The sequence below is a fragment of the Stegastes partitus genome, unplaced genomic scaffold, assembly GCF_000690725.1.
Source record: "Stegastes partitus isolate 25-593 unplaced genomic scaffold, Stegastes_partitus-1.0.2 Scaffold251, whole genome shotgun sequence".
NCBI lineage: Eukaryota > Metazoa > Chordata > Actinopteri > Pomacentridae > Stegastes > Stegastes partitus.
Genome location: NW_007577982.1, coordinates 514,595 through 586,683, shown reverse-complemented (window position 1 = coordinate 586,683; position 72,089 = coordinate 514,595). Strand labels below are relative to the sequence as shown.

General features: G+C 40.4%; 1 protein-coding gene across 1 annotated transcript; it reads left to right on the top strand.

Moving 5' to 3' along the window:
• Positions 1 to 12,664: 12,664 nt before the first annotated feature.
• On the top strand, positions 12,665 to 56,085 carry ngfra (nerve growth factor receptor a (TNFR superfamily, member 16)). Its single transcript, XM_008281936.1, has 6 exons — positions 12,665 to 12,930; positions 17,894 to 18,056; positions 28,080 to 28,442; positions 39,895 to 40,135; positions 42,267 to 42,490; positions 51,842 to 56,085. The coding sequence occupies exons 1-6, from the start codon at positions 12,892 to 12,894 to the stop codon at positions 51,892 to 51,894; spliced, it is 1,083 nt and encodes a 360-aa protein (XP_008280158.1). The 5' UTR covers positions 12,665 to 12,891; the 3' UTR covers positions 51,895 to 56,085.
• The last annotated feature ends 16,004 nt before the right edge of the window (positions 56,086 to 72,089 follow it).

Here is a 72,089-nt window from a genome sequence, read left to right as displayed (position 1 = left end):
GTCAAATTTTTCAACGTGCCTACAAGTTTTACCAATACTGGGGGGGAAGAGGTGACCCTAGATATTTTACATTTTTAATGCTTATCCATTCATGTCTCCTCTCTACTCTCATTGAACACAGTTCAGTCGAAAAGCTCCTGAATTTTTGTTACATGATTGTTGGTTGCAGTTGAGTCCTTAACGACTTCACGATTGCACCAAGGAGCGCAGAATTTTTTGTTTTTTTTACAGAATCTTGTTTGTATAAATCATGTATTTTTAGTACATTTTAAAAATTACACGCATAAAATAAATATCATGAGTAAGCTTAGATTAGGTTAAAATCTAAGCTTAAACGCATCATCGAAATGTCAAAAATCCGACAATTTTCACAATTTCTGTCTCTGATAAATGGTGTAATTTAGGTAGTTTTTAAAAATACAACATGCTTTTCAAATCTAGTGGTGGGTTTTTGGGGTTCAGGGGGTTAATAAAACTGTACAACTAATTATCTCACAGGATTTCTTTTTCATTTCAATGCCAGCGTAAATGTTTGTGAAAGTTTCACCAGATCAGAAAGGAGGTTTTTATAGAAATTTCTGCTTAAGATAAGAGAGATTTTGCTGCATACAACAGATTTCACATTCAGAACGCTGGGTGCAGGAGGCCCTGTTTGCTCCAAAACTCTCACTTATCTCATGTGCAAATAAAGAACAAACTCCGGAGACCTCTGGTGTGCAGTTCTGCTGGAGTAATTAAAATGTTTCCTCTGATCTCAATTGTTGTTCTAAATGGAAAAATGACTTCCAATAAAAAATAAATAAATAAAAAAAACTTTAACAGAAACAAACAGAGATATTTATTCTTATCAAAACCAGATTTTTAATGAGCTCACTCACCCCCACAGCACCAGATTTACTGTATCAAGCTGGAAAATAAACCATAGTGCGAAAAAAAATGTCCACACTGACAACAAACTTTAAATCACATGAATATGAACACAACTTTCAGATTTTAAAGGTCTGTGCCTCACCATTGTTGTGTCTTTCCAAACTTTCCTCCACTCTGACTCCATGTTGTGAACAACCAGCTGTGTGGAGGTGAAGAAAGAGTTTCAAACGTTTCTCTAGAGTTCTCTTTTCTCATTTGTTACCCAACTGTTTCTACGCTCAGCCAAGTGCCACACTCTTGTTCTCCAGGATAAATTGTCTGAACACGTTTACTTCTATCCGCAGTGTTAAATGATGTCATGTCTCTGTGAAAACCAGCTATCCGCCCTGATTCTTCAGAACTGCTAAATATTTGATTTCCTGTTAGTTAACCATGCTAGTTAGCCGGCTAACACACTAACCTGATGGGGATGCCACTAGTTTTGTAGGTATTCATAAACCAAAATATTCTGCTGAATATTTGAGCTGATAAGGACAAAGTTGCTGCAGTTCAGGCACAATTTTTTCAAAAATAACTACAGTCCTGCTCAGGGCCCTGTGAGACTTTACATAACACAAACATGAATATCTGATTTTGGATTTAAGAGTCTGTGTCTCACGATTTTTGGAACTTTTATGCAACCTGACATTCATACCTTGCGAATAACCAGATGTGTAGAGGTGAGAAAAGAGCCTGATTTTGAACTTTTCCCTCTGGCTCTCTTTTCTCATTTGTTATCCAGTTGCTACGCTCAGCCAAGTACCACACTGTTGTTTTCCAGAATAAACTGTCTGAACATGTGCGCCGTTACCCCCCCTGTTATCATGTCCCAGTGACGGCAGCGATCCACCCTGACTGTTTGCAACAACTGAATACAGTGATCTCATGTGTAAACAAAATACTTTCCTAATTGTTGGACTTGACAGCTGAAGGGACCAACAAAGTGACTGCACTTCATGATGAGAGAGATCATATCAAATATATCAGCTCATCCAATATTTGCCAAAAATTTCTTCACAGCGAAAATGTAAATAGCATGTACTGAAGCAAACAACAGCACAGCTAAAGTAGTAATCATCATATATACCTATATATTTAACACAATGACATTAATTTGAATTAGCTTATGTTGAGGAGCCAGTTAGCGCTCAGTTCTAGACGCAGGAACCAATCTCGGTCTCATCAGGTATTTTCCCTGAAAAGTAAACAGTTTTCTGACCACTGAGGCAACATGTTGCTGCATTAATTTTTCATTCGGGATGTCCCAAGTGCAATCCTTAAATCAAGATGAGGGCCAATTAATACAGTCTTTAAGAACCTAAACCTTTGTTTACATCTGCTGTCACACAGATATTGTAAGTTTTAATGATTTACTGAATATCTGCAGCAGCATCGATCAATAATTGTTCACATATTTGTTAGTCATGCGATGATGTTGCTAATAAAGCCACAGGCATATGATGTGGCTGCAAACGCCACCTGTCTACATGTCGATAGGACAAAAGACTGACGTACTAGATCCCAACTTGATGTAACACGTGCTCTGGCTGGATGTCATATGCTCTGTCATGGTGCCCCTTTACGAGCTAAACACTGCTCTTTGCTTGCAAACACAGACTTAACCACCTCCTCTGGCTCTGCAGTAGTACACAGTAACTCCACCTGGTGGTACAACCAGGTACTACATCTAATGGACTTGTTTGTGTTATCTGGGAAAATAACAGGTATCTGCAGCTATTAATTATTAAAATGTCACCAATCAAATGGTTGGCGAAGAGAAAAAAGGAACAAAAGAACCATGATCAGGACATTCCTATTGCTTGCAGGTCTTGTTTTGTTTGTTCTGTTCTCTGGAACATGTTTGAGCTTAACTGACTATGAATAATGAAAGAAAAATAATAAGATAAGTGGTAAACAAACTTCTGTCTCTTATTTTGTGTGACAATGAGATCATCCAGGTATAGCACCTCAGTAGCTTCACGCGTAGACTTAGCTTTTACAATATATAAACAAAAAAATAGCTAATAAAGATTAAAGATAAGAAGCTCATACTATTAGTTTTTTTGTGGCCTGTTTTCAAGTAACATTTTCAATGTATTAACCAGTGGCTACTTTGTTAAAATCCCTCGTCAATCATTAGAAACCCTTAAAAACTCATCTGTGTCTTAAAATTGCAAGTTTTTTTGTTCAACGAAAATAATCCTTTTGTCGTCTTAAGACAACTTAGATGTCACTCTACAGTGTTTTTTCTTCTGGAATCTGCAGATCTATTTCTGTATCCTAACCTGTTGCTCCACAATAGTAAGTTGTATATTGGCCTAATAAACCCACACACGTGCTCACACCAGAAACAAGAAGAATAATGATACAGAAAGTCTCACCCTGCAAGTTGATGGCACAAGTTCTTCTGGTTTGTTACGCATGAAATCCTGGACGTTTGAATCCCTGTTTTTGAGATGGTTCAGTTTCAAGGAGGAAATCCTCAGCCATGGCACTGACTGTGAATTTCCCTCATTATCTGTCTCCAGCATATAAAAAAAAAAACACCATATGGAGATGTTACCAAAGTAAAAAGCATGATTTTCATGTGAGCGGGGTGTTTAGTCATCATTTAGTTTAAGTATTGAGGAACTTGTGCAATTTATCAGTAACAGTAAGCTATGAAATCCAATTCAACAGTCTGCCTCCAACTTGGCATCCTGTGTGAGCCGTTGGCTGCTGCTCATCTCTCCTTCTCCTTCACTATGGAATGTGTATTGGAAGCATACAGCAGAAATCAGCGCTCTGAACATCTAACTGCAACAGATGAGAGGGAAACCGAATGATGAGAAGTCTTGAGTTTTGACTCTCTCGCTTTGATTTCGTGCAAAGCTTGTGTGTTTCCAATAAATTGCTCTCTGGCTTTGTTGGGAAAAAAAACCAAAACGTTGTAAACAGTGAAATCATTGAAGCATATTAGCCAAGGGGACAATTTCTTTCACAGACATGCACACATTCAGAAAAGAGCGAATCTTCCACATGAAAGCTACATAAAAAGAAATTAGGATTCATCCTGCTTAGTGGATTCAAGTGCAGTGGAAGTCATTAATCACTCACCTACTCTCATTAGCAGGGAAGTTGATTCACGCTTAAGTAAATTACAAAGTGAACAGAGCTGGCAAAAGCAAACTTGGCCATGTGTCTTAAAATGCAGCCTGAAACATATGTCCAAGAGCGCTCATTTTTCTAAATATATTAGCAGGAAATGTTGCACATTATGGAAAAGCCATGGGAAAGAGAAACCACTGAATTCAAAACCATTGATTATAGCTTGAGTCAAAAATAAACCAGGAATTTCGAGATGAAAAAGCTCAGCTGGCATTTACAGTATCTGTTTTACATAAATGTATGTGATATATAGGGACGCTCTTTGTAAGAAAAGCTCTCTGGGTCCCGCAATGGTGCCGTAACGACGACGGGTAAATGACTCTGATGGGATCATCTGCTTAAAAATCCATTTTTATTCCTCTCTTTGAACCGCCGATATTTGAGCGTAATGTTCGGGACGCCAGCGATCTTTCAGAGTTAAAGTTAACCAAGGAGAAAATGAAAAACAACCACGGATGTGACAGCGTAAAGACAGCCTGCCAGGAGGAAAGTGTACGTTCCCCTACAGATCTGGCTTGGCTCCAGCTTTCAAGCATGTACTTTTGGTGGTTTATATTTGCTTTGAGAAGGGTGAACGCATCTCCTCCTCTGTATTGTATGCAACTGTAATTCTTGTTTTTAGATCTGTAACCAGTCACAGGTGATGTACTATCCCCTACTTGGCAGTCTGTTCAAAACATGTGGCGTCCACCCTCTTGACTCCCAGCGGCTTTTTTTTTCTCCAAATGCATGCTGTGCCATAACTTTACACAGTGGCCCATCCAAGTCTTTTATCAGCCCCAATCTGTCACCTCAGCAGCATAAAGATAAGAAATCACTGCGTGCTTGTAACATCACACCAGGATCACACTATATTTAAGCCGCAGCAGTCTTCACGAGACTTCTCCGTGTCTAAACAGCACAACATCTGTATTTTATATCACCCATTGTGAAAGAAACACATTCCTCCAGTTTGAATTCTCTGTTTCTTTCAGATCTTTAGCCACATTTTCAGAAAAGTGGTGTTAACCTGAACACCATTTGTCTTATTTCAACACTCAGGATGTGAGCGACAGCCGAGAAGTGATTGATTATATGGATCACTTCTATTCTTCACATGCACGTCCAAGAAGCCTTCGACTATGTTCACATTTGGCCTGAGCAAAGCCAGTCCACGGAAAAAAAGCTTGAAAACAGGTGAGAAAACTAGCGAGACTTCTTGCTGAGATTTCTTTGGACTTACTAGAAGTGGAGTACCTTTTTATTTAGTGTTTTGGAGTGGCACTTTTGTTTTTTCTACATTGGAACCAAAATGAAAGAAGTTCAGAGCTGGAGGGTAAGTTTAAAAGGTTGTGCAGCCACATGAATGGACAGATGTACAAAAGAGTCTGAGAGAAGCCCCAAACCAACAGAGAGATAATTTGAAACACACAAAAGGGCTCATCAGCCAAAGAAACATTTATAAATAAAGGTACAAAGATGGCCACCAGACATGGTGAGAGGCGTCTTTGCGCTGCAAAATACAGCTTCTAGCGTCTGAAGATAGTTTCTGGATGTACATGACAGCAGATCACAAAAATCTAATATTGTGAAAAACACATAAAACGTGTAGCGAAAGGATTGTATTTTAAAGCAAACCATGATAGTTTTCCTAACTCTAACCATGTAGTTTGGTGCCTAACCTTAACTGAACTTCTAACATAGAGAAGAATGATATTTTCCCAAACCTAACCTTGTAGTTTTTGTGCCTAAACCTAACAAGGAAGCAAATGAAGCTGAAAATAAACTACAGAAAACAAAACTTGGTCTCTCGTCCATCATGGGACACAAACTGTGGTCTACTGGGTGAAAGTCCAGGTGTTGGTTTATGCTATTGTCCACTCCTTCTGCCTCTTCACTTGGACTCTTCCACCACATCATAGGTTGCAAATTACATTTATTTCCCAACAAAGTTCAGTTCCCTTTGAAACGTGTTTGAGAATGCAGTTTAGTTGTATATGAACTGCAATTTTGTGGAGACAGGGATGAAAACAAGCTTTGAAAGAAAGTGCTCGGTAAACGCCGTCTAATGTGAGATGTAAAAGTAAGATGAGTGTCAGTATGGATCACGACATACTAAACTATCTAACCAGTGGAGTGGACTACAATGCAAGTTCACCATACTCGGGATATTGTTTTGTTATCTGGCTTCAATAAGTCTGCAACTCCTGCAATTGCATCAAGCTGGTTATCAACTAGTTTAGTCAACCCAGTTACTTTATCTTGCACAGAGCACATTCCCATTAAAACTCAAGTGACTAAACACAGACATGTCTAGAGCTGCATCATCTCACAAGAAGAACAAACTACAAACCTAAACCAAAACTAGGAATTTAAAAACTATGAAACAGGTTAAACAAAGTTGTTGCAGCCAAAGCCCGAGGTTGGGGTTGTTTCTGAATAGCTGTGACTTTGCACTTCTTACAGGATACAGCAGCTGTTACAGGTTACACTATAGCACCAACAAACAACCTAACAAAGTGATATTAAGTTCAAAAAACCATCACCTGTAGAGTTTGTCCCTTGTGGAAGCCATCTTGTCCTTGTGCTTTAACGGGGGTCGCCTCAAAAGCAGCTGTTTTATATTTTCGAAGAGTAGGTGGGACCTTCAATTTGATTGGACAACAGATGTGTGATGACCTTCACAGTTCTTAAGGTAAGTATTAAAGGAAGCACAAATGTTGTGTTCACTTTGGATGCTCAGTGTTGGCAACTGACTCTGGAACTATGAAGTGAGGCATTGTTGTTGGAAGAATCTTAATAAAACCATGTGTATTTGCTGCTAAGTTTGTCAATTCACTCCTAGAGGTGAATACATGCTTGACAGTTTTTCCTTTAACTTCCTCTTTTTGTTTTTCCTCTTGGAGACGGCAGCTTGTTTGGAGACTGAAAATAAATGAATTCCTTATTTCAAGCGCATATTTTTTGGCTAAACAAATAATGTTTGGTCCTCCACATGCCTGGTCATGCTACCTACATCTCTCCTTGCAACACTGTGTTATTCCTGAGGTGGAGAATGTGGAGCTTCCCATCGTGTTTGGGTTCCACTGATGGAAAGAATGTTCAAATCAATGCACCTCTAAAGTCTGGCAGCAACTACTTTAGTTACAACTTTTTAAATGTAGAATTAAAGGCATGGATGACCAAAAGTATCTTGGTATAGTCTCATAACAAGCATTTTGCTGAATGCATCATTTGTTTTCCTGGAGCATGTGCAGTTGGTGTTGGTGACACTACAGGCTCCATGTACACATTTGCGAACTTGAGTGTATGACAAAATTTACGTCACATATACTCTGGCAGACCTTTGCAGACATGCGATTGTGATTTGGCCTTCATGTTGTGTAGGACAACATATCTTTATGGTTTTAGCAGCAATCCTGGCAATGCTAGACAGTTTGGGGGTAAAGAAAGCCAACAATTTCCACACCAGAAATGTAAAACATTCAAATTGGGAACTACTCTCATTGCAAACCCTACTGGGTCAACTTACGGCTGTAATACTTTATCAGTCTCTGATTAGAGATTGTACTGCTATAGTTGCTTCTAAATTGCATGCAATCAACAGGAGAGAAAATAAACTACAAGGAAGACTGGAGTTACCGCCGCTGAGAATGTATATCTTTCATATCCATGCTCGCCTGGGAAAGACAAGCGTTTAGACGATAAAAACTCCTGCCTTCCTCACAGACCCTTTCACTATCTGTGCACTGAGCTCTTCAGGATCCACTGGAAGAGAACTGATCGGTCAGTAGGTAGTGTTTTTATACATGTTGATCTGTTATCTCGAACATTGCTGGAGCAGGTTAGTTGTGCAGCATAATAACAAGGGTCCCACCAAAACTCCTGAAGTTACCTCACTAACCTGAAATCCTTTATCCTTATTCCTTAATTGGCTGTTGGGTGGTCGGATGGATGGAATCTGCCGTTAGTGTTGTTGAGAGGTTGTATCATTGGCGTTTGTTGAACAGATTAATAATTTTGTGACTTCATATTAGTTTTAGACAAAATAACGAAGTGTTAAAGCAAAAATCAAATCAAAAACTACATTCCAGCGAATATGTCGTGTGTTTTCTCGACCTCACCTTCCGCTGGACGGCAGGTCGTCTTCATCAAGATTGTATTTTGTTGGTGACCTTGCTGACTGACATGACATTTCCGTTTGCTGACCAATCATATGGCTGAAACATGATACGTACAGAGAAAAATACATGTATCCCACTGAAGGCGCTGTCAGCACATAATCATATATCCATAACACTTCTAATAGAGCTCACATTCAGAGGGCGTTTTTCTATTTCTGGCTGCTGCATGGATACATTCAGTCTGAGTCTTGTCGAACATCTCTGTTACACCGTTGTTGGAATCGGACAGCAGCAACAACATGGTTGAGATATTAGCTTCTGTCTGACTTGGAGCTCAGCGTGACTTTGTTCCTGAGGTGATGCAGTGGCTTTACTCACACTACAGTGATTATAGGTCGTAAATACTGGATCCAATGAGGCCCCAACAGAATCAAAGAAGGCTGTATTGATGCAGAAGAGTGCCGTCAAAGTCATCAGAATGGGGGTTAGCCGTAGGTGCTGCAGGGGTGATCTCAAAGGAGGATGTAGGAAGTGGGAAAATTGATGTGTCCCAAGATCAATACTGGAGAGCATTCAGATCCCAACACTGTAACTGAATCGTCCTGCTGCTGCTGCAGGGATGTCGCCCTCTGCATCCTCCCAGCTGATGACTGGTGTGGAGAAGCTGGATTTGGCAGTGAGGAGGATTGTGGGAATTGTGAAATGTTTGAGGCAGGTAAGGCAGTCCATTCTTAGACTACAGCTGCTTTATTGTCTTGCAATGTCTTGGATCAATACTCATCAACACTGGTTTTCCCTAAGTGTAAAGGGCGAGTACCTCAACGAGCACCAAACACAATTACACCGCATAGACGTGCATTAGTGGTTTTGGAGTGGTCTTGCCAAATTTAGTATCATCTTGACAAAGAAAAAAAAAAAAAAGTGAAGCAGCAGACCAGACGGTGCTGATTGGATTAATGCGATCCAAACTTCAAGTAACCTCAACGTACTCGGCAGGCTTCCAAACAAGTGCAGCAAACTACATCTCTGATGCAAGTGCTACATAATGTATGATACAACATGTCATGAACAAAACCAAGATCTGGGTTTCATCTGACAATCTGTGATTAAATTTTTAAAAGAAGAATATAACAAAAGGCAAATATGTTTGTTTCAAAACCAAAAATGCAAAAAAAATAGAAAAAAAACCCAAAAAGCTGATCAAACATGATCCACTTGTATGAATATTATCGGACATTCTGTATGAATTACACACACACACACACATATATATAATGTATTTCTGTTCCTGGTTTCAAAACCAAACAGCAACAACAACAAAAAAACCCAAATATTTCTGGTATCAGAATTAAAAGACAAAAAAATCCTGAAAAACTAAATTACATGGTCTATTTGGAAATGACAACAACAACAACAAAAAATCTTTTTTACATGTTGATTTTGAAAACAAACAGAAATACCTTTATGTTTAACTTTTAATTACAATTAAATGACAAATTGTATGTAATAAATAATGACACCTCAGCCAACATAATAAAATGCAGCAGTGCATGTGTTTAAAATGTTTGCCTTCAAAAAGTCAGCAGTGTTTTTATAAACTCCCTTTCGAGCAGCAGAAACACTGTCTCAATCTAAATCACCATGTTTCAAGTCATTTCACTTCATTTCAAATACACACGGCATTAAATTGTGCAGCAGCATCATACAGTAACACCTGAATCCAGTGAAAATGAAGCCTTTTCCCCTGGCAAAGTGGACTCTGTTTGGGGAAGAACAACCTCATCTGTCATTGTTAAGCTCTCACAGTAAACTGAGTGTGAGCTGCTGCTGCTGAGCTGAGCTCTGCTGAGTCGCCCTCTTGTGGTGCATGGAGGTAACGTACCCTGAAGTGTCTTTTTGGCCACCTGATAGAAAGAAGCATGTTTGGAACCGCATGATGTATTGTCACAGAAGATTCATAACATATGCGTCATTAAAAAAAATCAGCAGGAAGCGAAATACAATTAATGACCAGAAAATCTGAAACACCTGCACCACTTTTGAGGCTGTGAGACTTTGTGGTGGTCTTGTTGTGGCTTGCATTAAATAGAAAGGTGTTTCAAATATTGCAGGCCTTCATTTACATGTAGAAACATTAGAAACACACTTTAGCCGAATGCAATGCAGCACAACAAAGCCACAAAGTACAATACAGCGTTATGCAGCCATTAGAATAAAATAAGTCAGAAGTATGTGGACACCCAGACAGGGCTGCAGTTTCAAGACTCAGTTTGAACCTTGTGGGGGACGTATTAGGTGGGAGGTCTGGGCGTTTTCCCCCAGGAAACACTTCATTTGCTGCATTCTAGTGAAATGTTGTGCATCAATGTGTGTCTTTTCTGCATCAGTTAAAGGTGCAAAACACACAATTTTAGAATATAATGCAGTAAGGCTGTCAGTTATTCTGTATTGATTTTTATTCTCCTGTAAATTTTAATATGATCTCTGCTGATTTAACACACATACAGGTATGATTTACTCCTCTGTCCTCTTTTGTGTCTTTTGTTTCAGAAAGTGAACTCTTTAAATGTGCATGTGGCCCCCTTTCGCATCTTTTAACGGATTGATAAACCCCTGAACCTTAATAACTGTGATGTGTTCAGCAAGATTTCTGCTCATGTTTAAAACTTTCTACACATTCAGGACACATCATCTGTCTGTGATTCATACAGTTAAGAATAAAGGCGGTCAAGCAAAAACGGCAAAGTTTTTGACTAAGAAAATTAAAAAAAGAAACTTCGACAGGTCTGTCGAGCTTTCGAGGTAAAAAGCACATATTGCTGAGTTACCAGAAGCTACCCGACTGTTAAAACCATTAGCTGTATAATAAGGGGGTAAAGCACACCTGACAAGCCTACTTGGATGGAAACCTGTTTCTCAGATCGAGTTTTCCTCCTGAGGTCTCGATACAAGCTCAGACTTGTGTCATATAAATTGGGGAATTCAGACACGCTTCAGCTTTTCCTGTTGTGTCTTTCATGTCCAGGTGGATGCTTGGTTTCTATTGGCCATGTGGTATTCACCGCAGCCTGTAGCGGCAAAAGTTCAACTAATTTGAACTCTGACCCCTGTGCATTGCTCAACACTGAACCAAATGTTCATTGCATAGCACAAACCGTTGAAAGCAGTGGATTTCAGAGCACAGCGGTGCCGTTGTTGTCTGATGGTACGTGTCCACAGGAGCCGTCATTTCTACGCTTCCCATTCATTCAGCCTGCAATGCATTCTGGTAGTTTTGAGAGATGGGGTGTGTTAATGCCTCATTTGCAAGAAGTTCGGCTGCTTCATGCAGAACAGAGGAACAAAACTACTGAAAACTTCTAAACTGACCGCCGTCGACCTAAAATAAAGACAGATTCAGCAGCTGCAGGGCTTTTTTCTCGTCTCAGATGTTTTTAGAAACACATTTTGTACAACTTTTCTTGTAATACAAACAACGTTTCCAAACCAGCCGCCATGTTGGTCCAGTTTGAAATCCAGAACCAGACAACGTTTGAGTGAATCGTCGTACGATCAGGTGCATCCAGTGTTTTTGCAGCTGTAGGAGGGTGCAGCCCGTATTAGTTTCCTGGTGAGGAGCACCTGTCAGCCATCTATCCAGGCTCCGTCTAGTCATATGTCCATCATGTGTCCAGCGATGGGAAGCATTTAAAACACTCCTGTGGTCACGTACTATGGGGTTATGAACCATAGAGACCTCTGAGGTATTCTTTCTGTCCCGAAAGTCAAACATGGACAGGCAGCTTTCAGTTTACATGCGTCTCTTATCTGGAACAAACTGCAGAGCTGCTGCAAGTCTCACTTCTTTTACATCAAGACTTTTTTAATTTGAGTTTCACAGAGCCAAATCTGATTCAAGACTTTTTTTTTTGTCTGTATTTAACTCTTTAATTCTGTCACTTGTAGTGCCTTCCACATCATCTCAGAGATGCTGGATGGGGGAAGCCCACCCGAGTTCCTTCACACCAACCAACTGACATCACACTAATGTCTAAAAATATCACTCTCGGATGTAAAATTACCCTGTCCTTTAATATGATGGAAGGTGTTTCACCGAAACCCATAATAACTGCCTCAAATGCAAAGTACATCTTTTTTGTGCTCAAAAATATGTGGACAGCTCCGTTGGTTATACGGACGTAGATTGTCCACATACTTTTGGCGACAAACAAATAATATATATAAAAAAGAAAGGGGGTGTGTTATTGCTGAATGTGTCAGACTTTTGCAATGAATCAGCCCTCACGTGAGATTAAAGCCGAAGAGAGAGAGAGCGAGAGGGGGGCAGGTTGCACTGCAGGAGTATCAGGGGTAATAAACCGGAGGGTGGACGTGCCCCCTCTCCTCTCTCCTCTCGCCTCCTCCGCAGTGCACTTGCAGCTGAGCAGCTCTCCGGACAGGACGGTTTCCTCCTCCTCCTCCTTCTCCTCCTCCTCCTCCTCCTCCTCTTCTCCTTCTTCTTCCTCTCTGTGAGCTGCTGTGTGATAACAGTGTTGGAAGGCGGAGGGTGCGCACCGGCAGCTGACTCCAGAAGGTCCCGGACAGACGCGCGATGGTGCGGACTCATTGATAAAATCCGTGCCGCTGGAATTAAAATGAGCTCTCCTGCTGCGCGGCTCTCCTCCTCCTCCACATAGCGCTGCCTTTCCCTGCACAAGAGCTGTTTTTATGTGACTCCAGCAGACGAAGCAGGATGACTACTACCTTGTCGCTGGTGATTTTGTGCGCTTTGGTGAGTAATCTTGCACTGTGCAGTCCATTTTTTTTTCACGTTATCAAATTCCCTGTGTGAGTTTTTAGTGGTTTTATGCACTTTTCACTGCATCTTTATTTGATATTTCTTCCACTGGAGCTGAATTTTAGTCTTAAATTACAAATCTCACTGTATGATGTTGCTATAATGGACTTAAAATAACCCTGAGGGGACTTTTGTGCAGAGTTTTTGTGATTTTTTTGTGCAGTATTTTCAAGGCAGTGCTGCTGTGGTGTTCCCCCTTACAAATACTAAGAGGCTAATAATGCAGGTGCATGTTGCTTGTGATTTTTGCAGCCTGGTTATATTATATATATATATATAGCTCTGCACTCACACACAGATTCCCCTACACCTCCCCATTGGAAAAGTTGGATACTGCTGCTGCTGTGCTTCACATTGTTCTGCATCCAGGAGCAGGTGCCTCCAAGAGCTCATTTATTTCTACTTTCTGAGCATAATTTGTGCATATTTTGGCTTGTAACTAAGACAGAGATGCTGCCATATGGGAAATAAATTGATTCATTAAATCTGTATCCAACAAGAAGAGCTTAAATTATCTTTTGTTGTTGTTGTTGTTGTTGTTGCATAAAACATGAGGCTCCTCTGATAATATGAGAAAGTTGATTATGGAAGCTGGTGGTAATAAAGCGCAGAGCAGAGGGCACATCCTTTTCCAGCGCTCTGGTATGTCCACAGCAGCTGGTCTAATTGGGGGCTGCCGGCTTCAGTCGTCATGTGAGCAGCCCTGGATGCGAGGGGACGCTCTGTTGTGACAGCTGGTTTAAAGGGTGTGCGATGGTTGGGTGCACTTTGGTAGAATTAAATTCAGAAATAAACTCTCAAATTGACCATGAAATTGGGCAGAATATAAACCAAGCATATCACAGCTGCGTCACTGTACAGTTTCTTTTCTTTTTTTTTTTTTCTCGTGTGGATCTGTTTCTGTGCTGGTTGCTGGCGGTGAGCTTATTTCTCAGGGAATTTGTCATCAATCTGTGTTTCAGCTGAGTGAAATTCCAGGGAGATGTCAAAGGAAAAAGGGAGTTGGCAGAGGAGTCAGGGACATGAATCCCTCCTCGGCAGCTTCCTGGGCTGCATCCAAAGTTCATTTTTGCAGACATAAATGTGACTCCAACTCAGATTTCCTTATGTGAATGAATAAAAACTGAGGTTTGTGCAAAAGAAAGAAAGACAAAATGTTGAGATAACAGGTTGCAGAGTCTGAGAGAGCAAACAGTGGGATGACAGAAAGAGGGAAATGTTGAGCAATGAGAGAGAAAGCTGGTGGCTGCTCAGTACATCTGTTTCTGAATGAAAGCAGGGACAGCGGAGAGAGGAGGGGCAACGAGGGACGAATGAGAAAGAGACAGAAAAGACCGAAATGATGTCTCAGCAAATGTGAATTAAGTGGAAAGGAGCTTTTTTTTTTTGTTGCTCGTTACACAATAAAAACCACAGGACATGAAAGTGCTTCAGTGTAATGATTTTCTTTGTTCGCAAACGTCTGGATGTGAATTCTTTTTCACTGAACCCCGTTGTATACACACCAGCAGAACGAGCCTCAGTTCTTGTGCCAGTGAAGCTGCGTGTCATTTATCAGAGAGAAAGCAACAAGAGCAGGAGGCAGAGAGGAGGTGATAACTGGAGTAGATTAGAAATGTTAGACGGGATGAGAGGGAGGACGGTAAACTGTGCGTGCAAGAACTTTAAACCGAATCATATATGGAGATAGGTGCATGTGAGCATGACAGAAACACACAAAAATGCCTATTTATGTGTTAGGGCTTTCTTATTTATGGCTAAGACTGATTATTTGTGATCAAGGAGATCAATGAGCAACATTTGGAACTGATATACGTGGCAGGAAAAGTGAAAATCCTGGTGTCCAAATTTAAAATAACTTCACTGAAATGCATTTTTTATTTATATTTTCAATATTCTAAGGTAAAAGAGAACTTGAAAACACTTAGCCTTAAGTCTAACCAGGCATGCAACCAGTCAGATTTTAGTGGGACTTTGCTCGAGACCACAGAGCCAAAGTTGCACATTTCTAAATTATTTTATCGGAAATCAGTTTACAAATAACAATGCCAGTAATAACTGGAGAAATGCCCAACATTCTCATAATGGTCCAAACAAGCCACAAGCTTGAATGTCACAATAACGTATTTGGACAAGCATATAAAAAAACTCAAAGCATTGAAAAAAAAAAAAGCATAACCTGAGTTGTGGATCCAGTCAGAGTGAATGTTTTCTCTCAGTGGTGAATCTACGTATCACTTGACCAAATCAGCTGTGATTGGTCCACTTGGTCCTAATATTCTGTGTTTGATTTGTGCAAAATGTTGGATGAAATACGTTGTAAATGTATCTGACTTGCTCACAATGGAAACGCAAGCTCCAGTATTCTGCCATAGTCGCCATATGCTGTTCGTTCTACCAATCCCTGGTAAAATTTAGTCGGCTCTTTCTCTTCTTTTCGTGTTGCAATAATTTTGGTAAAAGTAAATGTTCAAAATTTATTAGCTCCAATGCCAATGTGATCTACCCTATTCCAGGCATAGACTGTAAAAAAGATGGATGCAACTTCCTGCTTTGAAAAGTAAAGCCAATACCAAAGGGTCTAAAACCTGTATTCTTTCTATTGGCCAGCAGGGGGCGCCTCCTCGTGTTGCACAACACAGTTCAATTCTACAGAAGTCTATGAGAATTTTCACTTGATTTGCTACGTCAGTAAACATTTTCTTCATCAGTTTATGGTCTCAGTCAAGAGTTTCAAGTCTCATTCAGCACAGCATGATTTTTATTTTGTAAACTATGGTCCCATTTAGAGTAAAACAGCTGATAACGCGGGGTATGTTTGTAAATAAAATGTCGCTATTACCATGCATAGTATCAGGTTCTCCAGTCGGATCCACTGTTTTTGCATCATGTCCAGTTTTGTAAGGCCAACGTGCAACGGCCAAATGCCAACTCCAGGTTACGAAACAGTAGTCCGCAAACCAGTGGGCGTCGTCCCGGTCACTACGTCCATCTTTTATTTATACTCCATGGTTTCTGCCACCATTGTTTGAAATTCACAATGATTTTCAATACAGTGGCATGAAAACACCGTTGCTAACTAGCGTTTTTGGTGAAGTAATTGCAGAGCGATGCAGACACACCAGCACATATAAATGTCCACAATGGCGGAGGTCACTTGCGTAGGCAGATTCAATGCAAAAGTATAAATTAAGGTTTAATCTCCTGGGACAAATGTTTGTTCAAACTTCCATATTATGCGAGTTTGTCACCTCCCATTTGGGTTAAAAAAATCCACACAAGGTAAACTTTGTTTCGGCTGGTCATTCAGGTCAGTGCAATGTCCTGCAACTTCAGACCTGAAAACTTGTGCGTCTACGTTTGTGAGGAATAGTTTGAGTTTTAAACCTGAAAGCCATTTTGGCAAGTTCTTGCCTATTTATGCTAAAGACAGAATTTAGGATTAGAGTAAGACTGTACAAAAAAGGCTAATAAATCCAGCAGCTAGGTTGTCGAAAAATACTGTAAAGTAATGGAAAATAACCATTTTTTAAAATCTTGCTTTAATACCATGGGATCATAGGTATATTTTGGCTTTTTATTGTATAATGAAGGATGTTTACAAATGGAAATAAAAATAATACAATTGTATATCAAAAAATATCTGGAAAAAAAACAAACAAAGAAAATATATTTTGTGTAAAACTACACTTTTTTTGTTTTAGAATACTGGATTAAAGTTATTTATGGTAATGAAATAATTCATCTAATAGATTAAACAGAAATATTCATGAAAGTACAATTTTGTTTTATGTAAAATAAAAATGGTCAATATTTTTTAAAAAAGAGGAAAATTTCATGGATATTTCTAGTTAAATGTTTGTAAATTCACTATTGATTTTTAGAATTATTGTTTTTGACATTTTTGTGTATTTCACAAATGTAGAGAAAAAGCACAAATTTTGTAAACTTTTTGTTTTCTTTATTACAGTTTAGCGCTAGTAGATGGGATCGGATTTAAACATGCATGTCAAGGGTTGGGCATTAGGTGATAGGGAGTACTGCAAAAATTGAATTTCCCTTCTGGGATAAATAAAGTATTTTTCATTTTTCATTTCATTTCATTTTCAAAACAAAAAGCAAAAAATCTAAATAACAATATCATTAAAATACAGTAATTTACTATAATTAAAATAATAAAAATTTTCTGGCTTTCACTTTACTTGAGTATTGAATATTATTTTTTGTTTTTACATTGTAAAAAAATAAATATATTTACATGAGTGAAAACAATGATATTGACCATAAAATATATATACATATCAAAATTCTATCAAATTCTTATTAATTTTATTATCATTGTTTTATTTTATTTTTTTTTACAGTGTAGATTCAGCCTATCAGATTCAAACATACATGTTAAGGATTAATGTGGGAGTAATGTGACGGTGAATGCTTCCATGAACAGTCCTCTCCAGCGTGTAGAAGCCTGACTGTGTGCGTGCACCAGCAGAGGCTGCCGTTCACAGCAGCTCTCACCTTTAGACAGTAATCAGGATGGGCATGTGTATAATGTCATGCACACATGATTTTACGGTAACTGCCTGGGCTGCAGCGTGTCACAGGTTCACTATTAGAGCTGATGTGCCTTTAGGGGGGCTATTAAGGCGGTTTAGACGACTGCCCTGTTCAAAGTGTGTCTAATGTAGGCGGAGACAGCATGATTTATGATCAATCCTGATAGCGGTTGGATTTGAGGAACAGGTCGGACACCTGGCAGTGATTTTCATCAATTTGTTTTGCTGTGTATGTTTAAGGCCCTGCGCTGTGCGTTTGTATATGTGTGAAAGTTTTTGCTCCGTCTGCAGGGAGTGTACGTACACATGTGCTTGCTCTGACGTGCTCCTGCCGTTTACAGGTGGCGGTAGCGTTGGCCTCGAAGACGGAGCGGGCCGTGCTGCTGCCCTGTGACTCGGGTCAGTACACCACCAGCGGAGAATGCTGCAAGGAGTGTCCACCTGGGGAGGGAGTGGTGAAGAAATGCGGTGCTACTCAGACCGTGTGCGCCCAGTGTTTGGACAGTGAGTAAACACTTTTGATTGTTCGTGCAATTAAAAAGCAGTAAAACTGAGCAAATCAAGGAAGAAGTAATAAAGTAGCCTTTATACAGGCTGCAGAGGTTCAAACAAACGACTCTGCTAATACATAAATTAAGTAATGCTGTAATAAGAACAGCTGCCTGCTTGTGAAAACTCCCTCAACAAAAGGTGTTTATTAACATTTACAACCGCCAGCTTGATTAAATATTGTAAATATGCTCCATTCAAGACCCCCTCCAATGAAAATCAAGTTTAACGTGTCCATATGGTGTTTTTATATGTTAGTACACACATCATGAGTGGAACAAGCAGCGTGGCTGAGTGTTCCCACCACGAAGCTGCAGACTACTGATGACAGTGTGAAAAGCACAGATTGAGACAAACCTAAAGAACCAAACCTGTCAAACTAATTTGCATATTAATAGATCTGTGCATGCTAAAGTAGGAAAAGATGTAGAGTTACATCTATTATTCTATTATTATTTTCAGGGAAAAAAACTTCTAAATGTGTGATTTGTTGATCAGAGATGAGCTTTCAGGTGTTTAATCAATACCAGATGAGGAGGTTTCATGATTTATTATTATTTGTAGCTTCACTGCACCATGAGTCATTGTTATTGTTGTGGCTGATTTGCTGTGAAAACAAAAAACATTTTAAGTTGTTTCATGAATCCTGCACAGTTAAAAGGAAATCTATCATTTTACATAATGTAGCATTTATATTTTTACACGTTTCAATATTTCTGAAATAAACCAAAATGTCAATAAAATTATAGTTTAATGTCAAATGGCCTGTAACTGTGAATAAACTTTTTTTTTTTTAAATTTAATAATTTTGTATTATTATTTTCTGTCATTTCACAATCATTTCCTTAAAAAAAGCGAAGGTGAAACTGTTTAATTCAAGTTTAAAAGTGTAAATATATTTCTAAAATTAGATAAATCAGTGACAACAGAAAAAGTATTGTTTCTGTAATTTTACACTGAAATGTTTTCACAACAAAAATGTTGACTGAGTGTGTTTTTATCAGTGTATAATATCTAGAAGCATCAGTACAAATACAGTATAATCATTATATGTAATTTATTGTTATAGCTCCTATCTATTTGATTACATATAATACATTATTTTAGGTAATTGCATTGTTTCACCAATTAAAAGCCAAAAGAAAAATTCAAAATTAAGTAAAATTAAGGCAAGAAAATGGTATTTTTAGTTCATGGTTATTTTCTGTTATTTTACATTATTCTTCAGTGCCCCAGCTGCCCAGATAATACAGTTATTATTGCTACTTGTTTAGTTTAAAGTCACAATATATGAACTGATTATAGGTGTTGAAAGACATCAAGTTTCAAGATATCTGTCTTTAGAGTTTTCACTGGCACTCCTGTGGCGCTGAAAGTCCTGAAAAGTTAAATCGAACTAAACTTAACAGCAGCGTGTCTTTCCACAGACAATAACCAGAAACCTCGCTGTCAACAGTTCTCATCTTTGTTCCAGTGTGGTCCCAAAGAGGCAGATCAGAATCTGTTTCTTATTACAGCGATTCCATTTAACCAAACTAGGAGACATTCACATCAAAATGTAAAAGCTTTACTTTACGGCAACTCCACTTCCTCAAATGTGTCGAATGTAAGAGGATTAAATTCAATGTGGAAACAATCAAAATCAAACATATACAGTACATGTACAAATGTAAACTGATGCACAGCTGCAACACTGCAAAAGCTAAGCGTCACCATGAGCATGACACACACTCACACCTGATTAATGCAAAGTTTCTGCGCTCACATCATCTTTATTTATGCGTTCACATCCATTCTGGGGGCCTGTAATGAAGCTCAGACCTTGAACTCCCAACAAAGAGATCGTCGAAGCCAAAACAAACTGCTATTGTCCAATTTGCTCATTTGTCAGAAGTGTATGATTTCCCTTTATCAGTTGTCCCGAGAAATAAGGCAGGAATTCATATGTTTGATGCTCGTAAGTGGGTCCAAATGTGTTCGCTTACAGCTCGGCTGTGGCTGCGAACCATTAGCACTCGCTCTCCAGACCAGAGCTGGGAGAGGTGCCAACATCACAACAGCCCCGAGAAGACAGACGAAGAGTCGATGCAGCAAACAAATGTGTTTCTCCTGATTCAGAGGTCTTCCTGCTGCTCCTCTCTGCCCTTTGAGATGTTGGTCTGTAGCTTTGTCAGCGCGCTAAGTAAACGTCCAAGTATAGGTCACGAGCATCACACTGCATCGCTCAGAAAAAAAGCTGCAGGATGGCTGAGCATTGATTGATTGCTTTAATCCATTATGACAGCATGTAAACACACTGACAAATCCTCTCTGTAAACACACAGTAAAAGTCTTTTAACCTCCTGAACCTCCGAAACCCACCGGAGGGTTTGAAAGGTGTTTTATCTTTTGAAAAAAATCACCAAAATGACACCATTTATCAGAGCGAGAAACTGTAACAACAGAAAAAAAATCACCAGATTTTCAGCTTTCTGACAGTCCTTGAACTGCACCTGCAGTTCCATTGTGATCTTTAACCAAATCCAAGCTAAAAATGGTGATATTTTATTCTACATGTTTCATTTAAAAACTGCTCTCAATGTTATCATCTCTTAAATTTCTAAAATCACACTATTTACTACAGCCCAAATCCAAAAACTAAATGAAAATCTCATCAGATGTATAACTTTCTGACTGTCCTTGAATCAATCATCTGTGCCCTACTGCTCAGTCAGGATAACTAGTCAATTCTAAGGTTAACATTTCATCAAAATCACTTCTCATTTTAAAAATGAGCCAAAAATCAAGTGTTTGCTTTGACTAGATTCTGTAAGAAACAAAAAATTCTGTTCTCTTTGTTGCAACAGTGAAGCTATGAACTACTCAGCTGTGACCAACAGGGTTATGAAGAAAATTCAAGGAATTTTTGCCTGAAATGCAGGCTGTGTTTAAACAGAGCAGATAAGAGGCATGTATGGAAACAAATCAAAAAGGCAAGTCGTAAAATATCTCTGGTATGTGGTGTGTTTTGTCCAGTATTCGTACCATCTGTGTGTACTTGGAAAAAATGTTGTACAGGCCTAATGCAGTTTTTTCCCCCAATAGTAAATAAATACATAAATAAAATAATAACCCAATTAAAAAAATAAAAATAAAAAATCCAATTTAGTTGTTTATGTTGAGTCTTTAAAAAAAACTGCTTTTTGGCATTATAACTGTGTCAAGCTGCACCAAAGACATCTCTGAGTTCTCTCTTCTTCTAGTCATGGTTGTGCTGTTTCCATGGAGGTGCAGGACTTTACACTGCAGTGAAAAATGAGCCCACAGCAAGTAAAAATGCGACAGCAGCACAAAACGCCTGGAAGCTACCTTAGTGCAAAACAGAATCAAACATTATCAAGTGAATGTCATTATGAGGGAACTGATCAAATTCTGCAGGAATGCTTGCGGACTGAATCGGTTTTGTCCAGAGAAAATCGATTCTCGGGTTCGGTGACGTGTTTGCACAAGCGACGCTAAACCCTGCGTTGTGTTACGTTACTCAGCATCTCAAGTCTGGCCCCTTTGAAGTTCCTATTTTTTTCGCCGGGAGTATCTGAAGAGCTGCAGCGACGGCTACAAGGGCAGGGAGCCAATTCTCCACATCTAGAGCGCGACGCTGCCACGGGGTGAAAAAAAAAAAAGAAAAAACTCTGAGTCAATTTCACATAAACCAACTCCGTCAAACAAAGCCAATGTTAGAAAAGGTAGAGGCATGAAATTGGGGAAAAATGAGATCGCTGTGCCAAAATAAAAGAGAAAATAAAGTGGACTTCTCTCGGCGTCGACAAATCCGGATGGAGCAGGTTGAGCAGAATAATTAATAGTCACGATTAAACAATGCGTTGGAGAGGGAGGCTGGTGCCTGGAGTTTGTAGGGAAACACTCTGCTGCCTCGTGAGCGTCTGGACTTTATCTTTGATGCTTTGACGTCACGGGGAGTTTGCCTTGCATGTTATATTCCTATAACAGATGATGCGTAGATGCTAAACCGCATTTTGTTCCGATTGGATTTTTTTTTTTTTAAGAGCAAATCCCACCAACTCTTGTCGTGTCTCCCTTCTTCTACTTTCCAGCATCCCTCCTCCCTGCATCCATCCTCCTCCTCAACCTCCTCCTCCTCCTCCTCGCTGTTGCTATGACTCATCGTCTGTATTAGCGGATAAAACGGTATTAGAGATCCAGGCACCAAAGGGCGCGATCTGCTCATTTATCATGCATACTGTTACATCAATGCATCTTTTACCCATTTGATCCAGCTAATTAAACCATATTGAAAAGCCCATTGTGCTCCTAACAGAGCAACAATTATCTTGCTCCGCAGTACAGGAACAGTACTCACTGCTGATAAACACTCGACAATTAAAGCTCTAATACCCAGGAGGTTGCACTCAATTTCCGGTGCATTTTCATATATTTCAATATTGTTTCTGCCGATAAAATCTTAATGTACCCGAGGGGCCACGCTAAAAAAAAAAAAAAAATCAGACTGAGTGGGATTCGTGTGGAGGTTAGAGGCTAAAACACTGACCTCACCTGCAAAACTATAAATACATTTTCTAAAGTGCAGAAATGAATAATTTAGGAGCAAAAACCAACACGTCCATTTCCGTTTTATGGTAAACATGAGCGACTCTGTATTTACCACGACCCCCCTCCTTAAATTCCCACTTCCTGACAGCGTAACCACCCCCCCTCCTCGATCCCAGCATCGGGACGAGTGCCAGCGTCAGCAGCCCTGAAATATTTATCAGTCTCCTCCACTTTTCTCTGCTGTCATGGGAGACAAGACAACCAGACCTGCCTCACTTAGTGAACCATTCAGAAACGCTCGTCCTACAAACCGACTGAGGGGGACAAAAAAAAAAAAAAGGACTCGTGAGTCAGGGCTGGCCGATTCGGACCCGAGGCTCACCGGGGATTTAAAGCAGGAAGGAAAGTAGAATCACAGCCGGCAGAAACAGAGAATCGCTTCTAACTTCGGGATCATGAGGGATGAAGAAAGAAGGGAAAAGGAGATTTCCCCGTGGTCGCTGCAGAGGAAACTTCTGCCCCGCACTGGCGAGGAAAAACCCCTATTAGCACAGGATGAGAGAGTAAATGTTGATTCTTAAATTGCAGCTCGGATCCTTTGGTCTCCTAATAATGTCTTTGGTAATATCCTTAAACACCTGTTTCGAATCTGAAAGGGAAGCTAAGTGGACCGGTGAAGCGGGGCGATAATTGCACGCAGAGATGTTTCGCGTTTAAAAGACAAATAAAAAACCGTCACGCGGCTTTTCCGAGAATTTATCAGTCAACGGAGGGTCAGCGGTTGTCGGAGGCTCAATGAGAGCTCACACCTTGAAGTGCTGATGGTTGGAGATCACTGAGCAGCTCCGGAGCTACATTATTTATGACGCTAATGGGACCTGAGACACATCAGTCGGCCGTCACGGGCTGGAAGTGGCACGTTTTAAGTGCATCTCGCCCCCATTCGTGTCTCCTTTTACCAACAAACACGAAAACTCTAAACGCCGGCCATCACTCCACGGGGGGACGACTAGAATCGAGGGCATGTTTTATTAAAGAAAACACTTCCCGCCTAATTCTTGATGGCCTTTAACTTTCCGCCTCTGGCCGGCAGATGAAAGCGATGACACATAAATTCGACACACACCTCCTCTGCGCCTGTTCTGCTGCATATGGTGGCGTTTAGGTGTGTTTACAAGGGCCGCGAAAGGGGGCTCATGCATGCGAGTTAAAATTAGCGAGGAAGCCTGTGGGATAATTGAAATGAATGAGGAGGTTGAGCCTGACTGCAAAGAAAACAAAAGGCTCCAAGCTTCAAGTAATCGTTTACCTCGGAGGTCTGCTGTTTGTCTGGATCGCGCTCCTCTATCACTTCTGCCTCCGGACGGCAATAAGAGCAAAGGGCGATGACGGACGCGCCGAGAAAACGCCGGATTTCTTGCTTTACGTGTCTATCTGAGGAGGGAACCTACATCCCCTGTTGCCCCGTTTCCCCTGACCCTTCCCCTTCCAGCCGTACATCAGCACTTTGATCACCAAATCATGTTTTCCAGCCTGAACTCGGAGCACCAGACCACCCTCAAAGGCTGTTTCCGATTATGCTGCAGCCTCGAGATCCATTCGAGCGGATCGAGCGGCAGAGTTTGCTGATCTGTCTCCCTACCTGCCTCTATATCATTACCTCCATCTGCTCGGCTCAGCCTGCCCGTGCAGTAATGTGACAGGCCTCATCGTCGGCCCTCTTAGCTGCGCCGCTGTTTACAAGGTGTTTAGAGCTTCGGTTGGTGCCAGTGTTTACTTGCCAGAGCCGCTTACGACACAAAAAAAGCAAAGCGCTGGGACATTGCTGCAGGCTTTTTCACACTGACAATATGCTGTTGCTCAACACGACACCCGCCAAGCAGCTCTCGTGAAAAACACACACTCTGAAACATATGGATATGCAGATAAGAGTTGCGCAAAAAAAAAAAAAAAAAGTCCCACACAGTCACAAGGCTTTACGATGATTTATTTCATTCTAAGACAAAAGCATTTAACCGCAGCGGAGGTTTTAAACCAGTGTAAACTTGCTACATGCCTCATTTTGTGGACTCAATAGCAAAGCAGGCGGCCTCTGGTGTCAATTAAACAGTTTACAAAGCTGCTTTGACATGCATTTTTGTCCCATAATCTCATGTTATGAAACTTTCAAACTAAACTTCCAGCTACACTTTGACGCCCCTCTAATGTTTTGTGTATGCAGCAGGGATTAACCATCTAAACCCCAAAAACCCTGGATTGAAAAGGCGTTTTAAAAAATCACCAAAATGACACCATTTACCTGAGCCAGAAACTGTAAAAACAGAAAAAAAGGTCAGATTTTCCCCATTCTGACTGTCCTGGAGTCAGTCATCGGTGATGTGCCATTCCATCAGGAAAATTAACTGAGTCTAAGCTTAAAATAGGGAATTTTTGACAAAATCACTTCACCTTTGTGTCCCATTCAAGAATTTACCAAAAATAATTAAGTTGAACTCATTAGATTTAAATCAATCAATCAATCAATCAATCAATCAATCAATCAATCAATCAATCAATCAATCAATCAATCAATCAATCTGCACTCATATTCTGGAACTTTTTGGCTGGATTGCAGGCTGAGTTTATACAGAGAAGAAAGCAGGCAACTTAAATTAATTGCTTCAACTGGTAGCATGCAGCTGTATTAAGTTTAGGTTAAGATTATTGCCACTGGTTTAAGAAAGATGTTCTGAATGTTGATGTTCCTCTCAACTGACCTGTTTGCACTGTTGCAAACTAAATATTTTTGTTAAAAAAGTGGACTAGAAATTTCAAATTTTTCCAACCTAAGTATTTGCTTTATCCAAATGTAAAATGTAAAACATGATTTTGCCATTAGATTTGGAAGTGCTTTTCTCTTCTTTACTCTCTGAAACCATAACAAAGGAAGTTGAGTCCCAATCAAAACTGTGCAGAAACAAGGCCGTGATGTTGGAATTAGACTGCCAGTTTAAAAAGTATAATTCCAATTTCATAGAATCCACAGATGTAAACTGGCCTCACTACAGCTGAAGATAAACAAGATTTATTCACAACAGTTCTTTACTTTAAATACAGCTCAAACGCACTTTTCATAGTGTATTCATATAAATATATACTCACATATTCTACATGTCTCATATAAACAGTTGCAAAATAAACCACTGGCTCTAACTAGATTCAGTAATAAACTATAAACTTTGTGCTTCTACGTACAACCAGGAAGCCATGTTGTACATGTTGTTTCAAGAGACTTTTTCAGTTTTTAGAAAGTAAAAAAAGATCTGAGAAATTCAACTTTAATCGTTTCTTTTCATAATATAAGACGTTATAACTGTGTTTTACTGCTCAGAAGACATTTTTGAGTTCTCTCTACTTCTGGTCATGGTTGTCCTGTTTCCATAGAGGTGCAGGACTTTATACTGCAGTGAAAAATGAGCCCACAGTGACTAAAAATGTGACAGGAGCAAAAGAAAACACCCAGAAAGTGTTCAGAGTTCAGAGGGTGAAGAAGCCATGCTTTGTACTGTTCCTCTCTGAACTGCAGCTCTTGCAAGGTGACCGATCTCATGTTAAGCGTGCCACAGAAAAAGTAAAAAGGGATTCAGAGAACAGCGGAGCTGCTTCTGTAATGAATCTGAGCTGTAGTTTTTTTTCCTCCTGTCAGCCGCTCTACTCTACTCGCATCTCGTTCAACCACTAAAACACACTCACAGGGCACGCAGGCGCTCTGCCTCCATCTGTATGCATAATTCAGCAGGCATCCAATTATATCTGAAAATAGTTCTATATGAACATGCAATATTAATAGATTACTTTGTGCCCCTAGGAACTCTCAGTGTAAGAATAAGCTAATTTGAGGTCATCACTTCCTCTGTGATGAACTCCCAAATCCTCCCGACACCGAATGTTCCTGGAGAGCAAATCTGAAGTGTTTGAAGTAATTGAAAAGCAGCAGGCAATTAGTCACCACAGCTTTTACCTCATTCTGTTCTCCACAACTCAGCTGTGCTATCTCTTCTGCTCACAACCCTTTTAAAAAAAAGAAAATCTATATAATGCGATGAAGTTGCGCCTTAAAATAAATGTCTTTCGGACACGCGCATTGATTTTTAAGGCGCTAATTTCATCCTACCAGAGAGAGAACACAGTCAGTTTATGGAACTACATTCATTTATCTCAGCAAGTCCAAACCTTGTGAAGGTTTAGCAAAGACTTGAAACAAACCAGAACTAACACATTCTTCATAGCCATGATGTGATGCTCTCAGTCCACCACTTAGGCTGTCTCAGTATGATTATTGCAATGAAATATTGTGCAGATATTTACGGTGTCCAGAGGATGACTCCATTCACCAATATGATAATGATTCATTTGTCTCAAAATGACGCTTTTATTTGAGTTTATTTTAATTGGACAAACTGTCATTGTAAAAAGTGAAAATCTGGCAGTGAGTGTGCCAAAAAAAATAAATAAATAAAAAGTTTAAAAAATGGCGGAATAAAAAACAAAAAAACCCAACTGTGCTCCTTTTAAAAAAATACTTTTTTTACAGTCAACTTATTTTTTTTTGTAATTTTATGAGATATCTGTATCAAAAAAGGGAAATCTGTAAATCTGTATTATTTTTCTAAAAATATACAGAGTTTTGATGTGGATGTAATTTACAGTTGTGGCCTGTTTCCTTTACAAAACAATACTTTTCCTCTGTACTCTTATTAGATATTACCATTAAAAAAATCTGTAAAATAACAGTACATTGTAAAAAACAAAAAAACAATTTTAAACTTCCATTTGTTTACAGTGTTACAAGCAAACCCAACTTGTTCTACAACTTACTTGTTCAGAGGCAGGAACTGTTTAATGCTGTCACTGCTCCAAAACAAATATTTAACCTAATCCAGTCAGTTTTTATTGGCATTGACATTTTTACACAAATTCAGTTAAGGGATGTCAGAAATGTTGGCAGGATGATTACAGAGAGCCCTGCAAAGCATCTGAATTTAACTAAGTCATCACTTGATAACTATTTGAAGACGGGCCTTCAGCGTGAGCGTGTGGATGCACCTGCAGCTCAGTCCGGCCCGCGTATGACTGAGATTAAAGCAGTTTACTGAGCGCAGCACAAACACGTCGGGATCAATATCGTAATAAGCACAGCAGGCTTTTGACTCGCTACCCAACAAGAGCACCTTTCTTGTCCCGGAGCACAAATCACTAAGAGCCCAGTGGATCAATGTGTCCTTCCTTCTAATGAATGTGCAGTAAACATGATTAATGTCATTAGACCCACTGTTTATCTCCCTGTTTATCTCCTCATATTTCCTGCTCCCTCCGTCTTCCTCTTTGCCCCCTTTCTCCCGTTTCCTCCTTCTCACTTTTCCGTCTCCTTCGCCCTCTGATCTGCAGGTGAGACCTTCTCGGAGAACTACAGCCACACAGAGCAGTGCAGGCCGTGCACTCAGTGCACCGGCCTGATGCGCATGGAGACGCCCTGCACCGACTCCAACGATGCCAGATGCGTCTGTAACTACAACTACTTCTACAGCACGGTGTCGGGCCGCTGCGAGCCATGCACCGTGTGCCCGGTGGGGCAGGGCGTGTTCTCCCACTGCGACCATGACCACGACACGGTGTGTGAGGAGTGTGTGGACGAGACCTTCTCTGACCGGGAGAGCTCCCTCGAACCCTGTCTGCCCTGCACACTCTGTGAAGAGGACACTGAGATTCAGATGGCTTTGTGCACACCGACCAGAGACTCTGTCTGCCACAGTAAGTCAAAGATTGGCCTGTCAGTTTACTTCATTTTATGTTGATTGTAAACCAACTAGGGCTGCAAGGTGACTCGGCGGTTAGCACCGTTGCTTTGCAGCTAGAAGATCCCCGGTTTGCGTCCTGGTTAGGACACCCAGGATCTTTCTGTGTGGAGTTTGCATGTTCTCCCTGTGCAGCGCGGGTTCTCTCCGGGTTCTCCGGCTTCCTCCCACAGTCCAAAAACATGTTGAGGTTAATTGGTGATTCTAAATTTTCCGTAGGTATGAATGTGAGTGTGCCTGTTTGTCTCAAAGTGTAGCCCTGTGATAGACTGGTGACCTGTCCAGGGTGTCCGCTGCCTTCATCCTAAATCAGCTGGAACAGACTCCAGCCCCCGCGACCCTAGTGAGGATTAAGTGGTGTATAGATAATGGATGGATGGATAAACAAACTAAGCCTGTGCCTTAAAACTAAATTCATATGCTTTAGAGAACTATTCACTGGATGGTTACGTGTGTTAACCCCTCTGAACTCAAAAGCCCACCGATGGGTTTTGGAGCTGGAGAGGTGTGTTATTTTTTAAATAAAAATGGCCACAATTCCACCATTTGTCAGAGCAAGAAACTGTAAATCTAGGAAACATTACTAGATTTCCAACTTTCTGCTGGACCTTGAACCACTTCTCTGTGATTTAGTCTTTCTTCAGAAAAATTATCCAAATCTAAGTGTAAAATTGTGGCATTTCGTCAAAATTACTTTTTTCTACAGGTGCCAAAAATGAACTCTTGGCAGGAAGGAGATTCTGTAAAAAACAAGTTGTGACCAACCGCTACATGACAAAAAATCTGGGACTTTTTGGCTTAACTGTAGGCTGCGTTTACACAGAGCAGATCGGTTTCAAGTATGGAAAGAAATGAGCCACCATTTTTTTTTTCAGTATTGGTATCACACGTGGAGAAAGAAGTTAAACTGTGTCATACTGCACAAAAGACAATTCTAAGTTCTCTGCACTTCTAGTCGTGGTTGTGCTGTTTCCATAGAGGAGCAGGATTTTGTAATGCAGGGAAAAATGAACCCGCAGTGAGCAAAATGCGACAGGAGCTCAACGACACCCTTCAGAGCATTCAGTGCTATTGTCTGCATCAAATGAACCCACCATAGAACTTTAAAGTAGACCTGAAATGGATGCTTTGGGGTTGATGTTTTTGAATGTCCAGAGGTAATAACAGTCAAGTGCGGTCTCGTAGGGCTTAAGTCTGTCAAACATTTGAAATTGATTCTTGACAGTTCCCACAAACGGCAGATGTTTAGCTTTTGAATTCATCCTTGTGCTTGGTTTCTTCTGCATTTGCACCTCAAACAAAACCAGTGTTTACTTCTGACTTTCAATCCACTCCAACTCTGGCTCATTTTCATCTTCAGCACAGTTGGTTTGGGCAGATGTGAACACAGAACTCGTTCTTGGGCGCAGACCAAAACAACTGCAGAGTCCCTTTAGAGGAAGTGGTCGATGCTGGGTCACAGATTATTTCTGGTTCTGCAGTTTGTTTATGGTGGAAATGTCATTTGACTCTGCAAGTTTGAGCAAAAATAACTGCTGTAGTCAGGCCCGCTTTGCATACCGTGATGCCGACAAGCAAAGTGGAGACTTCTCAAAAAACCAGATGAGGTCTGGTTTGGAAATAACAACAACAAAGTGTGTTGGCTTTTTGATATTTGGGCAGATAGGAGCTTATCCCTGTGTTTAGTCTGTCACTAGACAAATCTAACCAATTAGCAGAGTGAACATTCTCACATGTGTGTGTGAAAACAAACCCAACACAGATTGCGACAGGTTTACCGAGCTGCCTATTAATCTGGACCAGAGAAAGCAAACAAGACCATCATTATTTAAGCTGTTGGGTGCGGTTGTTTGGTCTGCCTCAGAGCCGAAACAAACAGGCAAACCCACCGGAGTCGGTTTGTGCCGCACCAAACACATCGGTGTGAAAGCAGATTTACTAGAAGACGAGAGCAGCTCCTGACCACAAAGTCGCTGCAAGTAATTTCAAAGCAGCGTTAGAGGCATCACGTATGTCTCAATCACAGCTGAACAGGCCACCGTAGGTTGACGTCTACATGTGTCTGGCGCGTTCAGAGGTCAGATTTTCAAACACTAGGAAGTTGAGAGTTTGAGCATTAAAAGGTCAAAGTCGACTGCAGTGTCAACACAGAGACAATGAATAATCTGATCTCCCAGCAAACAGAAGCTGAGCCTGGAGGAGCAGAGCCGACCTCCTTGTATCCGACCGTAAAAGCAGCTGAGACCCAAGGAAGCTGTAAATTCTTCTGGGTCAGACGAGGCATGAAATCGACCTTATCAAGGGGTCACAAGGCTCAAATTTGGGGGGTGAAATGACTTAGCGAGTACTGCTCTTAGTTTCTTGGGTAAAAATCTCCTCACTGGACCCTGATTTCAGACATTCGTAGTTCTAGTTTGTTCCTCCTTCTTCTACTTTGTGGGATTTTTGATGCAGACATTGACCAGTAAAGCACTAAACTGATGAAACACTTCTAAGAAAGCTCCAAATATATGGCTAATTTATCAATCTTTTGTGCACGCTGTAATTTATAAATCAACATTTTAATGATATAAATATTGGCATTTAGACTTGAGCTGTAATAATCCTGTTTGGATGACTGACGTGTTCATAAATGTCATGAATTTCATGGATTTCATGGTGTCAGACAGGCAGGTATCTGGATCTAGCTTGTTGTTGTACGGCGGATGTGCAAGTGCCACATGGATGGTTTAAATTCCTCTTTTAATAGACTGACAAGCAGCGGAGAAATGGACTGAGGGAAAGATAAGAGCAGGAAAGGTAGATGAGGTGGAAGAAGGGCTAATAACACCACCGATGACTGAACACCTCTCCTTCCATTTGCTAGCAAACACCATCAGAGGTGCTACTTTTAGCTTTCTATTATCAAGACATCATCACCTAAGTAATTTTTGAACACAAACAAGACCATTCAGAACGGAACCTCTACTTGGCTCTTTCACTGCATTTTAAATTGTGTGCCACCAGGTCAGATTAGAAAGAAACCTGTCAGATTGATTTACAACAGAGAGATGTTTTTCAGCAATTTCAGTCATACAAGCGGTTTGGCTCTTCCACCTTATTTAGTCCTACAAAATATCTCAAAACCTAACATTCACGGCTCTTCGATAATGAATCACTCTGACTTTTGATCTACTGCCGCCAACAGGTTTGTGATTCTGAGTGAAAATGTGTCAACAGTTATTGGATGGATTACAATGATGCACATTCATGGTTCACTCTGGATGAAAAGCAATAACTTGTGTGGTTTCTTGAGATCAAGCAAACACGTTAAAAGCAACGCCATTCTGAGGAAACTAATGGAAAGTGGACTGTCGTGAATAGTTTTAAAACATGCTGTTGTAGCAGCCAAGTCAATACTTGAAGCCGCTTCAATGCTCCACCTGCATGATCTTTATGATGTTCTGAATTCCTGTTTGCGTGAATCAAAGTCCAAAACAAAACTTGCTGTTGAACTCTTGTTCGATGGTACTCTACTATTGCAGCAACCCACTTTCTGATCCAGTTTATCTTTCATGTGCAACACCTGACTGGACAAAGATTGATCCCTATATTTTGAACTGATCGCTAATTGGCTCCTACACATGCATTGTTCACATTTACTGTAAGTGTACTAGCTTGAATTTTCTTCTGTTTTTTTATGACAAGTAACTTTCACTTGCTTCATTGCTTGCGTCCTCATGGACAAAAATATCAAAATTGTCCCCCACTTAGGAAGGACCTGCTCCAGAGCACAACTAAAGGTCAAAAACTCCACAGTGGACTTATAAAGATCCTCTATGGTCATTGATTAAACTCTAAAAACTCATGTCAGTGTATTAAAGTTACAAATTTAGAGGTTGTTTCTATCTATCTAAGTCCTCTCTGCCCTAAAATTGGCTTAATTGTAACTCTATATCGTTGCTTCTTCTCGCATGTGCAGATCGACTCACTTAGCTTCCTACTTCCTAGTGATTTTTTCCCCTTCACCGTCCATGTTTAGTTTGCATGCATTTCGTCAGAGGCAGAACAACCACGTTTATGCATCACCAGTTAAATAGCATTAAAAAAATCAGCATCAGCGGCCTCATGCACTTAATGACAATGTGCCTTGACATGCACGTTAGCATGCTGAGATTAGCGTTTGGCTCAGATCATGTCACAGGAGGAGAAAGAAGATGCAAAAACTCCTTGGAAATGAAACCATATAGACCTGAAGCAAGGGCACGAGAACCATTAATGGCTGCAGTTTTATTCAAATTTCCCGACTCATGCAGGAGGTCTGTTTGGTAAACGAGTTTACTCCTGGAAGCAAGTATGCAGACTAGATTGACTATGCAAGAACATAGAAATGTCTTATTCCTCATTTTTCATCAGGACAGAAGACTGACAATGTACAGTGGTGTGGAAAGTCATGTCCACAACCCTGAATGTAACCAGACTGACATCCATTTACAGTATTTAACCCCTTAAACACTCACAATATACCCTGGACATACGTGACGTACAGTCGGCCACAATGCAGCCTTTGCTGCCCGCTCAGTGCCCACCCAGGAAGCTCAACTTTGACCCGGCTTGTCCTTAGCGATAGCCGCAGCGACGGTGGGGACTGGAGATGGCACGATAAGTGACCTTATGGGACGTCCGTTTGAAAGGAGAGCCCTGTCAAATAGCACCAGCGGGCCTGCGGGTAATGGCTGCAGTCACATGTGGTCGTGATGATGTTTCCAGACCCTCCACGGTGGTCTTTGAGGGCCGCTTACAGATATGTTTTCTGCAGCAAACAGGAAGCCTCCTCGCTGGTATTCTCATCCTGTCTGCGTATTTATTTAAGTTTGGAAAATAGATTTTTTTATTCCCATATTTCTCAAGCTTATGCATGCAGTAAAAAAACAAAACCAAAAAAAGAATGATATGATTGGAGGTATTTTAAATTCCCCAAATCCCCGCTTCATATCCAGCTGTCACCCAGTGTCAATTACGCGATACAATGACAGAGACGGGAAGAGAGACAGAGAGAGAGAAAGAGAGAGAGAGAGAGAGAGAGAGAAAGAGAGAGAGAGAGAAAGAAACTGAGATGGAATCAGACAGGGAGAGCTGCAGCATATGTGCTGTGCTGGTATTCTATGCTGAGGGGGTCGATATGAGTCCTGGGATTTCTTCTGCTCATGCTCAGGTTTCGCTGAGTGACCTCTATGAGCACCCACGCTCGACTGCAGGACACACACTCTCAGCGCTCAGTCCTCTCTCCGGCTTCAGACGCACAAACTCTGTTTTTATGAGCATCCAAAATCAATACAGCTGATTGCAGGCAAACATGCATGCTGCCATTGAACTTCTGCATTTTTTCATTAAAAACTCTGGACACTGCGCATGTGTGAAGCGCTTTGATGTGAAATTTGAAACACCTTGTGTATCTTTTACTAGATTTTCCAAAAAGGTGCTGCTGAAATATTGAGCATCTGTTTGAGTCGGAAAGATTAAAAAACGCAGATAGAGGAACTTCTTCTCTCTTAATTACCCCACTCACCCCCCCACATCTTTCTATCTCTTCCCACAGCGGCCCTCGAGTGGCCGGACTCGCAGTGGTGGAAGGTGGCCAGTGTGCATTCAGAGCCTCCGCCACTGCAGTATAATTACTCCTGCTAATCAGAGCACTTTACAGCAGCTCCTCTGTTCATGTGCACCCCCTCCTCACTCTCTCCTAACACTCTGCCTCTCTGTCTGCCCAACCCCTCAGCTCTTCCTATTAACCCTCCCTCGCAGAAGACAGAGCGCTCACTTGAATAATCCGTGTGTGTGAGTGTGATGGATGTGTGCACGGCAGCCGATTGAGATAGAGGCTGAGCTGAGACAGAAGGGAGAGTGTTTGGCGGCTGATAAAGAGGTCATTGTGCAATGTGCTGCGCCCGATAGTCGCTCATCTCCACCCTGAACTGGCAGCAGCCGAGACATCCACCTCTGCTGCGAGACCCCTGGGTTAACTTCGCCATAAAGACCTCAATGGCTCATAAAAATTAAATCTTTTTTTCCCCCTCATTCCCCACCTCTAGTCCACACCCCGGCTAATAAACACATCTCCCTGCACACACGGCGCCGTGCTCATAAAATCCGGTTTTATTTTGCTTCATGAGTGTTTTAAACCCGCTGAAGCCAAATTGAAATTGTTAAAGCTCCGCTGTTGCCTTTAAGCTCCGATTCTGTTCCAGCTGAAGGTATGCAAGCCCCTGCAGCAGGGAATTACAGTAAAGACGCTGCATGCTGTACTTTAGCTTTCTGTCTTGAGTCGGTGTTATGTGCAGTGTTCTCCCAGGAGCGCTGCCGTCACGGCTCGGAACGAGAAAGACAATTTTCAAAGTCCTGAGGTGCAAATGACGTCTGCATGGAGGGAACATCCGCTGCATCAAAGAGCACTTACTGCAGGATGGCTGTAAGGATTCTTTAACAAACTGTGCATAAAGCCAGACCGTCTGCACACTTTCGCTCACTTTCACACCTTCCATTCACAATTTATTCTATTTGCAAGCTCGTGTTGCATTGCTAATACCATTAGCTGGGGCTGCATTAGCTGGATGATGTATGGCAGTGCTGAGGAAACCTGACTACATCCCAGGAAAGGTCAAGAAATGCATGTAATACAGACACCCATGTTCCACTCCTCCGAACACTCCCTCCTTTTAGACGGATCCGAATCAATAGCGCTGCTTTAAATAGGTCTTGGCATTATTTCTGTGTTTCTAAGTATGGCACGCACATGTGCTGTGTTTTTCAGGAAGATATTTTCTACCATTTCTGTAAACCAATCCCCTCACGGGAGGCAGGATCGCCCCGTCATCGCCAGACAAACAGACCAACCGACATCGGCCTTTAATGACAAACAGAAATTTTTCTACATAAGTTGCCCATCAAGATTCCATCAGAATAATAAAGAAAGCGATCATGTGTAAATTATGCAACAAATCAATGCAGAGAAACCTGATTATCTGCAATGTCAGTGAGTATATGTAGCCTGTCTTTGACTGTGATGGTCCACTGAAAGTCTTTCTTTGCTACAGTTCACATCAGATAATGCATTTTGTGAGATTCTCCACTTGATTAACATATAAAAACTGGGTAAATGAGCGTTCCACTAGAAAATGCACTTTCCTGCTGATGTTTGACACTACGGTCACTTGTGATGAGTCATGTTGAGTAATGGACGACAAACAACATCATATACAAAAAGAAGGTGACAGCTTGTAAACATAATAATGAGAAATCAGCCCACAAGTGAAAAGGTGACTCAAATTTGTGGTGCTGAAAGCAATTAAAACTACTTTAAAAAAAAATACTGATCCTATTCTTCTGCGTAATCCACAGACATTTTTGCAGGTTTTCAGGCTCAAAGTAGTTCAAATGAAAACTGTAGTCAGCGAGGTTTAAGGATGATTCAGAGGAACCGGGACATTGTTTCTGGAAAGGCACACTGCTGTTAAATTATTGAAATGCAATTTTTCTGTGCTGCGAGCTCTACAAATGAAACTGCATGTGCCACAGGAGTGGAGGCACACATTTCAGTAGGACAGTATCTCCAACTGAGGCAAAAAATGATAAAAAAATTAGAATCTGCTTTTTTAACCAAGCGAAGGTTAACAATGAATACGTTTCTAGAATTTTAAATGGCCTGCGACTAAACCTCTGATTCCCGTTTTTGGCTGCTGTCACATTTTTACTCACATGAGCTCATTTTTACAGCAATAAAATGTCCTTTGTATACAGCGCAACCATGGCTAGAAGGAGAGAGAACTTAAGTGTCTTTTGTGTAGTATGGTAAAGTTATAAATCATTAAAAACTAAATCATAAACAGAATTCAGATAATTGAGTCCATGCACCACCTACCTAAAGGGTTCCTCTAGACAATGTAAAAAGAAAAAATAGGACATAGCCCCTCTGCAATCTTGTTTTGTCTCAAACGTTTAGAAACTCAACATAGATAAAGAATCAAGAGGAAACTAATGTGGAGCCCCAGATCAAGAGGGTCAGCTACACAAAGTTGCTCCGATCACCCAAATAAAGCAACAGATGAACCAACAAAGGAGTTTCAACAGCAGGATCTCCTAAATATCCAACAACTTCACTTCAGTGCTGTTGAGACACACTGATCTGGATCACTTCATTGCACACTCAAACATGTGGCAGACAACAACCACACAGCAAAACTAATTGCTCTCACCAAATAGTTTAAGAGGACTTGCCCGAACATAAAAAGCGAACTGTTGTCACCACAACAGAAATGGTCACACAAGTCACAAGATACACAATATTCAGTAAAGGGAACACACAAATGACCCACCACAAATGGAAAGTCACACCCAAGCATAAGTTTCAACCAGTGTGGTTCAGTGCCCTTCAGTTGAAGTTGTACCGCCTTTACTCAGGAAACAACATCTACAAGTGATCCAACAGAAGTGGGCTGACTTCTATACAATGTTAAAGTTCACATCACACAAAAGCACAACACATCCACCTCTTTATCATGATGATGCACACTCATGCAGTGGGCATGTCCATGTGCAGCTGGTTTTCGCTAATTGAACAACTCTCAACCTATCATAAGCGATCTAAAAGAAGGCCTAGCCTCACTTACCGAGTCTGAAATGGTACACCAGGCTTGAGTGGGGGTCCTGGCCTTTGTTCTTTAATGCATTTCTCAGCATTTTTGCTCCTCCCTTGGACTCTAATAAGTGGGGCTGTTGTAATACTATAAAACAGATCTGCAGAAGGCAAGTTAAAACACCCTTTTATCTCTTACATTTACATTTTCCATCTTTCATTGTGAGCTCCATTAATGTGTTCTCAACTATTTATTAAAGGTTTATATTGAGCTTATGAATGATGAATATGGGTTTGAGTACAGGGCTACAATACATGTCAACCAGTTAGCAGCTGTAACAAATCATAACATTTGTGAAGTAGGACGACCCCTGAAGTATTTGGGGTACAGCGTCCCAGTCTTTGGCCTTGAAGGAAGCCTCAGGGGTCTCCACAGGGTTAATCCTGTGAGCGCCAGTACAAAGCTAATGAGGAGCAGCCTGAGGTTCTGCTGGGAATTACAGGCTCAGATCTGAACCAGTCTGCACATTCTCCATCCCCACCAGGCCGCCGAGCTCAGAGGAGTTTGGGTTTTGGCCGGACAGGCTTTCTCCACGGCCTGCTGTACCGTACCCCGAGGACAGGAATAATCTGCAGACTGCTCTGTGAACCTTGCTACCATCTGACAGAATCACTGCAGCGTTACTCGCAGAGCTCCTCAGAACAGAAGCAGAAAACGACAGGACTGTGGGGCAGATTTGATGGATAAATTGTGTTTTCTGGACGAGTCATGCCCATCCGAGTGGACATGGCACTACCGCACGATGGGAAATTACACTGAATCATTAATGGAGCTGACAATGAAAGAGGAAATAGGACAATTTATGAAAATGACTTCTGTACAAGCTTAGCTGTGATAGAAACCAGACACATCCAGTAGCCCAGTGCTTTCCTTCCCTCTCTGGTGTCTGTAAAGGCTGCACTCGAAGGGATGACCTCCCTAAAGCCCCGGACTTTGTTCTACATGGATCCATATGGCCTTAATGTCATGCAATGTGCAGAGAGATCACATAGATGGGGATGTGGTGAGGGGAGACCTGGCGTGCAGGGCTCAAGCCTGGTGTGGGGTGGGCTGGTGGGCGACAGATATTTGCCCCCCTAGTTGAGTAGCATTCTTTCTTTTTTTTTTTTTTGCACACAGCAACTCAGCCAGAACCCATCTGTCTATCAGAAACAGCTGCTGCATGTATGCGGCGTATCAGACATCTGGTTAGGGACTTGGTGGCTACACCCAGCGAACGAGGTCTCTGCAAATATATTAAAGTGTCATCATGATAGCATTTCTCTTCAGCAACAGCTAAAGGATAGACTGAAATTTGGTACAGATGTCTATCATGTTTAGAGGATGAATTCTAATAACTTTGGCGATCTTCTGTCTTTCCTCGAGAGTCACCTGCAGGTCAAAGTGTTCCCTTACCCAATGAAATATTTCAACATATACCAAATAGCTAGATTCACGGACAATTCCTGGTGTCCTGAGGATGTATCCAAGATTTTTTTTTTTTGGACATTTTTCTATACCACAACATTAAAGTAGAAATATGTTGTTTTGAGGTAAATGTACTGCTACAAGATGGACTGCTTTCAAATTTGACCCAGATGTTCAAATCCCTTCAAGATGAAGTGTAATAACTTTGGTGATCTCTTCATTTATTCAGTGGTTTGGTTTTAGGACAAGACGTCTGTCGTGACAGGACCATCAGCTGTGAAACTAAAATGGTGATCAATGTCGCCACTGTAGACGCATCAGCCTGTTAGCATTTAGCTTAAAGCATTAGTGCACCAAGGCCTCCTCAGAACTCTTATTCTGTTCCCAATGAGGCCCCATATGGTAAAAATCCATTTTTATTGTGTTTTGTGGTTGTTGGAGGTGTAAAGTAAAAGCTGTAAAGATATGAAGACGTTTACTTCTGCCATTTCTCAAGCCCCCCCAACTAAATAGCCTCCCAGCTATAAAGCCAGAATTTTATTTCGTTTGTAAGTAGAAACAGAGGAAAGAGTATAGTCAGAGAACTAAAACTTTGTATGTTCACTGACTCTTCAGTTCCCATTGCTTTAGAGATGAGCTATTCAAATTGAGCAGCTGCCTCATAGTCTACCAGGTTGATTTACTCTCTAGAGCTGCTTCTGCTAACTGTAAACTGTCTCAGCCACAAGCAAAGCACGACAAAGTTACTGCTGTTGGCTGCAAAAGTGAACACAATAGTCTTCATGCACTCCTAGCGTCCAAGAAACTAAAGACCTAATGGATAATTTTCATTTTTGATGATAATGTCACCAAAACAATTGGGGAAAAAAATGTGTTAGCACATTGTAGAGCGAATGTGGTTAACTTTATCATTAGCTTTGATAATATGGTCAAAGCTGTATAAAATCCTTAAGACCAATGCAAACTAATAAACAAGGACTGGTTGTGTTACTCTGCTTTCATATCACCTGTTGTACTTCGACTTCAGCCGATGTTTACGTCTGTTTGCTGCACCGTTAAAACTATTGATTTCATAACCATGATGTCATTTAACTAACTCACTGTACACTTAAGTTAAAAACAATGTAAATGTATAACTCCTGGACAAAAAACAGATAAAACCAGTTATAGGTTCATGGTGAAATGAACCATCTTTGAGCTGAAAAGGGGGACATGTGAAACTTTGATTAATATGCTGAAAAAGGAACATGATATGGGACCTTTAAAGCCACATCTATGCATATTTCTTGTCTTTAAAATGCTCCTTTTTCTCCCCTTTCTTCCACACAGATCCTTCCCTCCCTACATATGCCACCACTACCTCCGACATGGATCTGTCTTCGTCCTCGTTCCCCAATTACCTCTTTCCTGACGGCTCTGACAGCCCACTGCCCGGCGGAGAGACGACCACGTCCAGCGCCGGCTCTCCTCGCTTCCTCGGTCACGGCCTCAATGAAAACCTCATCCCCATCTACTGCTCCATCCTGGCCGCTGGGGCGGTCGGCCTGGTGGCTTATTTCGTTTTTAGGAGGTAAGTTGGAAGAAAAAAGAATGAAAAGCTGCTCTGTCGTGAAAGTGATTAGCACATTTGGGGTTTTGCACCTCAGTCACTGCATTATCCAGGACGGAGAGGGCGAACAGTGATGAGATGGTGGTCTGGCTCCTGCCGGGGCCAACATCTGTCACTTTAACACAAGATGTTGGCCTCAGGCACATCCAGTCTTTAAAAAAATGGCTGCAAGGTGGCTGGTGAAATATTCAGTAGAAAAGGGCTTTGACCCATTTCTGATACACACCATAAGGAGCTGTTCACACAACACTTAATGCATTGCAGAGGTCACGCGCACAAACACATTAAGTGAGAACACACAACCACACATGCAGCACTCAGACAAACAGATACAAGGCTGCGCTAAAACACATTTGAAGCAAGTAAACAAGCTCATTAGAGACATTGATTGTTTGAAAAGTGCCGACCAGGGGAAATTTGAGTGCCAGATTTATCAGCGCAGTCACGCTCACATCTGCCCAATACTCCTCATGTACTTATCGTCATGCATAAACAGACGGTAAACGATGTGAATTTCAACAACACCCAATATTTTATAAGTAGAGGTGTTAACTCTACTGTACCACTCAATACCTCATGAATATTTTAATCATTGATTCATGAGTCATTTATCTTCAGCGAGAGAGGCCGCAGCAGGGAATTGTTAAGCTTTTGCATGCGTTCTGCACATTTTATGAGCGTCTAATTATAGTTTTTATTGTATTCCTAGACAAATACGTGGTAGCATAAAAACTGACACATATGTAATTTGTAATAATAATGAAGGCAGAGTTACCATTGAAATTCATGGTGCTGTCTGCTGCAGCACAAAAGTAAATTCCTCAATTCTAGCAGATGACTTGTGGACTTTTCCCAGTCGAAATGACAACTGTCACTGGCAACAACAATTTATAAGCTAATTAATGATATCTCCATGAACATGCTGTCTCCATCTAGACTTTATATTGTTTCCAGCTCACCAGCGTCATCGCCTGCTTTAAAAGGTTCCATCATAAGCTCTATTGCAAGCATTTAAGGTCAAGAGAAGAGGCTCTTAGAATGAGAGCCAACTTAAATACTTGGCAAATAAATTCAGTAAATAGCACTGCAGAGCTCTTATGATAGCATCCAAGGCCACCAGTTAGAGCTACACATTATATCATTTCAGCACTGATGTTATAATGTGAGCGTGCAGAATCACGGTCAGATTGCAGGGAGTGCGATGTGAGGTAAGCCAAGTTAACGCAAACAAATCAAGCTACAAGTTTTTTTGCTGCTTGATGCAAAAGTTATCATTTTTCTCGACTGATCCACAAGAGAAGTCTGACGGAACATCATTTGCTCTGATTTCAATGTTCTTGGATGCACTTCAACTTTTTTCTTTCACTGAATTTAAAACAGAAAGTTTCTTGACATGCGTTCTCCACATTTGCACAGCCAAATGAGCGAGGAACATGAAAAGGTCAATTTGGTTTCAAAAAAGATGGAGATGGAATGGATGGAGTTGTTGCCACCCCAAGTGGCAAAAATCTGCCGAACCAATGAAATCAGCGCCACCAAGCTTGTTATGCAAGTTGTGAGCGCACCCCTGATCAGAATGCCATTGAGACCAAAACGCTATTTTGGATACCTTTGCAAGTGTATGAGAAAGGTTCCATTCTTTTATCAGCATTTTTAAATTATTCTGGATTCACGATGCGGACACACACACACTGCTACAAAATCACCCCAATCATTGTAGAATGATTAATCAAGTCATCTAGAGCAAATTCCCATATTTTTTTTTTAGCGTTTTGCAATGTATATATCACAGAGAAACAAAATATTGTTGTCAAAGTAAGATGGTTCAATGCTCACAATTGCAGCTTACATGAAGAAATTAGAGCAGACAAACACAATATTTAATCCATTCCTTATATTTTTGCTTTTACGTTATAAAGTTAAAAAAAAACAACAATGAACACAGACCACTGACAGTTTGCTATCTAAAATCTGCCACTGCACTTATTGTTTCTTGGTTCATTACTGCTGCAAAATCAGAGTATCTAAAACTCAGATAGAATCACATATCTGTATCTTATCCGTTATTACCTGACGTGCCACTTCTCCACAGGTGGAACAGCTGCAAGCAGAACAAGCAGGCGGCTAATAACCGTGCAGCTACAAACAACCAGATGGTGACGCCGGAGGGAGAGAAGCTGCACAGCGACAGCGGCATCTCGGTGGATAGTCAGAGTCTGCAGGAGCAGCAGCAGCAGCAGCAGCAACAGCAGCAGCAGCAGGCCCAGGCTGAAGTCCAGGCTCAGCCTTCACACTCTCACACACAGGAACAGATAGGTGAGCTCTCAGTTTCAGGATAAAGATGCACTGTATATATGTAGATAAAGGAATCTACAAAATGAGCAAACGCACAGGTCCAATATAATCTACAACAACTTTAATCAAACCAAAATCATAATTGTAGACCTTAACTTGCAAGTAAACACCTTAAATGTGTTCATTCATGCCTCTAAAATACTTCACATATAAAAAAACAATACATCCAGATTGCCCTTTTGCTGTCTGCAATTTGCTTTCTGAGTTCCATGAAAGCCTTGCTCCAGGAAACAATGATAGAGATGATCATTTGGATGAGGTTGAGCTGCTTTTTTCACTTTTATAACAAGTGGTGTCTCATCACAGAAACTCACTCCAGACTGAGGACATTCCTCCTTCACGCTGCGGTTTTCTAGCTGCCAAAGAAAGTCATCATCGATTATATCAGCCCATATGACTGTGATGTGCAGTGGAGCTTTTTTTTTTCAGCGTTATACAAGTTTTCCCTGCAGAGCAGAGACACATTTCTGGGGATTGAGATCAAAAAACAATATATCACCTAGCAGCAGGACTCCCACCGAGATGTAGCTGTCAAAAGCAGATAGGTGAGGCCGAATCTTGCATGTATGCATGATGTATTGGACGGCAGGGATGTAAGGATTATGATTGAGGAGAACTGCAGCAACATGACTATGAGACATGCACTGAACACTAAATACATTTTGCTTGAATGCTTTAAATCTCTGAACCCTAAAACCTGCAGTTGGGTTTTAAAGTCATGCTATATTTAAAAAAACATCCATTATCCAGAGCTAGAAACTGTAAAAACAAATAGAATCACTGGATTCTTTTTTTTTTTTTTAACAGTCCTTGAACTAATTCTCTGTTAAGTGTCATTAGATCGGAAAACTGACTTGTCATTAAAACCACTTAATCCTACATCTTTTATTTAAAAAGTTGCCAAAAATAAACTATTTGCTGCAACTAGATTCATTAAAAACCAAATAATTCTGTGTTTCTTTGCGAAAATATGACACTGTTCTTGTCTGAGCTACAACCAGCAGTCACATGACAAAAATTTTTACAAATTTTCGTCTAAACCGTGTTGAAGTGCCAGCTGTGTTCACACAAGTATGGAAAAAAAATGTTAAAAATCTAAAATGTCTACAGAAATTCAAAGACCTTTTGACTGAACTGCAGGCAGATATGAGACAAGTACAGAAAAAAATTAAGTGGGTACAGAAATATCAACAGTATGTAAAGTCAGAATTATTTTCCAGTATGTGTTAAACTTGTGTGCACTTGGAAAAATGTTGGACACATTTATTCCAGCTTTTTTTTCCACCAACCAATTTGATTTACAGCATTATAACTGTGTCTTACTGCACAAGAGCCTTTTTAGAGTCGTAGCCATCGTAGTGTTGTTTCCATAGCGGTGCAGGATTTATATGGTAGTAAAAAAAAACATCCCACGGTGAATAAAAATGTAACAGGAGCCAAACTCAAAAGCCCAAAATGAGACTGTGTTTCTCCTAATCTACAATCCACCATCAAAACGAAGTTAAAAGTTTCAGTGTTGACAGAAGTTTGACACACTTTCCATCTCATCCAATACACATTAGTAATGTAGCCTACAGGCGGGCTGTAACTGCATATGTGTGATCTATATTTGCATTTAGTACTCTTACTACTGCTCTATATTTGTCTCTGGGGACTCAGACAGTATTTGGAGTGCAGGTCTTTAGGACAGATTTTGCCACGTCGTCTCGCGAGCCAGACGAAACCTAAAAGGTTTTGTAAGACGAACTCAGTAAATGATGTCTAGCTTGGGAACCAACATTATGCACTTTGCTGATCTATTATAAAGCAATTTACCTTGTGCTTAATTTACTTCTTGTGGTGCAGTGCATTAAGAGAGAGAAACACAAGCGAAGGTCTCTGTGTTTTTGTTTGTCTCAATTAGCTGCCATCGCTGCATTAACACTTGAGGAGACTCGAGAAAACCTGAGAGTATATAAATTGTGCAATTTAAAACTACTTAATGTCGCAGTACTTTCCAACTTTTGGCTGTCAGCCTCATGGCCTGTGGTTTCTGCTAAAAGCATATGTTATTCTAGCAGGAGAAAATTGTGCATTTTTGGGGACTAATTTCAGTTGGAGATTAATACATATTTAATGCTCAAGTGAGTATGAAAGCAGCAGGACAGTGTCTGTGGGATTCACTCAAAAATGTGGAGGTCTTTAGCAAAGAAATAACCAAGCAAAGACAGTCACTGTGAAAAAGGATGAACACTATTGGTTTTAGTTTCTTCACAGGATTTAATTACTGTAAGACCAGCATCATTCTTTAACCCCAAAACTCACTTGCAGGTTTGAAAGACGTGGTTCTTAAAAAAAGGTACCATTTATCAGAGCTGAAAACTGTACAAACAAGAAAGAATCATCAGCTTTTCAACTTACAGACGGTACTTGAACTTATCATGTGTCAAACTAACCAAATCTAAGCTTGAAATTGTGATATTTGATCAAAATCACTTTATTCTACATGTCTCGTATAAAAAATTTGCCAAAAATTAACGATTTGCTTTAACTAGATTCTATAAAAACAAATAATTTTGCATTTCACCCTTGAATCTAGTAGTGACTCACCTGTGATCAGCAGTTACATGATAAAAAATCAAGTGTCCTTCCGTTGGAAAACTTCACCAAATCAAATGTTAAATTTAATCAAAATCGCTTTATTCTCAAAGGCTCATTTAAAAATGTGCCACTCAGTCCAATGTCCAAAATAAACCATTTATCAAAGCTGTAGAAACAAAAACAATAATTGGATTTTTAAACTTTTGACTGGCTTTTCTAATTATCTTTGATGGGCTGTTCTGTCGGAAAACATCCATTCAAAATCGCTCAATTAAAAATGTGTCAAAAATCAAAATGGCTGCTCTAATGAGGAAAACTTCTGAGCTCTCCTGCAATATGATAAAGTGATGAGACTCAACGGTGACCAGAAGTCATGTGGTAAAAATTCAGAGAGTTATTGGCCGAACTGGGCTGAACTGCAGGCTGTGTTTACACAAGTACAGAAACAAAATATGTAAGTAGTAAAATATCGATAGTATGTAGAGTATTTTTGGTAACACCTGTGGGTGCTTGGAAAAATGCTGTACATCTTCATTATAGTTGTTTTGGGAAAGAAAAAAAATCAAAGACGAAGGGCAGGACTTTATGTTGCAGTGAAGAATGAAGTCACAGTGGATGTAAATGTAATAAAAGCAAAAAGAAGGAGTAAACCCCAGAAACTTCTACTGAAAGTCAAAAAACAGTAGAATTTCTTTGTATTTCAGCCAAATTAAGTCTTCTTTGTTCATCCAATTATGTTTTTTAATGTATCCATAGATGTGATCAGGGGATTTAACTCACTACCCTGCAATGGGTTTAAACACCAAGAGCGTGTCGATCTGCGTCGGTGAGAAACTGGCACCGAAAAAAGAAAGAGGACAACCTTTAAACAGCTGATGGCAGAATAAAAGACAGTGCTGCAGGAATGAGACACGACCTCCCTTCAACGCTCAAACAATGCTTACATTAAAGGAATGAAACCAGCTCTCTCACTTGATCCACACACATAAACCGGAGCAGCTTTTTTACCCAGAGAAGAAGTCGTGATCTCGTTATTCATTCATTCATGCTCCCGCCGGCTCTCTTTCTCAGGATTTCATTTTTTTTCTCCTTCCTCGGCTTATTGTGTCAAGATTAAGAAATGGTTATACAGGGATAATAATGCGCTAACAAGCCAAACCGCTGACAAATCCTCCCCCGAACAATCCACGCCACTGTGTCTTGTCTGGGATCCCCATTACATCCTAATGAGGCTTGGGAAAAGCTTATTTTGTGTTTTTGTTGTTTTGTCTGAGTACCTCTTTCCATTCTTCCACTCCACGAATGCAAAGCCCGCTGTATGTCGAAGAAAAGAAGGAATTTCTTTTGGAGGGGCAGCTTGGCGTTGGTTCAGTGACAGGATGGCTGCCTGGTTAACCCTGTCGCCTCTTTTAACTGATTGGCTCATTAGCAGGTGTTACGAGACGGGACCCAGGCCTGCCTTTTTCCCAAAGCTCGTGTAGCATCAGCGTTTAGCACGTGCTAATTGGCATTAGCACCGGAAGCCATTAAAACAGGCAGCAAAAAGCTCTTGCGCAGGGAGGGAGGGTTGTCGGTTCTGTCGGCCGGGCCTGTTAAAAAGCACGAGGGGGCGAGAATATGCACATTAAATCCATGATAATCGCAGGGGGTTTCCTGTTTCCAATGAACCATATTTAACTGGCGGCTCAAGCAATGGGAACACCTTTAGTCAAATGAGCTTCTAAAAAGAGAAACAAAGCAATGAAAATGTCCCTCTTCTGTTTTTGACTGACAACACCCAGAGAGGGTTTTCCTCCCCGTGTGAGTCACCGCTGAGGGGTGAGACCTCCTACATGAAGGGGGCTCAGCCTCATTTCTGGCTGCTCATCTCCATTAAAAAGAACCATCTATCTGTGCAACCTCTTTTGCTCGCCAGCTTTCCCCCTCCCCGAATATTCAGCGCGTTTAAAATTTAAACAAGACTCCGAGCTCTCAGTCGTAATGCCCAACAGTGCGTCCCTGACCTGTATTTGACCTCACAGCCGACACAGAGTGGCATCAAAGCTGCTGTCCATCAAAAACCACTTAAAAGATCGCCGGTGTCAGAGCGGAAAATGTAGATTTTGACGATGAAGGGGTACAAATTTAGATACTAGAGCTGAAAATCACACAGCGGCAGGTGTGAAGTCCAGGATATAAGTACCTCTGAATGTTATTTATTAGAAACAAGCAAAAAATCAGCTGTTCAGTCTCCATCCGAGGGAGCAGAGTCTTTATTTTCACTAAACATTTCTGATTCTGCATCTGCACAAGCTCACAGCACTTTCTTTTTCATTACACTGCTTCATGTTATTGTAATAATGCAACTGAGTCATGTTATGAATTAATAATATAATGTCAGTAATACTGTAGGGATGATTCATAACTGCTTGTCATCCTCCCACAAGGGGAAGTTTTGATAAAACTTCTCTTGGTGGAAGTTTTCCCAACATTGCTTTATGAGTTTAACATTGAGGATGACAACAGCAGTTTCCCAGGAGAGAACAACTGAATTCATCTGTAGCTCATTTGATGCACAGTAGAGCTTCAGTGACTGGTCAGAAAATTAACCATTTGAGCACCATTTATCACAGACTATGTAGAAATTGAAAAAAACAAACGTTCTCTCCAATGTTTCTTGAACTAGTTATGTGTTTCGGTCAGGAAAATGACCAAATCTAAGCCTAAAATACTGAATCAAAATCTCTTTCATTTTAAAGAAGTCACCAAAATTAATGTCTAAAGGTTCAGGCTGCTCTAAAACAGCCTGCAAGGTCCTGTGTTCATGAAGCATCCTGTCATTTACAGCAGCTGACTGAGAAAATCAGCTTTTCGGCTTTTAAAAGTTAACAATATTTGCTAAAATATAACCCAAAAAACTGTGAAATGAGTAAGTGAAAGAGGTTAGGACACTGTGAAAGCACAAATCCCCATAAAGAATATTAGGTTAAAGGTTTATTTTTATTCTCTGGTAGGTAAGATGAGGAGCTCTTTATGTGTCTGGAGGCCCGTTGACTCATCATCTGCCTTTTGCATTTATTGTCTAAACAGAAAAGTATTAAAATAAGTTGTGAAATGAACAGCTGCCCCCACGGAGCGATGAGTAAAGCAGCAAAATGAAAAACAAGCAATATACTTCTTTATAAATTATTAAACAATCACGCTCTCTCTTAACTTTTCCCTGGGAGTTGCTGTGATTACTACGCAGCCATCTAAAATTCTGTCTGCATCAGAATCTCTCAAAGCTTTACTGTGGCTCGGGGTCCAATCAGGACTGTATGAGAGTGCTGATTAGAAAGCAGCAAAAAAAAAGAAAAAAAAGAAGTGCGTAACAAAGCGTTGCTCTGATTGGGAGTTCGCATTACAGAGGAGACCTGATTGAACTGGTTCAGTGAAAGACAGCTTGTATTGATTCTGGGAAAGAGGTCGGACTCTATGAAACGTCGGAGCGCCATGTGGCTGTTGTTATCGACGCTCCCTCTGAAAATGAGGTCCGGTGCCAGGGGTGAAGCAGAAGTACAGGTGCAAAACCACTGAGTGTGTGCCTGAACTCGTGTGCATTGCAGATGGCTGCGCTCTGGCCAGCATCATCTGCCTCTCTGCTCAGTGTCACTTACGATGCCTGCAGAGAGGTCTGTTTAAACCGGACGGAAGAGGAGGACAGAATCAGGGTGGATACAGAAAGAAAGCAGCTATGACAGTAAAATGTTTGGATTTTGTAGAGACGTTATAGCCCAGCCTCCCCCCCTCTTCGAAAGCTTTAAAATAAACTCTGCTGTACAAGGATGCATTGATACAGACAAGAAAACACCCAGCGGACTTGGGGGTCCTCTCAGGAATGCCTCTGCATTCCCGAGAGGTTTCCATGGCTTCCCCTCAATTGACAGCAGGTTAAGAGGTTTGTGGGAAAAGAGAGTATTTGTGTCCCATCCTCATGACTCCAGTTTGAACAGGTTCGGATGAGTGAGTGACACCACAGGGCCCCCTGCAGGGAGGACTGTGATTATCAGGCGTTTTACAATTTCTCCATGAGGAAAAATGTACAGTATTGATGTATTTTGGGTGTATAGTTAGCTGTAGACTAGAGCTTGCAAGATTTAACCACGACTATAGTTATATGGTGTGTATGACCTAATGAAAAATAGTCTGGACATTTAGAAGGACCTTAAGAGAGAATTTTTACTGTCATTATTATTTAACCTTCTGAATCCCCTTGCAGTTTCTGGCTTTTTTTTTTTGCTCCTCTCACATTTTTTATTCACCATCGGCTCATTTTTCACTGCAATATAAAGTTCTGCACCTCTATGGAAACAGCACAGTCATGGGTAGAAGTAGAACAAACTCAAAATGTCTTCTGTGCAGTGTGACACAGTTATAATGTCATATATTGTGCAAAAAGCAAAAGTTTATTTTCTTTTATTTAAAATTATTTCATGAAAAAACCTAGAATAAACATGTACAACATTTTACCAAGAGCCCACAGGGGTTACCAATATCAGAATCAGAAACAGATTTATTGCCAGGTATAGTTTACACAATACAAGGAATTTGTTCTGGTGGGTTGGTGCAACAATAGCAACAATAAATACAGAGTATGGGAACAAATATGGGAACAACAATGGTGGCACCACATACCACAGACATTTTACTATTTATTTCTTGAACATTTTGATTCGCTACTTGCCTCTTATCTACTCTGTGTAAACACAGCCTGCAGTTCAGCTTAACTGACTGTTGGTCACAGCTGAGTCACTAATAGCGTCTCAGTTGCAGCTATTAGAGCAGAATTTATTTTTGTATATAATCTTGCGAGAGCAAACAGTATAATTTTGGCAATTTGTAAAATGAGGCATGCATGACAAAGTGATTTAGCTAAAATATCCCTCGTTTAAGCTTTGATTTGGCCCATTTTCCCCACAGAAGACACACACATGAATAATTCAAGAACAATGAGAAAGTTTTAAAGTTTCTAGTTTTGATAGATGGTGTCATTTTGGCAATTTTTTTAAAGAGTAAACACCTTCCAACCCACTGGTTGGTTTTGGGGTTCAGAGGGTTAACCACTGGGTACCTATGTCATTATTATTACAGGGTACAGTATGACTATGAAAGAGCAGGAATCAGGGAAGATGGACTCACGTAATAAATTTGTTATAATTTCATCAGTGGTAGCACTCAGTCCTTTACAAAAGTAAAAGTGGATTCCATTACAAGTAAAGACATCATTATAGGATTAATAGTGACGCATCAGTGTGTCAGCAGCATGTTACTGTTTTAGCTGCTGCAGATTTGAACTACTTAATGTATGGTTTATATACAAGAACAGCAGATAAATCTGAGGGAGAAGAAGAAGAAACGTAGCTCTGATACACAGATCTGTTACCAGTTTTTTTCTAATCTTTGTTTTTTGCTGTGATATTGGATCATTTGAACATATACTGAAATTAAACTATGAGAGAAGTTTTAAAGGGAAAAATCAGTTTTTGGTGAAGTTGTGAACAACTAATTGACATCTAAAATGTGACCCTGAAGCTATAAATACTGTCAACCACTGGCTTAATCTTCTACACCAAGTTATGTTTTGAAAGTTTGTTATAATTGAGTGGTATCCTACAATATTTCCTTCTGAAATGTTGTAGAGTGGAAGTATAAAGTAACATACAATGGAAATACTCAAGAAAAGTACCCTAAGTCTGTGTTTACATACGCCACTTGAGTAAATGTACTTGACTACTTTCCACCACTGGATGTGGTTCAAAATGTCCTTATTGCCAAGAAACCATAAAATCATTTTGTTTTCTTAAATTAATCGCAGGGTATATTTGTGCTTATATTTCAGAAAAAATGCCACAGTAAGGTGTTTTGTCAGTGATACTGTTGTTCTCTGAGCTCTGGATCAGGTGTTGTTCACCCCAATAGCTACCTTTACTATATTCTGGAATAATGAAGTAGTTACACAGTGTTGATGCTAAATTGTGACCTCCTTATTCCATAACATTGCAACTTGCTTTCCATTACTTCCATAGATCTATTTTTACACAAAGATGACTATAATTCAAAGGGAAGAGGGAGGCCTCTTGCCACCACACCAAGGGAGCAAACTTTGCTAAAATCAAGAAGAAACAACCAAAAACAAGTAATCAGACGCTAAACAGTGCATCCCGGACGAGCCCCCATATGTGATGACCCTGACTCAGGAGGCTGCAACATGAAGGAGCAAAACAAAACCGGATAAACCGAGTTAATTAGCTTTAATGAATTAAAAAGAGCAAATAATTAGGTGTGTGGAGACTGTGCTCTTGCAGAGGTTGCTGAGACAGGAGCTGACAGACACAGAAAACAATGTCCTGGGACATTACAACAGGTACAGAAAAGATTACACCGTAACTCGGGGGTAATTACGCTGTACGTTGCCGGCTATAATCTAAAGCATTACCATAGGAAGTTATAATCTTTGTGTGGAGGAAATTTAATTAAAAAAACATTTGCCCGCCATTCAGAACCTAATCAAGGTGTCCTTAATCAAAGGACTTCCCACTTACTGAAGAGGAGCTGCTTAGCGGGAGCCACAAGAAGGCTGTGTAGGCACAAGTGAGAATTCAAATAGATTAAAATAAAAAAAATAAAAAAAGGAAGCACACTGATTTAACCACAAATCACCTGTGCCCTCCTCCCTGTGAGCCTGACACATTTCTTTTTACTTTCTCCCTGCAGTGGTGAGGGTGGACGGTGGCCCCCAGCCCGACTCGCCTCCCCCTGAAGTCTGAGGAAGAGGAGGAAGAGGAGCTGAAGACGGGGAGAAGAGAGAGAGTGGACCAAAACAAGGGCAGGGTGGGCCACGCAGAGAATGTAAAAAAACTGACGAGTGGCCGTGGACTTGACTTTTATGGACTTCCCAGCACCTTTGGGCCACAGCGTGACTCTTCATCCCTGCATATAGAGTCTAACTCTGTCATTCAGTGTGCCTGGACACGACCTCTACGGCAATATCAACCACTATCTTAACTAGTGTTACACAGATCGTAGATATACGCCAGTGCATCTCCTATTAATTCCAGTATGTCATCCTCCGTAGCTGCCAGTTTAGTATCTTCTGCCCCTTTCTAAGCTATTAATTTTGTAACCGCTTGCCATGAAACGTCTGTGCCTGAAAGGTAAATAGGCAGAAAGGTACTCCATTATGTCTTCTTTCTTTTTTCCCTGCGCATCAAAGAGACTGGGGCAGCTTTTTTCCTCTTGCATCTTCCACTCTCAGATAATCCTCTGTCTCTCTCCATAGGATTCACTCTATTAGACCCCTGCCGTCATCAGCGATACAAAAAGCAGCAGGGGGGAGTTGTGAGTCATTCCCAGCTTCCTCTGAACTTTTCCCGTCTCTTGTATCGCTGAACTGCGGATGAGTTTGGTGTCATGTTGTCTTTACGTCATTGTCAACCGACCGACCGATCGGGAAGAGACGTCATTTACTGTACAAGGCTGCTCGGTATTCTTCCACACCAACAGAAACCCCCTTCGCAGTGCCTCCGGGGGGTTGTGTTTCAGTAATTTTGTGCTTATAATGTAACACGCCCAAATGTTTGTCTCCTGTTTGCGGTGCGGTGCTTTCATTTTGTGGCTTGAGTTACACGGCTGATTCAGCAGGGTGCCTCCACAGTCCCCCAGTGGAGCTTCTCTGGACTGTGGAGCTCTGCTGACTCACTGCGATGAGGGGAAAGGGAAAGGCCTCTGATGAACAAATTAAAAAGAAAAAAATGCTTAAATGAAAAAAAATCTGGAACAAGGAATCCCATCTATAATATCTTACACTTACTGAGCAGAAAATTGGGACACCCCTCAGAGGCACACTTTCTGAAAAGCACTTCTGTTTCCACACGCTCGCTCTTACAGTCTTGCATACAGCTCTGCCTGATAAACAGTGCTGAGGCGCTAGTGCTTTGTCGCCGGCGCTCGCGTCAACACAGGGCCCATTAGAGCGACGTCCTGACAGGCAGGTAGTAATTACCTCAGGGTTTCAGCTTCATTTACCCTCTGCTCCACTCTCATCAGGATGAATGCGGCGGACAGCATAGAGGCGACGGAGCGCCGAAGCCTCAACGTGACATTACAGATCCCTTATCCAACGCTGAGGCCACTGACATTTACTACAGCGCCAAGGTGTTATAAAAGCACTTAGTGCAGGCTCACTTCTAAGGCTGGGTAGCACCTTTTATCACGGAGGACCGCTTTCATGTCGCCCCCCTCCTGCTGCTTGCAGTCGACAAACAGTAGACACCTTGTAAAAGAAGCAAACTGTAGCTGAGCTGAACTGCACTGCTTTCATTCCTACAGGTTCCTTCTCAGGGTCCCTCTTGTTGTGGTGACTAAAAATTAGAAAGAGATTTTAGAAAAATTTGTCTGTAGATGTATGAGAGAGATATAATGCAGCGTAGACAGGCACGATAATCAAATTCCAACATGATTCAGGAACAGATGGATTTAAAGTTTGATGCTTGGACTTAGACGTGGAGGAGAAAATTGATACCATGAAGCTACAGGCAGCAGCACTGGTTATCACTGAACAATCTGTGATTCATTTGGAATTCAAAAATAGATCTGGTCTTTGTTTTGAAAATCAAAAACAGAAGAACAGTTTCAGAAGTCTGAAACAAAAAATAAAAACTAATCAAGTGTTTTTGGTTTTAGGCAATTCCTTTTCTTGTGTGTTTTTTTTTGTTTTTTTGTTTTTGTTTGGAAAACAAAAGCATAAGGCAAGTGGCTTTTGAGTTTACTTCAGTTTTAATTATTTTAACAACTAAAAACCCAAAGATTTTTTGCTTCCAAATTGAGAAAACCAAACAAAAGAATATCTATCTATCTATCTATCTATCTATCTATCTATCTATCTATCTATCTATCTATCTATCTATCTATCTATCTATCTATCTATCTATGTGCATATGTGCGAACTAAAACAAATGAAACCTGGAAAACTTGCTAGCCGAAGCTGGCTGGTTTCACTCGGAAACAGGGTTACCTAGGCAACCAGAGTCTGGAATATCCACTCGCGACCGACTAAGCATCGGTTAGAAGATGTTGAGTGACGAAAACAAATCGCAAAAAAACTCACATGGCGTCAAAAGGAACTGCCGGAAACCAAAACCAGACCATGTTTGATAGTTTTTTTGATTCTGAAAGGTTTTTTTGGGGGTTGTTGGTTGAATTACAAATAAAAACAAATTGCCTGTTGATACCCAGATTGCAGCAGCTGGTTTACTTAGTTTAGCATTAAGATATTGCCTGGCTCCTTCCATAGTTAAAAACCAGCATTTCTAAACTCATCAATTCTTTGTCACATGCAAAAACTACAATGCAAAACACGACACGCTGTTTTTGCAGGGGCGTTACGTGCCATTATCCCTGCTCAAGTGGTGTCAATCTTCTCGTGCATCTCTGAGGATGAATAAGGATACAAACCATTGCTTGGGAGGAGAGTGAAATGTGTTTACTTGTTAGCGGAGCTTGTGGAGTTTTGTGAATGCTACACAGATAAGAAAGGTCACAGAGCGAGGAGAAGAAAGGGAAAGTGAGTCATTACTGTACATCCTGTGTGGCGCTGCGTGGACCCATCACGTGGTCGCCAACATCTCAAGACAATTAAACTTTCCTCACTTGTGATTCATGTGTCACTGCAGCGTAATGAATGGAAACAGACGAACCTCGGCTGTAGTTTGCTCACTTCTGATGTGGTGTGGACATGTGACCACACAAACACACACACACACACACACACACACACACACACAGGCAGGCTATGATTCACTCTTCTATTGAGAGAGCCGGTATGATTCATCCTGCTTCTCGCTGTGGCAGTGACATTAAAGCAGACTCTGCTACAGTATGAGTGACCAGAGTGTTGATTTAAAGAAGAAGAAAAAAAGAAAAAAGACACACTCACTCCTGGACTCCATCTTCCCCTGAGGCCCAATCAGCCCTCCAGCAGCGCACTCATCTACCCTGAACCGATTTATTCTGTTTCTCCAACAGCTTGTGTGTAAGAATGTACAACCTGAATATAAACAGAAAAAATATGCAAGACACATTCAAGGACAAGGTTTAAGTTTGCCCAAAATGTTTATTTGTAAGTTGTTTTTTTTTGTCTTTTCCTTTTCATTTGTATTCTGAATAGTATTACACTTTTGGAATCAGTATTTTTCCTAACTGATGTTATTTTGTAGCACTTATTAGACGTAATATGAATGCACTCAAAGAGTGTACCACAGTTCAAGTGCCTGTGTACAGTGTTCAGTGTCTTTGAGTTCAGAAGTTTGACGATTTTTTTTTTCCAGTTTTTCATTTATTTTATGGTTTAATGTGCTTTTTTTTAATATTTTGAGAGAAAATGAAGGTTTTTCGTAAATCGAAGTCAGCACTATAGATGAACTTTGGAGACTCAAGCAAACTGTATAAACCTGGCACCACTATAGAGAGACTTGCAGTACAAATAGGTTGCCAGAGAACACATACTGTATGTTAACATGCTATAGATACTGGTAACTAATAGGGTCATGTAGCATTATGAAAACATTTACATGTCACCTAGGACTATTCTAAAACTCACATATGCTATTTGTCAATAGAAATCAGCTCTACTGTGCAGATGTTTTGCATGTACAGTAAGTTTTATCACGTACCTCCATCTCAGAGGCAACAAGACATGTAATCTGCAGTAACATGAAATCTATGGGGAGGTTCACTGTGATTCTCTGTGACATTATTACTTGATACAGACAGATCAGGACCTGGTCCCAGAAAAGCTGAATGTCATCTGTAGTTAGCTACTAATGTAAAATGCATTGTGTAAATGTGAATTTCTTAGAGTTGATACAAGATACAAAAATACACTACAAAATGTAAAAAAAACAAAAATGTGTGCAAGTGAAATGAACATCTATAATAAAATAAACAGAGATGTCATTGCATTATGAGTCCGGTTTGTCATTGTGGCTCAGCTAATACTGGCTGTGTTTACATGCACAGAGAAATGTAAAGTTGATTTCATTAGAGAAAGAGCTTGAAATGATTGGGAATGTGCTTCTTGTTGAGAGTTAAATCAGAAGACTGATACTCAGAGTACACAAAATAGGTGAGAACACCCCTGTGCAAAGTCAATTAAATGCCAAATGACTACAAATTATGGCTGCAAGGTGGCACAGTTGGTAGCACTATTGCCTCACAGCAAGAAGGTCATTGGTTCACATCCCGGTGGGGGCACCGGGATCTTTCTGCGTGGAGTTTGCATGTTCTCCCTGTGCAGCGTGGGTTCTCCCCGGGTTCTCCGGCTTCCTCCCACAAGTCTAAAAACATGTTGAGGTTAATTGGTGATTGTCGGTAGGTGTGAATGTGAGTGTGCTTGGTTGTCTGTCTCTAAGTGTAGCCCTGTGATAGACTGGTGACCTGTCCAGGGTGTCCCCTGTCTTCACCCTAAGTCAGCTGGGATAAGCTACAGCCCCTCCGCGACCCTAGTGAGGATTAAGCGGTGTATAGATAATGGATGGATGAATGACTACAAATTACATCACCTCTTCATAATTCATTGACAAGTTGTGTATTTCCTCCTATTAACAATGAAAAACAGATACTACAAAAAAGAATAAATGGAAAATGAAGACCTGAAAGTAGAAACTCAATAAAACAGAAGTAAACACACCTGTGATCAGTGACATACAAGTTTGATGAATTCAAAGAAAACTGAGTACGCTTTTGATTTCCAAACAGCCTAATTGCATGAACATGGTTTAAAACAACCTGCAAACACCAGAACTTTCTAGGTTTTGGACCTATGGGCTGTAAATGTCTATATCAGGGCTCCACGTGAAAAAGAATTGCTGGAGGAATTGAAAAATCTGATTATGCAGCTTAACAAAGATGGAAAAGGACACAGGAGAATTGGTGACCCCCCCCAAAAGATCTGTCAAAACACAGTTGCAGCAGTAACTAGGAGGTACAGATGAGCCATAGCACCACTAATCAGAGCTGCAGAGACTATCCTCCTAAAATGACACCACAGATGGTGAACTACTTTCAAAATTTAGCTCTGAAAAACAGACAAGGAGGGGTTTTAGACTTGACACAGGGTTATCGGTGAAAACTAGGGTTTCGATTTGATATCAGGGTCAAACAGGACCAAAAAAAATACTTTGACTCAGATGGATTCCAGCATGTTTGGCATGAATGCAGCCAGGACTGCCACAGTGAATACATAGTCCTGACAGTGAAGCACAGCGGTGGTGGTGTGACCACAGGGTGCTTCATGAGTGCAAAAGGTGAAGGCACGATAAATATCTATAAAATCACAAAAAAGTTCGGAGAGATGTAAAAAAAAAAAAAAACTGTAAAAAACTATAACCTGGACCTGACTTGAATCCAATAGAGCACCTTTGGGATTTAAAGAGAAAAGTAGAGCAACACAAACCATCCATCAAACGGCAAAGAAGAACATTTCAGAACATTTCAGCGGGAATTTGGTGAAGATGATTGATTTTGTCTGTAAAAATAAAGATGAGGAGATGAAGAAAAAAAAACTCTCAGTGATAAACAATATACTGACTTTTGTTGCATTGATTGGCTACTGTGGGCAAGGTATTTTTAATACAGCAAACTATTGCTTCTTAATTTTTCATAAAGGCAGATACCCTACTGTTCAACTTAGAAGCACTGCAGCTATTGAGCAGTGATACAATTCTGAATCATTTAAAATTAATGTGATATGCTGTGATGATGTTGTGACTGCATATACAATATAAAGGTAAAGCCAGCAGAGTGTTTGCTTCGGGCAGCACAGACTGCAAACAGGGCAAACAGCCAACCTGGTGCTCAACAAAAGTCATACAAGTTCAGTAATAAGCACAATTATTTTTTATTTCATTAACGTAAAAAAGAAAGAAAAAAACTATATTCTCCACGTGTAAAAGTTTGAGCACCCATTTGAGTCAGCACTTAGTGAAGCCCCTGCTTTCAAAAGCTTTCGTAGCCTGCTCGTCGTCTATCTCCTCTTAATTTGCGGATCTTTTGATTCTGAGATATTTTTAAGCTTTCTTGCACGCACAGCATGTTTAATATCCACAGGCAGATTTTCAGTTATGTTCAAGTCAGGAAACTTTGAGGAGCCACTCCAAAGGCTTCAGTCTTCAGCTTTTTCATCTCCTTACTGAATGAGATTTTGGAAGTAGGCTTTATTGGATAATTTGAATTCCCCTGACTCCCCTGAATTTCTTGACTTACATCCTGAATTTGCTGATATTTTGTGGAATTCTTTCTTCCCTCTATTCATGCGGTAATTCCTGTTGCATTATCTGCTCATTTCTTGTTGTGTTTTTGCTGCAGGGATCGTATTTATAATCTGCAGTTTGCCCAGAGGTGTCCAAGCATTTCCATACAACTATACTACATAGAAACTGTTGAGCTTTAGTGGCACTGGCAGGCTGATTTTGTTAGCTTTGGATCGATCAAGGCTTGCTGCTTCCTACTGTTTCTGGTTTTCATGCTAAGCTAATGTAAATGGCTGTTGGTAGCCTAAAGTATAAACATGAAACATATCGACATCAAAATCTCAAAGAATTGCCCAAACAGACTTGATGTTAAGAAGTGCAGTTTTTGTTTTGCTCCCCTTCTCACAAAAACACCCAAAAGCATTTGTGAAAATGACCTCAAGCAAATGAAAATAAAATCCTAAAACCAGAAAGTATGGTGTGGTGGACTGGCAGCCAAACCACAGTTAAAAGCAGGACCATATGTGAAGGTCCATTGGACCAGGAGTGTGGTTCTCTCCAGTCTTATCACCACTTAAACATTCTGGGGTGCTGTGGGATTTTCTTCCTGCTACGTGTCAGAGATTAATCCTCTGTGATAAATCCTCCACAGACGCAAAAAAAAAGATGACACGTTACAAGAAAAGTCCCCATGTACAGTAGAGATGTCTGTATTGCTGCAGTTTGGGAGGGAAAACACCAGCGTGTCAAGAGCAGTCTGAAATATTCCTGTACAGCTCTTTCCTCTCCTTGACTGGTTTCTATATGCAGCTCTGAATGCAGCAAACCAGACCAAGATGGAGATGACAGATAGTCTGCAAAGTTTTAATTTGATCAGCAGGGAGCATTTACATGGAGACACTAATCAAAATATGGTTTTCCTTCTATTAAGATTAATCAAAAGTGCAAGACAGCTGAAATGGCAGGAAAAGGCCATAAAGAGATAAAAGGAAACAGACACGCCAACTAGAAAAGCAAAGACATTAAAACATGCTTGAGGCGATACAAGTCACACAGCTCAAACTCTACGTGACTAACTCAATCCATACAGGAACATGACAGTCACCTTCAGCTGGAAGAAGAATGTCTGCTTGGCTGCTTCTCAGGCTCTCATGTGTTTATAGCTGCTTGTATTCGCATTTTAATTCAACAGATTATTTCTTTTTCTTGTCTAAGACGCTCCATCAGTACATGCTCCACTGAAACTTTCCTGGTATCAAGAAGAACTGCATGAATAACATGCCAAGTCCTTTCATGTGTTATCCACGACATCATCATTTTATGTATGAGTCGATGAATGACACCATCCTCTTAAACTTCCCTCTATACTTAACCATTTCTTCACCACACCATGACCCGCAATAACCTTAAAATACATAGACATGACACATGAAATGTGCCTGAAACTACATGCTGTTATGTTACCTGGTGCAGCACCACATCTCATAGACGGTAAAAATTCACCCCATATGCGGCTATCATGAATGGGTCAATTAACGATAGAAACCAAAGTTGTATTTTGTACCAGGGAGTAAACTTGTATTTCTGCTGTAAAGCTGGACATTTTACCATCGGGGTCTATGGGGATTAATTTACTTTTGGAGCCAGCCTCAAGTGGACATTTGAGGAACTGCAGGTTTTGGCTACGTGCATTGTCTTAACTTCTCAGTCCCAGAGGCTGCTGCCTGACTGTGATTTAAAGGTCATCACCAAGTATACAAAACACCTGTTAATATCTTTAAGAAACACTGTTAAGGAATACCACGTTTACCATTATTGATTATTGATCTCTAAATCGTGAGACATGGAGGGTGCATTGCTGTGGATAATATCTTTGAGGAGTTTAACAAGTGATTATCAATGTTTTCACATTTGAGACACACATTTTCATTGTAGCATTGATTTGAGATAAAAGTTCATTACATTTCTAATATTTCAACTCAACATTTCAATTTCATGCTACAAAGTACTGCCTTATCTTCTTATATTTGGGCTGTTGTTCATTCCTGTATTTCCTTTAACACTTCCCACTGTGTTGACATTCCTGACAACAGGAATGAAGTAGAAAGAGTGACGTCCCCTGAGACATAAAGAACCGGGATTTATGTGAAATGTGGCTTCCATTTTAAAAACATTAAACACAACACGTTGCACCTCCAACTTAAGAGTTGTTCGGTGCGACCAGAGAAGGATGGAGTGAAATCAAAAATGCTGAAACCACATCTGTACAGAGGAGTTTTGGACTGTTGTTTCAGTCAGTTAATCTGCATCTGCAAACAATATGAGCTGACATTGCAAAGGAGGATATTTTTGGATTTTTCCACACAGTGGAGGAAGAACTGAGGTCTTTCAACAAGCTCCAACTGCTTGAACTCTCTTGTGTTGAAACACCTGACAGATAAACATACAAGACATAGGAATAAATACACAGCATGCGTGCACATGCAGCTGCAGAACAAACTGGGAACATGGGGAGATTTCGACAAAGATCTGTGTCATGTGTGATATTTGTGTTTCTGCTTTATCAGTGTTTTCGTTCATGTCTCTGCAGGGTGAGAAATCTGCGTGGGAGAGCTGGCTGCAGGCCTGAATACCGGCTCCGCATCATGTGTCGGGCACATGAGGAAACCATCCGGCACGCCAGCAGTTAACACAAATCAACCAATCCACCCGTGGCCTCTCCCATCTGCCTGCAGCCTACGTGGAAACGAGGGGGACCACCCTGTCCCAACTCACTCAGTGCTATGTATGAAGACAGAGGAGTTAAAGAGGACAAAGATAAAAAAGATAGGACTGGAGGTGGGGAAAGGAAAGGCTTGAGAATGATGGCGGCCAGCTGTGAGAGCTCCATCCTCTAACACCTCACTCTGGTGGACAACCAAAGGCAAACACACCCCACCGCAAAACCCTCATCAGTCAGCAATATTTTAATTTATCACGTTGCACTTGTTGCTGTGGGACCCTCTGAGGCTTGTCATCTGGAAACAAAAAAGAAGCGGAAGAGCGTTTTGTGTCTGTCTAGAAATGTGAACCTCAAGGTGTCACATAGCACCACATTTATCTTCTGCTCTGTACAATCCATAAATCAAGTCCATATGTGTAGGAAACCCTGTGACTATTTACACCTTTGCCATAGAAAAGATAAACACTCTGGCAGGTTTGAAAGGCAGGTTATCTTTAAAAAAGAAAATTACACAACCTATCAGAGGCAGAACTGTAAAAACAGAGACAACTGTTGGATTCACAACTTTCCAACGGTCCTTGAACTTAACTAAATCCAAGTTTAAAATAGTGACATTTTGTGAAAATCTATTTAGTATACACATCACATTTTAAAATTGCCAAAAAATAAAGTGTTTACTTTAACCAGATTCTGTAAAAAACAGGAAATTCTGTGTGCCTCAGTGCAACTGAGAAATCATGAGTGACTCTGCTCTGGCCGATAGCCAAATCACGAAAATTCAGAGAGTTTTTGGCTGAACTGCAGGATGTGCAGATGTCAGACAAGTACAAAAACTCATTAAAAATTTAAATAATCAAATATCTGTGGCATGTAGAGTCATCATTTAGCACTGGTAACAAAAATGTGGCACACGTTGATTCCATCTTTTTTTCAATCTTGGCAAAACAAATAATCAAAGAATTGCAACTTGCTTTATGCATTTTTCTATATTTATGACAGTTATATGTCTGTTATGCTGCACAAACTGTGTAATTGTGCACAAATGCTGCACAAAAAAAGCCATTTTTAAAGTTTCTCTACTACAGGTCATGGTTGTGCTGTTTCTATAGAGGGACACGACTTTATATTGCAGTGAAAAATGACAGAAACAAACAAAAAAACAAAAAAACAAAAAGTGCACAGCAAGTGTTTGGAGTTCAGAGGGCTAATGACAGGTAATCAGTCAGATGAATTACTTCTGAAATAAATATCTCTGTTCTTGCCTGCAGAGTTCACTCTCTATTTTTAGCTTTATTGACTTTTTTTTTTTTTTTTTTAAATATGTCTCCACACAGCAGTGACACAGCCACCAAATGGATTTTCATATATGCATGTGGTTTGCTTTTATCCTGCACTGCTACAGTAGTGTGTAGTAGTAGTGTGGACAACATGGTTGACTAATAGAGACTCAGTTGGATCAGTTTGGCCACATCCATAACTTGACTGTCGCCTCACATCAAGATATGGATGTATTATTCTAAGGCGGCTAGATTTTATTTTGCTTTTCTCAGTTCAGCCTCTGAGAGAGAAAAATGACAGTGTGCCCAACGCTGTAATGCAGGCGCCTTCAACGCCTGGTACAATTCATTTTGCAGGATGCAGGCAGATACTTTGTTACACAGTAAACAAGCCAGAAAGCGACACAGGAATTAGGTCATTTCAGCAACAAACAGAAGCGAATCCAAGAAGAAATTCCCTTGGTGAACTGCCAGGATGTAATATATACCAAGAAAGGTGACAAACCGTAACCTGGTAACTTACTTGTGAAGTAAACACAATGTAATGACACTATGGAAAATAACACAAAAGCACATTCTGCTGAAGAGAACACCCATATAGCCGTTCTCCGAGAAGCTATGTTTATGTTCTACTAATTTACACCAGCAAATACAGCATGTTTTGAAAGAAATGCAATACCATCTGGATGGCATTGCTTAATAAACATAATTAGGGAATGTTTTATATTAACATATCTGAGTAGTTGCAAACTATTCACTTTGCTGTTCCTATTTAATATGTGCTAGAAACAGCTAAAGCACTGATTTGACTTTAAATGTTCAGACTAAAGACTGTACATAAAAGATAGACAAAGCGATAGTGACGTTCTCCGTTGGTGTGTAGAGTTTAAAACCTACCCCGCTTTATTGTCTGTTTTACTCTAAATGAGACCATAATTTACAAAATGAAAATCTTGCTGCATTTAGGGAGACTTGAAACTAGCAATTGAGACCATAAACTCACGAAGAAAATGTTTACTGAGGTGACAAATCATGTCAGAAGTAGGGTCATTTTGTCATTTGCCCTGCTGGCTGTGAGAAAGACTGCAGGCTTAAGGGACTTCAGTGCATTTTCTTCTGCTGTGTGACATTTAGATATCTTCTCTAAAGCAAACAGTCGATCAGTAGAAATTGGCCTAATGGTTGAGGTTGGCTCAATAATTCTGTCGTGGCTTCATAAAATGATGAGTTGGGTAAATACAACTTTGTGATTTCAGTAGAAAATAGGTACACGATGTTAATGATCACAAATGGGAGCTGACACACATGAGGGTCATAGAGCTAATATGTGCTAAACATTTGTAAACTGTAATCTGTCTTTTATTATGTTGCTTTTGGAGTAATGTCTTCTTCCTCTCTGAGTAGCCTTTTAGCCCACGTCAGTACAGGACTCGGTTCACTGTGGATAATGACACTCTGACCAGCTTCAGCAGCATCTTCACAACGTCTTTTGTTTTTGTTCTGGGGTTGATATGCACAGTTTGCACCAAAACGCTTCATCTCTGGGACACAGAACCCGTCTCCTCCTGAGCGGTATGATGGCTGGACATTCCCATGGTGTTTGTACTTGTGTATAATTGTTTGAACAGATGAACAAGGAACCTTCAGGCATCTGGAAATGGTATCCAAGGATGAGCCAGACTTGTGGAGGTCCATAATTCTCTTCCTGATATCTTGGCTGGTTTCTTTAGATTTTCCCATATTGTCACAAAAGGAAGCAGTGTGTTTGAGGTGTGCCTTAAAATACTTCCACAGGTGTGCCTCCAATTAACTCAAATGCTGTCAGTTAACCTATCAAAAACTTCTAACACCATGACATCATCATGTGGGCTTTCCCAAAAAGTTTGAAGGCACAGTAACCTTAGTGTACGTAAACATCTGACTTTGAAGAAAGCAGTAAAAAAAAAATGGTAATTGGTCATCCTAACTGACCTAAAACAGGAAAATCTGATATAATGTCAGACAGTGAGGGGGGAAGAGAAGGATTAAATGTCTTTTTATACAGTGTATGTAAACTTCCAGTTTCAACTGTATTTCTTCACATTTCTACAACTGGTGCCATTTGCGACCCTGTATGCAAAACCTGAAACTATATTTATGCTTAAATTCATTAGTTACGGACTGCTTTCCTGAAGTCATTTTTACTCCCTTTACCTCTTACAACTGGGCTCAGTGTTGCTCGCATCAAATGACATACGGTACATGAACGCAGACAGCTGGAATAGAGGAAATTTCTTAATAAACTGCATTTAAATAAAGGAACCTGAACTTGTTCTTGAACTGTGCCTCAAGCTTTTTCAACAAAATGTCCAGACAAGCAGAACTCTGCAGAGGCACATGGCGTTTTCCATTTGATATGTTTCAGTGAACACTCTTGACATTTTTACCGGATTTCACAAATTTGGATGTATTAAATTAGTATTGGGCTGTTATAATCACATATTTTGGCATTTTGTGATTCCATTAATGTCTATAACTGCGTTTATCTTCGCCTTTTAAAGCGTCTTGTGGATCTCGGTGACCCTGAAGCTCATGGAGACATTACACTGTCTGTGATTGCAAAACAAACAAACTTGATTTGCTGAAAGATGCAACTATCCTGTAACTCTTTCTTTGTCGCTCGAGTGTTGACCTAAACCACAAGAACAGCACAGCTCCGTGTGTTTATGTGACACCCACAGGTAGAACTCCCCGAAACGGAACATACTGTAAAACCACGAGACTTATAAACATTTACAAACCCGCTTTTGCCAACGGTTAAGTTAGTGTATCATGTATTCTTCCCATACTGTGAAAAACTAGCGTGCACTGAGTTGGGCGGCTGAGTCTCGTGATCTCTGGACTTATTTCTAATCTCCAGCAGACCGAGGCAATCAGACAGCCGGATTGCGTTAATTGTTGTGACACACCTTCTCCTCTCTTTGATTGCAACACGAGGCTTGATTTTTCCTCTCTAATCATCGTGGCTTCTCATCTCGGACTCTGTATATGACAAAAAGATAAACAGCTCACACACACACACAAACATGTATTTAAGCATTTGTATGGACAAATTAACTTTTTTTTCCACCCTCAAATACAAACGGAGGTATCGACCACAGCTGGCAGCTGATGGGTAAACTACCTCGGGGTACTGAGACTGATCAGAGGCATCGCAGCAGCTTTTTGACATTCTCGATGATAACAAGAAAAAAAACGGGCAAGGTAAAGCGATCTTTAATCATTCCACTGAACTCCACTTCATAGGACGTTGTTGATATCCGTTACATAAAGCGAAACGCTGAGAGCAGTCCACGTCTTCGCAAAAAAAACGGAGAGAACATGACTTTCAAGTTGAGCGAATCTAACAATCAGGCTTTTCTCAATACTCTGCCATTCTCACCTCGTAATGGACTCTGTTCCTGTCAACAACAATGCATTCAGGGCTGTTTTTTCCTGCTTCGGCTGTTGCTGCGGGTGCTGCAGCTCGATGCCACGTGAATACTGAACATCCGGCGCATGTGAAAAAAAAAAAAGAAAAAAAAAAGCAGGATAGGTGGAATCCCCCTGAGTGTTTGCTCAGTGGGTGCATGAAGAAGCTGTGTGGGCAAGTCGGCAACTGGAGTGTTTGCGATGAATAAGAAGTTGTAAATATGAGCGGATGCATGATGGGGAAGTAAAGAGGATGTTTTGCGGGGAAAAAAAATTATTAGCAGAAGTTGGGTTGCTATGGAGTTTTCTCCTCGAGGCCGGACGTGCTAGATACCCACAGCACGTCCTGCTGCATCTGCACCGAGCAGCGTGTTTAGGCGACAGTAAGCTGACGCTTCGCTCCGCTCCACGGCGCGCCTCGGTGCAGCAAATGGACCCGGAAATCGCTTTTATGATAAAAACATTATCTTTTGCACATGTTAGGGGCCGAGGCTATTACACTGAACCAATAAAGCATGAATGTCTCACGGTGGAAGGAATTATTTCCATTTCTTTCTGCTCTTTGCTGGAAAAACTCTCCAGCAGACGTCATCATTTAGAAGAGGCAGAGAATAAGAGATGGCTGACGGGGTTGTGTCTCCCTCAACCAATGTTTAATACCTTCAAGCCAAGGATAAAGAAAATACTGTCTAAAATGACAAGAAATAATGAAAAATGCACACTTTTCAAAGGCCAGCTTTCTTGAAAAACGTGGCACTGTTCAAAGGAATTAATAAAACAAATGTAATGATGGATCAGGATTAATAAAGTACACACCTCACACCTGTTGAATTTTCTTGTGTCTTCTTGTTTGTTCCTTTAACACTAAGCCGATCATTCGTCTTCCGGTCTTTGGGGGTGTGTTACACGACCCTCAAGTTCTGTTCTCATTCATGAACTGTGTATAAAAGACGGGCGTAGCTTTCACTATGTCACCCATTGGTTTGTGCACTTCTAAGGCCAGGAGTTTGGCATTTGAAACTGGTTTTATTTTCTTCCAAACTCTGCAGCATCTACCCTGTTTCCTTATTGTTTCACGTGGATCATTCATTACACCTTTAAAAATTACAGTATTTTATTAGATGATTGTTTCCTGATATTTGATAGTAATTTTATTCACCTCAGTTATTAATTCATTGATTTTTATAATCTTTGTTTGTACGACATTCTGTTCGTAAAGAACTGATCTGCTTCCAAATATCTACTGAAGTGTACATATGTGTGAAGTAAAACAAATTAAACTGAGAGTAAGCTAGCCAGTGTACCTCAGAAACTGGGTTACCTAGGCAACCAGAGGCTGAAATTTCCACTCGCAAACAAGTTTCAGCTACAAAATGTTGGATGAAAAGCTTCACATGTGGCTGCACCTGAACCGCTGACCTCAGAACAGAACCGCAGAGACACTAATGTGACTGTAGACTCTTTACCTGGTTGCTTCTAACCCTCCTCAACAGAGATGCGGGGGGATATACAGACTTTCCCAGCATGCAGTGCTTAAGACATGCTGGACAGGACTTACACACACACACAGCCAAACATTTTCACAATCAGACCCTCAGTGTCCAATTCATCCAAACTGCATGTCTTTGGTCTGCGGGAGGAAACCCATGCAGACATGAGAACAGTAGGGAGCTCAGTGACCTTTACAGTGTTAACTGAAATCCTATTTTCCACTCCATCTATTTAGAGAGCAGCACCCAGCAGGGACATATAACTGACAGAAAGGAGAGATGTGGGGGAAACAGCTTATAGAGACATACAGTCACTTTTACTAATTGATCGACTTGTGGAAGACGACATAAAAACAGTGGAGATCGGTGTGAAGGGAGAGAGTGGCTGAAATCTTAAATAAAGTGATGTCACCTCATTTTCTGGTCTTTTTCGGTTTATAACTGCATCTGCCTGCAGACTTAACTCAAAGAAAGGCACAGTTGGGGTTTAAAAACTGCAGGACATCAAGAAAATGCACTTTAAAATAAATAACAAGGGGAAGTTATGGCACTAGAGTTAAGTCATACGGAGATAAGAAGTTCAAAAGTAACCAAATTATACGTGAAATGTGAGAGAACTGTTTGTTCGACTTTGGAAAATCTTTTTCAGTTTTTGTAACTGTGGATGACCTGCTGCTCATATAAAACCACGTATAGCCGTGTAGCTGGGAGGCAAAAACCCCCTGAACAGCATGAACCTGTGATGTGTGTGAATGTAAGGGTGGCTTTAAGGAAAGATATTTGATATGTATATTTTTATTTAAAACCTTATCACTGCCAAGCAAAAGCAGCAGTCAGTACTAATAAAGAGCCATGGAAGTAGGAAAATGACAGCATGCTGAACCTAATGGAAAGCATGGCATGCAGAGGTTTTCAGACACACACTCCTCGACATTAATCTGACAGCATGTTAAAGTCTCGATGTCAGTCTTTCTACATTATGTATGTATCACCGTCAACGCAGCATAAGTTTAAGCTGCCTGCAGTTGCATTAATGGATCAGCACAGACGTTATTTTTCACATTTCAGCATCAAATCTTGGTCCAAACACATTAGAAAGAGGACCGGATTGCCATCAAAATTACAAAACCCTTTCTCACTAACTCACATCTATTACAACCTAAACTGTCAACAAACAATACAAGCTTACAGCGAAGAAGACAGAGACTACAGCTAGTCAGATAACTGAGACTCACTGATAATGAATGTAATGAAGGTTTTGACACAAACGTTAACAGGAGCTCAAGTTTAGTTTGTTGCTTCCAGCTGTTTGTAGGAGTCTTTCCTCTGTGTTTATGAAACACCTGCAGACTCAGAGTCACAGTTTATCAGCTGCAGTTAAATCTCTTGTTACGTAGCGGCTGTCCTCAGCTTGAGTCCTGAGCTGTGGGGATACTTTTATTTGACTGTCGGTAAATTGGTATTTAGATTATCATCACACATAGGCAGGATTTTTACTGTTTAGACAATCAGAAACAAACTGCTCTGGTATATATTTTTAATACACTGATAAACTTATTAGTTTAGACTTTTGGCTTCTTAATGAATTATTATGCACGATACATCACTTCATGTCAGATAGCTCATGTATTATGACTATCATGTGACTAAATGACAGAATGCCATCAATCTAACAGATTGATGAAGCTAGAACATCTGAAAAGGATTAGAGCAGTAATTAAAAAAGTAAAGATGGATCTAAGGAATGTGTGCAGAGAGTCTGGCAAAGATTAATAATTTAATCTGTCAAAGCGTCACAAGAACACGTAACCATACGTATGCAACTATAAGAGAAAGAATAGTGAGTGTGCTGAGCTTTACGTGTATATTATCATTAAACAAATCTTGACCTTACACTTGTTATTGGTGGTGACAGCTATTCAGGGATTAACTTTGAATTATGGTCAAAGTATAAGTCGATGACAACAGATGAGTTGCCAACCATTAAATGAATCTGCAACTATCCAGCTTTTTAAATGTGAATATTTTCTGGTTTCTTTCCTCCTCCATGACAGTAAACTGAATATCTTTGGGCAAAACAGGACATTCAAGAACATCAGCTTGAGTTTTGGGAAACACTGATCGACTGTTACAAACATTTTTGCACACCAGCACTGAATCGATTCATAAAATAGTCGACTTTAAAAATAACTATCTGCAGCCCTTTCCGATCACTTTCTCTGACTTTAAGTGGCATCAGATTTAGCAGCTTTTTAACAGAGTCAATACAAACGGTTTTGACTTTCCCAGCTGTCTTAACATTGTTACTTTTTAAAGAGATTTATTTAATAGATTTGCTATAAAACTGTTGAATCACAAGCTCGAAAAATTTCTCTCTGGGACTCTTTGGGCTCACAGATATCTGTGATGCATTTATTCTGCATTTTTCCAAGGAAAAAAAAAAAACAGTGCACAGCTTTGCAGCCTATAAATGACATGTGACCAGTCCACATGTGGATCTGCGAATATAAAAGCCAGAGTGAAGCTGTGCATGTTACCAATATTTGTGGCTTTACTGATTAGCTCGTGAAAAGAACAGCCCCTCCTGCTGTCTTTCGGCAAACCAAGAATGCATGACAAAGACATGAATCGACTGCACAACACAATATATCAAAAACACAAAAGGGAATTAAAGTCACAACAGCTTGAAAGAGTCAGAATCAAAGTGATTAGTTTTGCAATGTGTGCTTTTTTTTTTTTTTTTTAGATTTAGAACTAAACTAAATGTACATAAAATAAACTGACACAAATCATATGTCAAACTTACTATTCTGGGAGTAATAATTCATGAGAAGCCACTTAGGTTTGTACACGCAGTTAATTGATCTGAAGACGTTGCTGCTTCACCAGCGCTTAGGTCACGTGTGAATATTCGCTACCTGTCATTACAAGCAGACTTTCAGAAAAAAATAAAATCCCAGACACGCATTTTAACTGACCATTCAGAGAACGTCTAATAGATCTGACACATCTAATGGATAATTACCTCTCCTGTAAAAAACCACACACCAACCGCAGCGGCTTTTATTGTTCCGAAAAGCCATGCTGAAACAATGCTGGATTTCACAATACGCTTGGCATGTCGACATATCGCCATAAAAAAAAAGCTTTACTTTCCCACTAAAATCCTCTGTTGACCAATCCCTGATTGCTGACTCTTCTTAATGAGAGATAAAGTGGTGATTAAAACAAAGAGCGGCTACAGGATCCATTACAGGGCACAAAGTAGACAATACAAAGAGGAGATTAAGGAGAAAAAAAAAAAAAGTCACTCAACTTTGTGGAAAATCTTAAAAGAAAGCATGCACACCCTTGTGTCTTTGCAGGAAATAAAAGGTTCCACTCAGAGGACACCCACGTACTGTAGATGAAGCCCAGAGCGCCGGAGTGAAGGTGCAGTCATCAATCAGAGCGCTGCAGTTTCATCAACACCACCAGGATGTGGGTGTGTTGGGAGGGACCTCTTCCTCACCGAGACCTGCTGAGGCTAGCGCAGGATTTTTATACTGCACTTTCAACTACAGTCAAAAACTGTAAAACACATGATAAAAAAACAACAGCACTTATTGTAGAATTTAACGCATTTAAATACAGTCAGCAGTCTGATGTTACAGGCATCTGAAAAATCTGTAAAAAAAAGTTATTGTTCTTTTTTGTTTGTTTGTTTGTGTTTCTTTCACTATTGTTCAGTCCTCTATGTAGCTTTTATTCTTTCAAATAATGGCAAAAATCTGTAAAATTATGATTTATTTTTTTTTAATTTTTGTTTTTGTAATTTTTTATTTTTTTTTGCTGATTTAAATATTTGCATTTTATGGTCAAAGATTGTAAAATAATGAATTACCATTTCTAAAAAACAATTTTTTTTGACACAGACATTATGTATAGTTTGGGTCTGTTTTTGTCTTTTAACTTAATTAACTTATATATTTACTGTCAACGTGTACTCAAAATAAAAAATAAAATATATATTTTTAAAATAAACAGCATATATCTGTAAAACAATGCAATTTCTTGCTTATTTAAATACATTAAAAATAGTGTCATTTTACAGTCAGACAGTTGAAAATAACAAACTATTATTTGCAAAAACACCAGAGATTTTGAGGTGGACTTTTTCACAGATTTCAATACAATCAAGAATAGTCCAATTCTATTGTCAAACATTGTAAAAGAACAAATATCATAAATATCAAATGTTGTCAAAGAAAAAATTTATAAAAACTTTTTTTAAAAAGTATTTACAGTTGTGGTCCTGTTCTTTGGGTTTACCAGGTAAATTAATATGTTTTTTTGTGGTTTTAGTGGATTAGATCTGTGACTTATTAAAACAGACAATAACAGTAAATTGTTCAAAGAAATCACAGTTAAAGTCAGGTTCATTTCTTATAGCAAAGTATTTATAACCTGTTACTTGGCCAAGAGAATTAAGCCTCTTTGTCTGTTCGCCACATGCTGCATGAGACTGAGACAGATCAGGTAACAATAAAGTAAAGTAATGACTGATTCAAGGTCCTGACTAAGAGTGTGAGCGCAGCGGTGTGAAAACTTGACACAAAGTGTGTCGTGTTAACTCCCAGATGAGGTCATCAATCAGCACTGCAGTGCGAGTCGCTCTGACAGCCGCTAATTCAGAGGCGTCTGAAAGAGAATATGACCGAGCTGCAGCGAAAACGGAATATTTTCAATCTCTGTCCTATTCTGGTACTTTTGTGCTCTCTCCTCCGCTGCTGCTGC

Coding starts and splice junctions, on each gene's coding strand:
- ngfra (XM_008281936.1), top strand. CDS start 12,892: ATGACTACTACCTTGTCGCTGGTGATTTTGTGCGCTTTG. Junction 18,057..28,079: donor GTGCGCCCAGTGTTTGGACA/GTGAGTAAACAC, acceptor TCTGATCTGCAG/GTGAGACCTTCTCGGAGAAC. Junction 28,443..39,894: donor CAGAGACTCTGTCTGCCACA/GTAAGTCAAAGA, acceptor TCTTCCACACAG/ATCCTTCCCTCCCTACATAT.